The sequence below is a fragment of the Xyrauchen texanus genome, chromosome 48 (assembly GCF_025860055.1).
Source record: "Xyrauchen texanus isolate HMW12.3.18 chromosome 48, RBS_HiC_50CHRs, whole genome shotgun sequence".
NCBI classification, from domain to species: Eukaryota; Metazoa; Chordata; class Actinopteri; order Cypriniformes; family Catostomidae; genus Xyrauchen; species Xyrauchen texanus.
Window position 1 is genome coordinate 15,401,711 of NC_068323.1, and position 57,264 is coordinate 15,458,974.

The 57,264-nt window shown below is 36.9% G+C and overlaps 2 protein-coding genes and 1 non-coding gene across 5 annotated transcripts; 2 read left to right on the forward strand and 1 right to left on the reverse strand.

The window, feature by feature from the left end:
* Positions 1–3,385: 3,385 nt before the first annotated feature.
* On the forward strand, positions 3,386–21,136 carry mier2 (mesoderm induction early response 1, family member 2). Of its 3 annotated transcripts, none has more exons than XM_052121843.1 (13): positions 3,386–3,399; positions 7,489–7,661; positions 7,820–7,945; positions 9,528–9,648; positions 11,658–11,737; positions 11,995–12,064; positions 12,178–12,329; positions 12,738–12,819; positions 12,911–13,005; positions 14,381–14,511; positions 15,814–15,938; positions 16,221–16,341; positions 19,315–21,136. In XM_052121843.1, exons 2-12 carry the CDS (start codon positions 7,497–7,499, stop codon positions 16,298–16,300), a joined length of 1,227 nt encoding a protein of 408 aa, XP_051977803.1. In that variant the 5' UTR covers positions 3,386–3,399; positions 7,489–7,496; the 3' UTR covers positions 16,301–16,341; positions 19,315–21,136. The 3 variants fall into 3 exon arrangements, with proteins under 3 accessions (XP_051977803.1, XP_051977804.1, XP_051977805.1); XM_052121844.1 differs by lacking the exon at positions 3,386–3,399 and adding an exon at positions 6,157–6,600; XM_052121845.1 differs by lacking the exon at positions 3,386–3,399 and having other exon boundaries at positions 6,648–7,661; positions 12,914–13,005.
* Positions 21,137–23,027: 1,891 nt separating this feature from the next.
* LOC127639693 (phospholipid phosphatase 2-like) lies at positions 23,028–52,475 on the forward strand. The gene is made up of 6 exons (XM_052121852.1): positions 23,028–23,484; positions 44,975–45,126; positions 46,128–46,390; positions 46,489–46,546; positions 48,086–48,262; positions 48,746–52,475. Exons 1-6 carry the CDS (start codon positions 23,424–23,426, stop codon positions 48,896–48,898), a joined length of 864 nt encoding a protein of 287 aa, XP_051977812.1. The 5' UTR covers positions 23,028–23,423; the 3' UTR covers positions 48,899–52,475.
* Positions 52,476–54,175: 1,700 nt separating this feature from the next.
* trnaq-uug (transfer RNA glutamine (anticodon UUG)) lies at positions 54,176–54,247 on the reverse strand. The gene has a single exon. It is a non-coding gene; the product is annotated as a tRNA-Gln (tRNA).
* Positions 54,248–57,264: the final 3,017 nt, after the last annotated feature.

Sequence of the window (57,264 nt, forward strand, 5' to 3'; positions counted from 1 at the left end):
CATCCAGTGAGGGGCAGTTGTGTAGACTGAAACACCTTGTTGATGAGAGAGAACAGAGAATGGCCAGACTGGTTCTAGACAGTCTACGGTAACTCAGATAACCACTCTGTACAATTGTGGTGAGAAGAATGATATACTGAGATGTGGGTTGGTGCTGTTTTGGTGGCACGAAGGGGACCTACACAATATTAGGCAGGTGGTTTTAATGTTGTGGCTGATCGATGTATGTATGTATGTATGTATATATTATTATATTATTTTAAAATATAAGAATTTACATTTTCAGATCCTAAGGAAATATAAGCAGCTGCTTCCCTCGCACTGGCAAAGATTTTTCCCTCCACCTCCCCATCTCCACCTTTATATTTCTTAATGTCTTTACCAATTATTTTAAAATGGTTTTCTATTTCTCACTGTAGTCTGATATTAGGGGGTAACTTCTTTTGCATAGAGTTACTTAAACTTAAAATGGAGCCTTTTATATCCGCTTTCATTACCAAAGTTTTGACCAGCATAGACTTTGAGGGGATCACACCCCCCCAATATTCACAATATTAAACATCGCAAAGCTCCATACAGTCCTGTGCAGATGCGTTTTAACTGTTAAAAGAAGGGAAAAAGAAGGACGTTTGCATAAAGTTACTGAAACAGCAGGACCCTTTTCCATCTGTTCTAACCTACATAGAAATTGAGGGGGTCATACCTTTGTAACCGGTCCTGCTCGACCCACTCCAAATGGATTTTGAAGGGCATACAGCCTCTAGCGTCAGTCACTACTAGTGCACCTCTTGATGCCAGGGGAGTGAGGTTTTACATATACCACACAGCTATCACTTACCAGCTGGCTCCGGTTAGTAACAGTTACACCTTGCATGTATAAACTTTATGCATATACATGTAGAAATACTCAACTGCATTTGATGCCACATTCAGGAATGATGGTGAACATGGTGAATTATGCTAAAGAAATATGTAATAAAGACATTTTTCCATGGGGGTCTTTGTTATATGAGTGAAAGAGAAGATGTTAAAATTTTAACATTTAAAAAGTGAAACATATCTGGAGAGAATATTTATAGATATCTTGAAAATGTCTCATTGTATTGCTATACTTTTTGCAGGTATATTACCTCATAGTAACCTAGTTTTAACTGCAAACTTCAGCAAGGCTCTGTAGTCTTGTACAAATGTGTTTTATTTGTTGCAAAGAAGTGAAAAATGTACGTGTTTACATAAAGTTACTAAATAGTATATGGACCTTTTTCCATCCATTTTTATTACCAAGTTGGAAGTCCTACTGAGAGCAATTTGGTCACTATGCTTTGTGCACAGCAGTTGTTCAATATGCACTCTTCAAATTACAACAATAGAAAAGTGTCTAAATCTTAACATAACAACACTAACACATCTCCCCCTTTATATTCTTCTTGCACAAAGTCACATAAAATAACACAAAAATATAATCCACCTGTCCAGTCCCATGCAAAGCAACCTGGGAACTAGAAATCCTCTGTCTGGTTTCAGTTAACCAAACATTCTTGTCATCCAAGCACAAACAGATTAATTAAAACTGACAAGAAAATGTTTTAGTTTAATCAACACAGTTTTTTAAGTTAAATGAACATGGGAGGATTGAGTAAAACTGATGAAAGTGACTATGGTGAACATGGTTAATTATGCTCAAGAATTGTATGTAGTCATTTTTGTTATGTAAAGTCATTTTTGTTTTGTTTGTCAAATGAGTAAAAGAAAGACATTTCTAAAAATAAGTAAGTAAGGAATTTGGCTTTTAATCTGGTCACAAAATGTATCAAGTTTAAAAAAAATCTTATATTTATTGAATATTGATGGAGCAACATCAATTGTGTGAAATGAAATAATAACGGAAGGTTGTTTATATTAAAATTAATTAAAAAAAACAAAAGGTGCTTGGGGTGAAAGTCTCCATCGCTTGGGGTAAAAGGCCTCTAGGGGCAATAGTTATAGGGCACAATTTGTCAACTAATGCAAACAAATTTGAGACAGTAAGATGCATTTTTGAGTAACAAATTAAGATGATGCTTACTCAAAATATCTACATCAGAAAAGTCACCCTTTCCTGTTCATTTCAAACACATTTGGCATTTTATTACATCTCAATTATTCTATAAACAAACTAATCTCTATTATGATTGGATGAGTCAATGTGAGCCACTCTGAACATTTTTCAGAACAAATCTATTATCTCCAATTTCAAAAATCATGTGTTTAATAGAGGCCTTTAACCCCTGCGACAGGGGGGCTTTTTACCCCAAATACTATCCTTTCACTTATTGGACATTTATTGAAAATGTTTTGATTTAATAACATTTAACAAAACTAAAAATGATAAATGAGTATTTTGTCTCAAAATAAATTTTATTTTCATGGATTGTCATTAGGTACATAAATTGCAACATTTTAAAACATATTAAAAAATATTAACAAATTGCCTCAAAATCAACCTTTAGACATTACACACAAAGATGTCACGGATCAGGAAAATGTTCCAGCGTATAGTGACAAACAAGTGTTTAGGACATTTCTGTGGTAATTTTTGTTGCTATTCAGTGTTTTGGGTGACAATAAAATGAATGGAGCCTTTTACACCGAGGGACCTTTATCTGGAGAGAATACTTCTTGATATTTAGAAAATGTCATATAGTATTGCTATAATTAAAAAGTATATTACTCCTTACAAAAATGTGACATGGTAACCAGTTTTCCACAGGCTATAGGTTCTGTATAGTCCTAAACAAATGCATTTTTTACTTTTTAAAAAAGAAACATGTTTACATAAAGTTACTTAAGCAGCAAATGTACCCTTTTACACCCAACCAACATAGATATTGAGAGGGTTATGCTCCCAATATTTACAATCAATATATATATATATATATATATATATATATATATATATATATATATATATATATATATATATATATAAGAGATAGTTCACCCACAAAAAGGAGACGTTCATAATATGAATATATAGTTACATATTTGTGCACTACAGGGCATGCAAATATCCAACTAAATATACATTTTTATAATAATATAAGAAAGTAGAGTTTAGAAAAAGGAAAATTATCAACAATAGGCTTATTAATACACGCTGGTTTGTATTATCAAGAGACTTCGAAACATATATATCAGTTATAAAGAATTTTAAACCCGACCCATAATTAATTTACGATTTCAATTCAGTACAGATATACACATTGCACGTGTAAACTCTACATGATTAACTGACTCTATTGTATTGTTTAGTCACTATTATCAATGTTAGTTTATTAGACTGTAAGTTCAATAGGAGTTCGAATCGTCCTACACAACATCCGGGCATTCCTCCGCTTGCGCAGAATCGGAATGGCGGAGGTAAGTAAGCTGCGGGGCTTGAGGGGAAGAACAACACGATTAAATTATCCGACAGCTCCGTTTAACTTTAACCGCGGGCCGCGCGTTAACGGAGAGTTTAAGACACTGGCCGTATGCTCGACCGGCCCAGAAAACGACAAAGATAAACGTTCATTAATAAGGAGGAAGTTGCGCTTCTCGCGCTAGCTCTCTCTCTCTCGCTCGCTCTCTCTCTCTCTCTCGCTCTCTCTCTCGCGCTGGACGCGTTCACGAGCGTTTAAATTGCCAGCTTGTGCGTCACACGAAACAATAGGAGACCGACGTGAACTGTGGTGCTGAACTGCGTCCCAGGTGTGGCCGGAGCGGGACGGGTGGCAGGTCTAAAGTTTTAAAAGTGACTTGAAAGGCTGCCACTTACTCCTCGACTTCCCTAAAACTGTTTCCATCTCGGACCGGTTCAGTCCCTGTGCAAATGTTCAGCACTGACTCGCAGGAAAGCGCCCCAGTGCGAGGAAACGCGCTATGCAAACTTCAGTAAAGATGCGTTTTAACTGATATAAAGATGTGAAAAGAAACTATGTGCATGTTTAAATACTCTTGATTGCCGTTGAGATCAGATTAAGGGTGTTAAAAGTGGAGCACATGGTGAATTATGCACAACAATATGTTAGAAAGTAGTTTCTCCAAGAGAGATTTTATCATATGAGTGAAAGACACGATTTCTATGTTTATTTAAATATTAATTTGAACAGTTATATAGAACTAAAACATCTAGATAGATACAGTTGAAGTCAAACGTTTACATACACTTAGCTTGAAGTCATTAAAACTAATTTTTTAACCACTCCACAGATTTAATATTAGCAAACTATAGTTTTGGCAAGTCATTTAGGACATCTACTTTGTGCATGACATTTTTCCAACAATTGTTTACAGACAGATTGTTTCACTTTTACTTGACTGTCACAATTCCAGTGGGTCAAAAGTTTACATACACTGAGTTAACTGTGCCTTTAAGCAGCTTGGAAAATTCCAGAAAATGTTATCCAGCCTTTAAGCAATTAGCTTCTGATAGGAGGTGTACTGAATTGGAGGTGTACCTGTGGATGTGTGTTAAGGCCTACTTTCAAACTGTGCCTTTTTGCTTGATATAATGGGAAAATCAAAAGAAATCAACAAAGACCTCAGAAAAACAATTGTGGACCACCACAAGTCTGATTCATCCTTGGGAGTAATTTCCAAATGCCTGAAGGTGTCACATTCATCTGTACAAACAATAGTATGCCAAACACCATGGGACTACACAGCCATCATACCGCTCAGGAAGGAGATGGATTTGGTCTCCTAGAGATGAATGTAGTTTGATCCGAAAAGTGCACATCAATCCTAGAACAACAGCAAAGGACCTTGTGAAGATGCTGGAGGAAACAGGTAGACAAGGATCTATATCCACAGTAAAACGACTCCTATATCAACAGAACCTGAAAGGCTGCTCAGCAATAAAGACACTGCTCCAAAACCACCATAAAAAAGTCAGACTATAGTTTGCAAGTGCACATGGGGACAAAGATCTTACTTTTTGGAGAAATTTCCTCTTATTGAAAAAAAGTTACAACTGTTTGGCCATAATGACCATCGTTATGTTTGGAGGAAAAAAGGTAAGGCTTACAAGCCGAAGAACACCATCCCAACCGTGAAGCATGGGGGTGTTGTGGGGGTGCTTTGCTGCAGGAGGGACTGGTGCACTTAATAAAATTGATGGCATCATGAGGAAGGAAAATTCTGTTCATATATTGAAGCAACATTTCAAGACATCAGTCAGGAAGTTAAAGCTCAGTCACAAATGGGTCTTCCAAATGGACAATTACCCCAAGCATACCTCCAAATTTGTGTCAAAATGGTTTACGGACAACAAAGTCATGGTACTGGAGTGGCCATCACAAAGCCCTGACCTCAATCTGATAGAAAATGTGTGGGCAGAACTGAAAAAGCATGTGTGAGTAAGGAGGCCTACAAATCTGGTTACACCAGTTCTGTCTGAAAGAATGGGACAAAATTCCAGCAACTTATTGTGAGAAGCTTGAGGAAGTCTACAAAAACATTTGACCCAAGTTAAAATTTTTAAAGACAATTCTACCAAATACTAACAACGTGTATGTAAACGTCTGACCCACTGGAAATGAGATGAAAGAAATAAAAGCTGAAATAAATCACTCTACTCTTATTCTGACATTTCACATTCTTAAAATAAAGTAGTGATCCTAACTGACATAAGACAGGGAATGTTTTCTACGATTAAATGTTAGGACAGTTTAAATGTATTTGGCTAAAGTGTATGTAAACTTCTGGCTTCAAGTGTATAAAGAGGTGGTAAAATAAGCTTTATGCATGTTTAAATACTCTTGATTGCCTTTTAGACCACTTTTAGAAATGTTGATTATGGTGAACATGGTGGAATATGCTCAAAAATATGTAATGAAGTCTTTTGTTTCTAAGGGAAAAGTAAAAGAGAATATTCTTAGGTGCTATTTTATAATTTTAATATAAATATGTGAAACATCTTGATATCCAGAACATGTCTCATAGTAACGATATTGCTACTGATCTAGTAATTTTTCAGTATATTAGGCTACCCCTTACAAAAATGTACCATGGGACACTTAGTTTCAGTTGCAGTTAGATGTCCTAGTTAGATGTGTTTAGCAGGTATGATGAGGCAAAAAAACAAAACAAAAAAAACCTTCATTTGAGGTGTTTAAAGGAGTAGTTCACCAAAAAATGAAAATTGTCTCATCATTTACTCACTTTCATGCCATTCCAGATGTGTATGGCTTCCTTTCCTCTGCAGATCACAAACAAAGATTTTTAGAAGAATATTTTAGAAGGTCCTCAGTGCAAGTGAATGGTGGCCAGAACTTTGGTGGCCATTTGGGCAACATACAAGTATCCATAAGACACTTTTTTTTTTTTTAAAAAAAAGGACTTAAATATTGATCTGTTTCTTACAAACACCTATCATATCACTTCTGAAGACATGGATTTAACCATTGGAATCTTATGGGTTACTTTTATGCTGCCTTTGTGTGCTTTTTTGGAGCTTCAAAGTTCTGGTCACCATTCACTTGCACTGTGAGGACCTACAGAGCTGAAACATTCTTCTAAAAACCTTTCTTTGTGTTCTGCAGGAGAAAGAAAGTCATACACATCTGGGATGGCATGAGGGTGAGTAAATCGGCATTTTTGGGTGAACTATCCCTTTAAATAATCTTGACTGCCTTTTAAAACCAGATTTAGAAATGTTTAATATGGTGGACATGGTAAATTATGCTAAAACAATACGGTGTTCTCCAAGGGAGAATTGTTATATGAATGAAATATCTATGAACATTTCTAATTCTAATGGTATAGTTGCAGATCTAGTAATTTTCAGCATATTTCACTTTACAAAAATGTACCATGGTAATAATAGTTTTCACCAAAATTCCATATAGTTATTGTTTCTTCAATTAAACTGTAGTAACTTGACATTATCTGGTGTTATTTGGGTTTCATCACATATACATTTAGGCCATTACCTTTTCATTGTAAGTGCATAATTTTATTGACACTGATTTATTTAGTTTTTCCCTGCCAGAAATGTATTTATCAGGGGGAATTAAGATGTTGTAACTGTTCATCAACCGATAGGGGTTTTTCAGTGACTGAGGATACCAATATCTAGAGAGCATGGTGGCTGATATATTTCCCATATATTTAATATAATTTAATGACAGCAAATGAGATGTCCCCAAAATCGTTGCAATGGAATGAGTGCTTTTTACAAAGTGTTTACTCAAAATATACTGAAAAATAGGTTTACGTTGACATCGACCAAGCGTACATGGTTGTAAGCCAATAGCGAAATAACATCTGCGAAAAAACAGCCTGTCCGATATATCACTATTTGCAACCACTAAATCCATTATTTAATACATTTACATTTTTAAGAAGCATATCAAATGTCACTGTTTGATTTAATTCTTGAATGTAATTAAACATTACTATCTATTTTTAATTTTATTTGAGAATTTCCAGTTCTTATTGCCTACTATCATGTGACATGTGCTTAAGCTGTTCGAATGGGCTCCAAGGACCAACGCCACAGTCGTGTAGATATTTTCCACCAGGGCTATGCAGTGCCACTGGAGGCCTTTCCCCGGCCAACCACGTTCCTAGAGCAGCAGGACAGGTGCCTGGCGGCCCTGCGAAGGCAGACGGCAAAGATGGCAACCCAGTCCCACTCAGTGAGTGTTAACTTTTCTCGGCACTCTGCTTAAGACCTGTTGACTGAAGATGTTTGCATGATGTTACTGTATTTTCATTGTAAAATGTCTGTATAAAGTTTCCATTTTATAAAAAAGATAACATTTTTGTAATTTATGTTATGATGACCTGTTCAAAGGGTGGTGAGATGTCACTTGAGCAGCTGCTGGCACTTTATGGGTACAACATGCCTGATCCTGTCCTGCAGCAACAACGGGAGCCTAATGAGCTGGCAGCCAGTCTGCCTGAAATGACACTGGACAAGGTGACTGTCACCTTCTTTACAGAAATACTCTAAATGTAAACATATGGTGATGATTTCCATGCTTGAAATAATACAAAGATTTAAAAAATGTCGGACTACTGTATGTTTCGCTCTGTAGATTCAAAAGAACCATCTGGTAAGACTCATTCATTCGGGAATCGGACTACACTGGTTGCTCTGTATGTTTTCCACTGTAGATTCAAAAGAACTGTCTGATTAGAGTCATTCATTCGGGAATCGGACTACACTGGTCACTTTGTGTCTTTCCTACTGTAGATTCAAAAGAACCATCTGATTAGAGTCATTCATTCGGGAATCGGACTCCATTGGTCTCTCTGTATGTTTTCCTACTGTAGATTCAAAAGAACCATCTGATTAGAGTCATTCATTTGGGAATCGGACTACACTGGTCACTCTGTATGTTGTGCACTGTAGATTCAAAAGAACCATCTGATTAGAGTCATTCATTTGGGAATCGGACTACACTGGTCACTCTGTATTTTGTGCACTGTAGATTCAAAAGAACCATCTGATTAGAGTCATTCATTCGGGAATAGGACTACACTGGTCACTCTGTATGTTGTGCACTGTAGATTCAAAAGAACCATCTGATTAGAGTCATTCATTCGGGAATAGGACTATACTGGTCACTCTGTATGTTGTGCACTGTAGATTCAAAAGATTTGCCTGATAAGAGCCGTTCATTCGGGTATCGGACTACACTGGTCGAGCTGTATGTTTTCGCTCTGTAGATTCAAAAGGACCATCTGATTAGAGTCATTCATTTGGGAATCGGACTACACTGGTCACTCTGTATGTTGTGCACTGTAGATTCAAAAGAACCATCTGATTAGAGTCATTCATTCGGGAATAGGACTATACTGGTCACTCTGTATGTTGTGCACTGTAGATTCAATAGATTTGCTGATAAGAGCTGTTCATTTGGGAATTGGACTCCACTGGTCGCTCTGTATGTTTCCCACTGTAGATTCAAAAGATTTGCCTGATAAGAGCCGTTCATTAGGGTATCGGACTACACTGGTCAAGCTGTATGTTTTCGCTCTGTAGGTTCAGAATAATGGGACGATAAGAGTCATTTGTTCAGAAATCAGAACGTGCTGAAAGTATTTAAACATCGGAAAAGTCACACACTTCACCTTTAATAATAACTTCTGTCATTTCTTAGAAGTTGACTGAATATTAGTGTATATCTTTTTAATCTCTGATAAGTTGAAAATGTTTCTGAATGTTCCATGCAAGAACATAGATTTTAAGAAGATAGAAAAATCGATTAAACAGCATTTTAGACACAATTTTCCAAATAATCAAAAACTGTTGGAATCACCATGTGCTTGTGGCACTATTCCCAACATTTCCTTTGCCCTTTACAAATCCATTAAACTTCATAATTTGAAAACACAGCACTTCCAGTCTGAGTTTGTGCTAATTTCTCTGGAGAATCTTGTATCGTAGATGTTATTTTTAGTCTTTGTTTTTTAAGAGCTTTCAGTAGAAACAAGTGACTAATCCTTTATGAACTTCAGAGTCTCTATTGGATAATTAAATCAAAGTCTTTCTGTAGGTTCAGATAGGTAAAGATGTATTCTCAGGAGAGAAGGATGAAAACAACCATTCCTCTACTGATGACATCACACTCACTGTCACGTCTCATGCACCTGACCTCTTACAGTGTAACTTACGAGGTATGACATCACACACAATTACAATTATTGTGCTCTCAACTGGATATTCTTGTAAGCATCAGTGCTTGTTGCCTCAATTCTTTGCTTCATGGTTAAGTTATATATTTTAAAGCAATTAAAACTTTTTTCGCACTACACATAATTTCAGATAGTTTTTAATCCGAACTTTAGCATTATAACAGTGACATGTTACCTTTGCCAAGCAAATTTCTTCTACAATAACTGCATAGTGAAAAAACTGCCTTGCTTCGCCTTGCTGGACAGCGGAGGGGGAATTAAGATGTTGTAACTGTTCATCAACCGATAGGGGTTTTTCAGTGACTGAGGATACCAATATCTAGAGAGCATGGTGGCTGATATAATTCCCATATATTTAATATAATTTAATGACAGCAAATGAGATGCCCCAAAATTGTTGAAATGGAATGAGTGCTTATTTTACAAAGTGTTTACTCAAAATGAACTGAAAAATAGGTTTACGTTGACATCGACCAAGCGTACATGGTTGTAAGCCAATAGCGAAATAACATCTACGAAAAAACAGCCTGTCCGATATATCACTATTTGCAACCACTAAAGCCATTATTTAATACATTTACATTTTTAAGAAGCATATCAAATGTCACTGTTTGATTTAATTCTTGAATTCTTAATTATTTAATTAAACATTACTATCTATTTTTAATATAATTTGAGAATTTCCAGTTAATTCCAGCCAATCAGAATCGAGTATTAGAACAGACCATGGACTAAAAAAATCGTAATCCAATTTCAAACCACTTCGTTTTTACAAAAATCGGATTATTTTTGACACATTATTCTGTTCAGACTACAAAAACTAATTTGAGTCGGATACACTTAAAACTGGATTTGGGCTGCCAGTGTGTACTAAGCCCAAGTGCTCTAAATTCAGAGTAAGGTGTTTCATTATTTTGGGAATTTTAATGAAAACTAACAAATTCAACTTTTCTTTTTGTTATATAAAGTCTCATTACAACTGATTTTAGATTTTACTGTTTTATTGTCCCAGTCCCAACTATGAAAATACATACTAAAAATACAAGTTACTGCTTGTTTAAAACTATGATAATCTAAACAAAGAATTAAATAAACAAACAATTTCAATATTGAAAGTGTGGAAATAATTTCTATACATTTTCAGTTTTAAGTTTTAACGGTACTCTACTTTCTAGAAATGTGTGGTTTTATTATTTCTTTTTACAGCTTGATTAAATTTAATATCTGGAGCTGAATCGCAATCAGTACTGATTCGCTTTCTGTCTGCAACATATCTCCATATTCTGCTTGCATTTGGTCAATATTCTGCTTCTCCTTAAACGAACAGTTCACCAAAAAATAAATATTCTCTCATCATTTACTCACCCTCAAGCCATCCCTGTTGTGTGTGTCTTTCGTTCTTCTGCAGAACACAAACAAAGATTTTTAGAAGAATATTTCAGCTCTGTACGTCCAAACAATGCAAGTCAAAGAAGTGAAATGATAAGTATGGTTGAGAAACAGATCAATATTGAAGTTCTTTTTTACCATAAATCTCCACTTTCACTTTCACGTTCTTCTTTTGTGTTTGGCGATTCACATTATTCGTTCATATCGCCACCTATAGGGCAGGGAGGAGAATTTATAGTAAAAAAGACTTAAATATTGGTCTGTTTCTCACCCACACCAATCATATCACTTCTGAAGACATGGATTAAACCACTGGAGTCATATGGATTACTTTTTATGTCTTTTTTGGAGCTTCAAAGTTCTGGTCAACATTTACTTGTATTGTATGGACCTACAGAGCTGAAATATTCTTCTTAAATATCTTAATTTGTTTTCTGCAGAAGAAATAAAGTCACACATCTGGGATGCCAGGAGCGTGCGTAAATTATGAGAGAAATTTCATTTTTGGATAAACTATCCCTTTAAATCCACAATAAAAGATTTTGTTTTTTATTTGTTTAGAAATTGTATTTTAATAAAATAATGCTTGGGCTGGCTCTCAGGTGATGACAAAGACTCTTCAGTCAGCTCCTCAGAAGACGACTCAGAAAGCACCTCTATCCCCTCCAGCGATGGACGCAAGGTAAAACATTTGTCATGTAATGGGTTGACAATCATTAGAAGTAAAAAAAGAGTGTGGTAAACCAAAACCAAAAGAAATGTAAAATAATGTTTCTCTAATTAAGCAATACGGTATGAGAGGACTTGCTACAACATGTAAAAGAAACCAATCAGCATCCAGGACCGGATCTATCAATTTTTTGTATGTGATTTAAACAACATGTTAATGGGGAAAATAACATATTTAAGAATGCTTTTGTGCCATGTTTTGGTTTTAAGGACATCATGGTGGGCCCCCAGTATCAGGCTACAATTCCTTCTCTCTCTTCACACACTTTTAATGAAAGAGGTGAGTGTCTTCTCATATTTTACACTTGCTTCAGTGTTTTGCTGGTTTGTTTTGCATAATCAACTTACATAGTCCCCTGTGGCCCACACCTGTTCTGTAACTGTTATCCGCAGCCTACGAGAATAAGGACCAGTTATTGTGGACCCCCGGTGTGCTGTCCTTTCCGGCTGTAGAGGAGTTTTTGTTTATGGTCCAGAGAAAAGGGAGTGAAAATGGAGCTATAAACACTTTGACCACAGAAGACATAGTCAAAGATAATGAGCAGGTTAGGTTGAATCATATTACTCACTGTGTGAGTTGGAAGTGACTTTATTGCAAGCTTAAACTTGCCTAAGTGTTGGGGGAACCTGTTTTAAAACAGTCATTATTATTGCATTTCTATTGGGTAACACTAGTGGGACAGAAATTACACACTTTACCTTACTAATTTCTTGAAGCATGCATTTTTATCACAGTGTAGGATGTGTTTGAAAAGTTACAACTTTTAATATTCCTATAACAGAGCCTTGTGGGACACCATAGATAACTGGTATCTGAAGGCCATCATGTGCAAAATAAAACATGTCAAAGACTTTATTGTGACTATACACCTGTTTTTATTGTCTTTAGTGGTTCATGTTTTCATCTGTTATTGATCACATTTATTCATTAATTCCCACTTTGTCTTTTGAAGGCTCTTTATGAACTGGTGAAATGCAACTTCAATGCAGAAGAGGCACTTAGAAGATATCGCTTCAATGTGAAGGTTTTCAGTGGTAAGAGTCAGACCTTTGTCATTTTTGTATCAACCTTCCAGTATACAGTAAGTACTGTATATGTATAATAATTTTTTTTTAAATGTTCCAGAAGAGCTTTGTGCCTGGAGCGAGGAGGAGTGTCGAAACTTTGAGCATGGTTACCGTGTCTATGGGAAGGACTTCCACCTCATACAGGCCAACAAGGTGAGTGACCATTCTGATACCGAAATCAGGAAAGATTTTCTCAAAACATTCAGTAGGATGGAGAAAAAAAATCGATAAGCACTGTCAAATGTAGATGAATGAGAAACAAGTGTGTAAAAGGTAGCAATATATCACAATTTTGAACAGGTAAAAAAAATCACAATATTATCGAAACGTGATCATAGGATTGGGAAACGAGAACTGGTTCTTATTCAGAACCGGTTACGTTTTTTAAAACTAAAGTAATTTAATGATGTTTGCTTCTGGTAACGGTTGAATGAGTTGGTGTTTTTTATTTTAAGTCTTAGTGAAGTAACTTACCAAAGTTTTATTCATTTAGGATTTTTATTTAATACATATTTGGGACCACCTCTAATGGCATAAATGACGCCAGCAAGTTTCCAAAGCAGCGCATAGATTTCTTGTTTTTGTACGATTTTTTAATTAAAAGATGGCTATATAAAGTTATCCCATATTATCTGTTATGTAAATTTAGGCCTGTCACATCGCATACGTAGAGTGTTGATTTAAATGCTTTTTTTTTTTTCAGCACTTTTTTTATCCTTGGATATATACATTAACAGAATTTAAGAAATATCCATTTGTCTCTTAAGCTGCACGTAAAGGACTTACGAGTGGTCTGAGGATCTTGTTCATTTACGGACATTTGTACGGACTACTTGGATAACAATGCATCTTGGAAACATGCCGTAGAGATTACGTACTTCTTGATTTCGTTCTAGCTAGTGCTTCGGAAAACCGTACAGGAGAGTAAATGCATCACAAATTGCATTTCTATTTTCCAAATATTTCTTCCTCAGAAGTACTAAAATAATCGTTAATGGAAGTATTGGAATTAGAACCAGAATCATTAAATTCCTTACCATCCCTATCCCTAGTGATCCTTTTTTTTAATCTCCTTTTCTCCCTAATTTGGAATGCCCAGTTCCCACTACTTAGTAGGTTCTCGTGGTGGCGCGGTTACTCGCCTCAATCCGGATGGCGGAGGACAAGTCTCAGTTGCCTCAGCTTCTGAGACTGACAATCTGTGCATCTTATCACGTGACTCGCTGAGCATGACACCGCGGAGACTCACAGCATGTGGAGGCTCATGCTACTCTCTGCTATCCACGCAGAACTTACCATGCACCCCACTGTGAGCAAGAACCACTAATCGTGACCACAAGGAGGTTACCCCATGTGACTTGCTCTACCCTCCCTAGCAACCGGGCCAATTTGGTTGCTTAGGAGACCTGGCTGGAGTCACTCAGCATGCCCTGGATTCGAACTTGCGACTACAGAGGTGATAGTCAGTGTCAATACTCACTGAACTACCCAGGCCCCACAAGTGTGTCTTGTTTTTGTTCTTTCTTAGGTCCGCACACGCTCAGTGGGTGAGTGTGTAGAGTACTATTACATGTGGAAGAAATCTGAACGGCATGAGTATTTCACACAGCAGACCACCAAGATGGGGCGGAAAAGGTGCAATCTGCCATCTGGAAACATGTGAGTAAAACTAGTGTTTTTTGTTTTGTTGTTTACTCTAAGGACTGTAATAATGGCTCTATTTACTCCTGGCATTAAGATGCGTTTTAGGCGATCTGATCACAAGTGGACAAGCGAGACACATCATCGTTTACACCTGGTCATAATATGGATCTTTTTTGGCCACTTGTGTTTGGATCTTGAGGGGAGAGTCTCTGAATTAAAAACGGCATTACCGCATGTGAATAAAGTGCAAAAAATTAATCATTAATAACCATTTCTCCCAATTATACTTCCATTTAATAATTTAAGCCAAACATGACATTTACAGCAGAATTTGGTCACTTGCTACATATCGCCTAAATGCATCTTAATAGCAGGTGAAAACAGAGCAGAAGAAATAGTAAATTAAGAGGGTCAGAGAACTTGGAATCTGTTTCTTGATTAAAAAGAATTGGGTATATTTGCATTTTGAACATACCAAAGAATGGATTTTGGGGATGGGAGAATACCAAATTTTGAGATGGGAGGATGCCAGGCACCATTTTATGGTGACATCACTTAAAAGTCCACTGGGCATGTTTGTGTGGCATTATATAAAGATTCAGTTCTATTCTAAGATTTGTGAAAGGCACTGTAAAATCCTAATGCATCCCAGAAAATGTTGAAGGATCGTGTACTAATGTAAGATATAGTCATTGTGTCAAAACAAGGGTTTTAAACTTTGCTGCCTTAGACAGCTTTAAACAAAACGACTATCGTATCGAATAACTTGGAAAAGCTCCAACATCACATACAGTGACACATTGATGTATGGATGCATGTAATTCAATAAAGTGGGGACTTGATACAAGAAACGGATGAAGCATCTAATTACGTTACATCACTGTTCATATTCATCATGAGAACAAGATGGCATTCTGCTCTATAGAGCCAAAGTCAGCCCATAACATATGTGAAATTAGACCTGTGATTTAACACATTTTTACTTGGGCAAGAACAATTTTACAAGCAAAACATTACTTTCACGGTACCTCCTTACTGTACATGTTTCCAACCTGTCCTGTTAGGCAAAACCCATCAACTGGTCCAAATAAATGGATGATTCCATTTTAAAAAGCAAGGTCAATTGGCCTTTTTCTGTCTAAATGGGTGGTTCTTGGACAGAATAAGCTGCAAGTTGGGACAACTTTGTTCTTTTTTAACCTTAACTAAGAACTTTTTTCAGGTTTTGTTGCACTAAAGGCAGTGTAGAAGCAAGAGTTTTGATATTTATTTGATAAAGCTTTGTTGACACCTCATTGATTTCTATGTGTGTCTCAGAGAGGATGCTGAGCCAGATGGAGATTTCGGTGAAGTGGAAGGTGCCACACAAGGTTTGTCAAGTAGGTCTTCAATTCAACTCCAAACTCCATCACCTTCTCCAGTCATGGAGCTGGATAAACAAGGTATGTTTGGATTTTGAATTTGCTAGTTACAACAACATTTCCATAAGCTTCACGGAACCATCGATAGTGTCAACGTTTCTGAATGTTGTTTGTGTATCTTGCACCAGCTACTTATTTTATGGTCATTTGTTCATGTCCTACGCAAATGCATTTTTAAAATTTATTTTGGTCTGGATGATCTTTTGAGTTGTTATGATTTGTTTCATTCCATACTTTTTTCCCCATTGTGTTTGTCCCATTTCTTTTATGTTCTGTGATCTTTCATTTGGTCGCATGATCCAGAGGATAGCCTGAATTGCGCAGCTCAGTTTCAGGGTCGTCCACGACGGAAACGCACTCCGCGTTTCCTCTTAAAGCCCTGAGCTTGCTGTGCTTTGGCAACGTAAAAGTGACAGGCACACAGGTAAAAATAAAAGATTTAGATAGTAATCCAAGTTATAAATCAAACTAACTAACTCCAAGGTGAATCGCAACATTACAACATTTGACTTGAAGGCAAAAAGAATTTGAAAATCGTACAAAAAGACAAAGGTACAAGACTGTGTACTTAACATCTTTCATGAGGGAATTAACTACAATGAAGGCTGTAAGGCGTCAGCTCCCATGAAGCACTGCAAATGACATAAATTACAAACAATAGTCATATATCAAATTATTGATTTTGAACTTTAAAAGTTGTTGAGTATAAGTATAGAATCAATATATTTAAAGTATATTGCAAAATATACAAATATAAAAGTAATCTGAGAGTGTAGGGAGGCCGACTCAATTGCATCAATCACAGTGCGTCAATAAACTTTTATCGTAGAGTTATCGTAATAAATAAATTCATCTATGGAAAAAATGTATTGGTATTTTTAATTCTGGAACCAGACTGTTGCTCTATATCACTTACTTGAAGAGACTGTGTTCAACAACATAAATTGCACACAGTCATACCTTAAGTGTTGATTTTAAAGCACATGTTGCTACTTAAGGACTATAATGGATGTCTGATTCATCAAGAACATAAACTTACATAGTTGTGGTAGTTGTAGTCCTTATTTAGCAACTTGTTGGCAAAAAACTCAATGACTTAAAAAAATGTGTGTAATTTATGAGGCTGTCAATTTAACATGTTCATTCAGTGCAATTAATTCTATAAAAAAAAAGTGGATAAGTAAAACATTTACATAATTAATTATGCCCCCTGACTGTACATAAATTATGTAAAAAGGAATATACCTACCAATAGAGCAATTTAAGCTTGCAGCACCAGCTTCAGTTATTAGTGTCTGTCAGGGGGCAGTCAGCGCAACTCCAGCTGTACAGGTAACTTGCGGCTGCACAAGCAACAAACGACAGCTGTTCAAACCGACAGCTGAACGGAGCACTCCAGAATGCAGGGATCCTGAGACTCATTTATTTAAGTTTTAAACTACGTTTAACTTCACAGTGTCCTAAAAACATAGCACCTATTGCTAGAGACACTGGAAACGAGTGAAACCTGATGCAGTCAGAGTGAGATGCTCCAGAAAGCTTCTGTCTAATGCACTAAAGTACTTAAACCAACATAAATAGCACAGATACAGTGCAAGCAAAAACAAAAGAACTTGCAAGAACATTTTCTGTGAATACACCCCTCAGGTTTACCTTGGAGAGATTGACAAACTCAATTGCAGAATGGATTCATTTGGACTGTAAGCCAGTGATAGGGCTTATGTTCGATGATATGGGAATAAAGCAAACAGTAAATTGACTTTTAAATCCACTTTTTGTATTGTCTAATCAATGCTTTTCTCATCTGCTTCAATAATGTAATATCTTTGAAAGTTTTAATTGGTAAGACTTTACATAAGATTTAGTCAGGACCACTTCTGTCATATAAATACTTGATTTGAATATTTTTAAAGAATACTTTAATTCACTTATGGACAATTAAAGCAATCCTTTGGTGTTGGTAGTATGGTTCTGTTCTGGCAAACTACCCATCTATGCAGCAATGTATAGACAAAGCAGGGAGTGCTGCAAATAAAACCCCCCAGGAGTAACAGATCTGCTCCAGCAGAATTATTACTACAATACAAAATATTCATAATTTTATTTTTACATTTCTTATAGCACAACGTGGTATAATTGTTCATTTGTAGAATAGATTAAAGGCACACTTAAAGGAATATTCCGGGTTCAATACAAGTTAATGTCAATCGACAGCATTTATGGCATAATGTTGATTTACCACAAAACTGTATTTTGATTCTTCCCTCCATTTCTTTGAAAAAAGGAAGTGAATGGGGCCAATGTTTGAATGTTAACATAGTGACTGTTTTAAAAGTAAAGCCACATGACATGAACAATATGCATGTGAACATGATTTTAGTGCGATAACATCACTTACAAACCAATTTTACAACTTCGTTGCCGTGATGATGTGATGAAACCCTAAAATGACCGTTAAAAACGACTATTAACTTTAGAGCTCAAATAATACACAAGTTTTAACAGAGGAATTCATGCTTTAAAAAATTATAAGCTTCACATTTCTGTGTTTAAACCCTCCAACAATTTGCCACATTCACTTTCAGTGAGTATAAAAGTAAGTCCCTCTCTGTAACCTTGATTTATTTTATTTTTTTTTAACTAGAAAAGGAGGGACGAGTCTAAATACATTTTTGTGGTAATCAACATTATGCCACTAATGCTGTCGATTGAGTTTAACTTGTACTGAACCCGGATCATTCTTTTAATAAAACGTTTTGATAAAAAATTCATTAATATGTGTTATTTACATAAATGGATTAATAAGCGCTGAAAATATATTATTCATCGCTAGTTCATATTAACTTATGAAGTTAACTAATGGTAACGAATATAACCATATTGTAAATTGTTACCTATTTAATTTAGTATGGAGTATATATTATATTTAGAATGATTTAAAATACATATTGAACTCAGGGAGACTTTTTAGCCAATATTGATTCATGTCATCTTATTAATTGCGATGTATTATATTAATTAATCAGCATATCATGTAATTACACATTTTAATCAATGGATATCCCTAGTAATTTATGTTCTAGAACAAAATGTGAATGTCTCTTCAAGTCGTTAACAATAGGAGTTTTTATTCATAAATTGAAAACTACTATTCTAAAAACCCATTGGAAATTCCTGAGCAAATCTAGCGATGCTTGAAAATACTAATTTTCTGGGTTTTGGACTACAATTTGAACAGCTCTATAATAAAAGAATAAATAAAGTAATGAATTGCCAAAGTTGTCCTTTTGTTGCAGAGGGCATAAGTGTTTTACATGGTCCCACAGAAACCATGTGGTTTCATTAAAATGCTTGACCACAATATCTTGATTTCTCCTTTTTCCGATTTTACTTCCAGGTTCTAAGCGAGACATCGCGGAGAGTGAACTACATGCAGATTCTTGCTCTAGCCAGCAGGGGGAGCAGTTGTTCAGCTCGTTTTCGCCACTCCCACCAGCGCTCCAGACTCCGGTCACAGATTGTCCAGACCCGGCCTCCCCGGCCACCCAGCTTTACTTCCCCTCGCTCTCCCGTAACCACACAGTCCCTTCCTCGCAGCCAGACTCAGGGCTCCCAGAAGCAGGTCTTTACCAGCTGCAGCTGGGCTCTTTTCCTGGAGACGCTCTATGTACCGAATATGTTGCCTCGAGAAGGCTTCAGCTTGAATTTTCTTTACCTTCCTCACCTATCCCGTCCCCGCTTGCCCCGTCCATCGCTGCCACAGATTTTGGGGTTATCAACAGCCTCTTGTGCCCGCCCTCCGCCATCTGCTCCATGCCCATCCAACATCCTCGGTCCCTCACACAGTGAGTCACCAATGGACAACTTTCCAGATCTAAATAAATGACTCTACTACAGCAGTGCTACATGCAATGAGAGTTTTTTTAATTTAATCAATTTACTTTGTTAAAAGGGAGTTCATGCAAAAATACAAAATTCGGTCATAAATTGGTCACTCTTATTTCGTTCCAATCTCATATCACTCCAAGCCTGTATGAGTTCCTTTCTTCAATGGATTACAAAAGGAGACAGAACGTTAGCCTCAGTCACCATTCACATTCATTGCATCCTTTTTCCATACAATGAAATGTGACTGACGCAAACATTCTGCCTGACATCTTATGTTTTTGTTACAGAAGAAAGAAAGTCATGCGGGTATGAAACAGCATGAGTCTGACATTATTTTTAGGTTAAGTAACTTTTTAAGTTTCTTTGGAAAGGTGAGAGATTTTGTATCCCGTTAAGTTTGATGGTGGCCTTATCAGTAACCGTTATAACTTACATTGTTCCTTTCATTGAATGTAGTTCTTGACTCAAAAACGACTGACCTTTTTGTCATTCTAAGTTGCTTTTGATAAAGCAAACACAGAAAAACAACTTGTAAAGAGGTATTATCAAATGAACTACTAATGCAGTTGCTTTGCTCTGTTGGTTTTACGAAATCCTTTATGGGATTCTGGCTTTCCTATTGTAGGTTCTTTTTGTGCAATAAAAACTTGAGTTCCTCCAGGGCTTTGATCGTTTCCCTCTCGGTCTTGTCCATCAGTACCTAAGTACTAAGTGTTGAAGAGGGTTTTTGAATGGTTTATGATTATATGCTCCACAAATGCTTTGCCAACAGATGCAATCCTGATTTGCCAGTGTATTAAAACTTAAAGGAATAGTTCACCTAAAAATGAAAATTCTGCCTTCATTTGTTCACCCTCGAGTTGGACTTTAAATATTTAGGTGAACTTTCCCTTAAAGTCTAACACTACTGTGGCTTACTCACTGTATAAAGTTTCTCAGGTTTTGTAGCCCACCCAATTCCCCAGAATCCTTCACTACCCAGAGAGACTTAGTTCATCATATTCTCTGTAGTACCTCATTTGTGACTTGTCATTTGCTCAAAGTGCCACCAACCAGAACTTCTGTTATTCAGGATTGAGAGCTGCCTATGTCCTCATCCGTATCTCTTTGCTTATGTCTAGCTTCAATGTGTATTTGTTTGCTGATGCTTCTAATTGTTTAGACGGTAAATTTTATGCAAGGTTCAGATGATACGAAAGGGAGACAAACACCGTCTAGGCTTGTTTAACTTTATTATGTTTTTTTTTAATCTATTTCTGCTCCTCTCATATTGATTTATTGCCCCTGTTATTATATTTTGTAAATAATAATAATAAAAAACTTCAATTTGTTGCTGAAATTCTGTCTTCATTCTGTCCACTGTTTTAACAGCAGCTTAAAATTGTACAGAAATAGTAGACAGTAGTTTTCAGTGTGTGTGTGTTTGTGTGAATATAATAGAAGTTCTTACCCTGTGGCATAGGTGATGCCATTCGACATATGGCATTTATTCTGTATATAGTATATAATTCAGTGCTCATTCATGCAATGAAACACAAATGTGACTTATCACCTCTAGTTTACCTTTTGTGTGTTTACATCCTCAGTTCAGTAACTTACAGATGTCAGTCAATTAATGTACAACATGTATTCATCATAGATAGATGGCAAAAGATTGAGTTTGAGAGTAGTTCATGAAAACATTTGCCTGGACATTGTAAAAGTGCTCAAACGCGGAGAATTGAGGTTGTGGATGGGAGTTTTTTTTTTAGCTTATATTGTTAATGTTGACTCAAAGAGTGTGAGGACTAATGTGAGCTATTGAGGTCAGATTATGGGTCAAAGCTGCAACTGGTTCCATTATAAAACAGACAAAGAGGTACAGTTAAGCACTGTTAGACATTTTACAAGTGCATTTTTACCTTTTAGGTTCTTGTCTATGTAACTATATTTTATTTAGTAACTTTAAAATATGTAATTTGCCCACAATGGTCACGCAATTGTTTCATTCTTAAAAAAAAAAAAAAAAGGAAATTATTTAACTGCAGAGAGCATTCTTATTCTTATGTCTTATTCTGTCAAATATATGTACTTTTATCCATTCCTAATACTGCAATACACCTTAAACATGTTTATTTATTGATTATTTATTGTATTTAATTGCCTATAACAGACAGACAGACATAGTGTAGTGTAGATTGCTATATGATTGGGGTTTTTAACTTTAATAAGAATAGTTTTTGTGTACACCTTTGAGAGGATTATATATGACAGAAAATAACGTGCTTTGACAGTTTTAAAGTTTAAGGAAACACCTAAACTACTTTGGAGACATTACAATTACAGCCCACTATATGATTAAAGGTTTAAAATCTATTGTGAGAGTGAACAGACTTTCTTTCTTTCTTTCTTTCTCACAATGTTCATTAAATTGTTTCATTCTTAAAAAAAAAGGAAGTGATTAAACTGTAGAGAGCAGTCTTGTTCTGTCAAATGTGTACTTTTATCCATTCCTAGTACTGCAATACACCTTAAACATATTTATTTATTTACATATGTATTATTTATTCTAGGGCTTCATTTAGCAAATATATTCTGTAGCAAAGTAAAAAAAAAATAAAACTGCCAAAAACCTAATAAAAAATGTGTGTTTTTGTAAATACTCTTGTTAATAATTTGTTTGGTGCTGTTACATACTAATGGCAAGAAAGAAAGAAAGTCTGTTCACTCTCACAATAGATTTTAAACCTTTAATCATATAGTGGGCTGTAATTGTAATGTCTCCAAAATAAAATAGTTTAGGTGTTTCCTAAAATTTTAAAACTGTCAAAGCATGTTATTTTTTGTCATATATAATCCTCTCAAAGGTGTGTACAGAAACATTCTTACTAAAGTTAAAAAATAAAAAAAACAATCCATGACCACACCAAACACTGCACTATGTCTGTCACGAGCGAAAAACAGAGCAGTCATGTCAGCGCACACCTGCATCTATATATATATAATAGCCTTTGCATTCAATAGTTCAGTTCACATCGTCACATTTGAGAGATTGAATTCGCCAGATAATGAGAGATGTATGTAGTAGCAATAAATCATCTTATCCTAAAATATTGAATGACAGCCATAAAAGAGCGAGCACCCGTGTCCCGTCCCACTGTAATCTGTAGAAGTCATAAATGTTTCAGTGTCCTGACCTTCAGTTCAAAGTGCATCCTCGCCACTCAACGCGTTTGCGCAGACGCGTCCCGCACTGTCAGCAGCTCAAGGTGTGGACTGTGGAGGTGTTAAGAAAGGCGAGCGGGACATTGTGGCGTGCTTTCAGGAAAGGAGTGGAAGAGTCCTCGAAATATCAAGCCGGAGGTATAAAAACCAGTCCGCCTTCACCCGGGTATACGACAGCAGTATGTGCGCGGATGAGTGATTGCCGTCACTCTTTGAAGTTGTAGATATACGAAGTCTTAAATATTTCGCGTTTATGTGCTGAACTTTACATACATAGGTAGATAAAGCGGAGGCGGAAGAACTCGCAATACTGGTTGCCTTGAGTTTGTTTTGTTCGCTTCCAACTGGATTATCGTTGCCACCGTCAAATAAATGAAGTGACTTTCTAGCTTTGCGTCTAAGTTGAATAAAATTATGACGGATTTGAGGAAAAAGAAGCTCTTCGTCCTGGTGGACGTGCTGTGTGTTGTTGTAGGTAAGCAAGCACTCATTCCTATTATGTGCTATAATACACTTTCATAACCATATAAAAGTGCAGTTCTGAACGTATCTCATCACAGTAGCTACTGATGGGTTGAGTTGCATTGAATTTTTCAGTCCCTGAATGTGATCTTATGTAACTGGGTAGTTGACATTTGAGGTTACAATTTATATGAATATAGGCTATAAGAGAAAGTGTATATGTAGGCCCTAAGTATTTGTAATCTTTATAACCATTTAAAATATAGATATTTTTGCATTTAATATAAACAATATACTATCTATATATATATATATATATATATTACACACACACACACACACACACACACACACACACACACACACACACACACAGTTTTAAAGCACTGTGCAAAATGTTGCTTGGTGAGGATGTCTTCAGACATTTGCATATGTCACTTAATGTAATACAATTTCCAGTAAAAAAAAAAAAAAAAATCTAAATGAATATTTGGTTTGACCACTTTTGCCTTCAAAAACAATTGCTTCTGTCTCTTTATGTAATCTCAGACTGACCCGATGTTCAGTGTGGGGCTTTGTGGGGGCCATGACATCTGTTGCAGGGCTCCCTGTTCCTCTATTCTAATCTATTTGCAAAAGAACCATTTGAGAGTATAACATATATATTTCCTATTGACACACTAAAGCTGAAGATATAAATAACCAAGTTAAGACAAATACTTTTATGAAACATCTCGACATGTCATGTCAGTAACCCAGACTACAAAAAAGAGACCAAGGAGTTGGTGAATTAGTACTTAAAGAAAATTTTAACTCTTAGTCTAGATATTTTAATCCGTTTGGTTTTCTCCACAATCTTGCGAAACTGCATTTGCTCTGCAATAAATATTTTTGGCATGCTGTCTCCAAGTATGTCTTATGATATTTAGATTTTCTAGACTAAATTTGACCATTTCGCATATACATTTCTTGCATATTGTCTTGCATACCAATATATAACAAAAATAAACCTTGAATAAGGGCACAATCTTGCAAAACTGCTTTGACTTTTCACCAAACTGTGATAAATAATGACATGCTTTCTCTACAAGTATGTCTGAAGGTATTTTGATTTTCAAGACTGTATTTTACCATTTTGCGTGTACATTTCTTGGATATTGTTATATATATATATATATAAAAGAAAACATACATATTCTATGGTCGACAGTGGCCAAGATCAACGTGTTTGTTCTCATGTTCAGTGTTTGTGTAATGGTAGTGGTTCTTGGAAGGTTTTCATGTTTAGTTCATTTATTTACATGTGTGTTTGTGTGTTTACTCATGTGAAAAGGAGAAAAGATTGCATTCGTCCTGGCTTCTGTTCCTGTTGCGCGCCTTTATTTTGCTGTATTCATGCACATGTTCAGGAAGCTGAATATTTGTTTATGGAAATGTGATCCAAGCCTGTCAGTATTTCCCACAGTGTTTGGCAGCCTCAGAAATGTTCCTTTTCTTGCATTTCTTTGTGGTTTTTGCTCCTATGCTTACAGACCAACTCAATGACCGTAAACATCTTGTCATTTACTCATTATGGAAAGATTGGACATGCCTCCGTGCTAAAGTGATTGCAAACCATCTTGACCATTACTTCCTTTAGAAACGTTGTATTTGTGCCTGTTGTTTTACGGAATGAGGTAACCCTGCTAGGACATTAGATGAGAGGAGGTAACCTTCCAACTGCACCTATCCTTTAAAGTCTATGTTGTGTCTGTCTGATCTCAAACCTTTGAACATTAGGTTTAATTAGGGCTATTCACTCAAATCAGTTTGGTTAAAAATGACCCAACACATAGCCCAATGGTGGGTTGATATAGCACCGACCCATTGTTGGGTTATTTTAACCTAATGCATTGGGTTGCAAGTTTTACCCAATAGATTGGGTTATAAATTGGGGGCAAAATGTTGCTTTAACCATCCTAATATTATTGGTACTATTATTATTGTTGACATTATTATTATTATTATTGCTGTGTATATAAATTATAATTCACAAGTTACAAATATCTTGAAAATGCTTTATTTCCATTAAATTAGAAGTTGCAAAACATTTTCATTAATTAAGTAAATTGTTGCAATTGTTTTATCAATTTACTTCCTTTTTATCATTAAGTTACTTACAATCATGTTTCAATTTACAAGAACCACCACAAATAAATAAGTAATAAATAAGTAGGCAATGGTGTAACGTTGCTGGCAAGGACGAAGACGATGGAGTGACGAACCCAAGTGCAGTTTATTAAACCCTATCAAAAACCCTAACTAGAAACATGACATATAAACATAAACATGAACATGACTAAACTAGACTTGACACAAACGAAACATGACTTGACTAAATCTTGACTTGGCTTGACGTAAACAAAACTACAACAAAGTTACATTAACAATACTCCACAAAGGACAATGTCAAACATGACAGCTAAAATACACTGACATGGGTAACAAGTTAACAAGACCACCAATGAAAATACAAGACTGAAAACAATATAACAAGACAATGAAACATGAACCAAGACAAGACTAATAAATAAAGGAACCATTGAGAAAAAACACAAGAAACATGGCAGGAACAGGATAATCACATGACTAGTCAAGGAAGTGAACAAATTTCAAAATGAAGGACCTGAAGACATGAACAGGACTAACTTTTCAAAATAAAAGACACGAAAAACAGGAACCAACAGAGTAAGCATGACATATCCCCTCCTCTAAAGGGCAGCTCCCAATGCCCCAACACATGAACCAAAACAGAATAAACTTGACATAAGTAGCTGGAGCTGACTCTGGTGTGGCGCTGACATGGCCTGGAGCTTTTTGTCATTTTTTTTATTAATGTTTCAAGGTTCCACTTCTGAAGTGTTTCCCTCACATATGAATCAATCACATCCTATTTAAAAAATATAGTTCATATAAAGTGAATTAACAACTTGTAATTTCAATTTCAAGCAATGGGCTTCATTAACGAGGCGATCATAAACCGAGCCAGGCAGCTTCCTGAAATGGTAAAAGAACACCATCAAAATGTTGCTGCTTTTTGGCATTAAAAAGTCACAATAAAAGTGATAAATGTCACAACGTGAAAAAGTAATAACCGTCGTGAATTCAGGGGCGCAGAACTATTTGAAAAGTGGCTTCTGTTAAGGCTATCACCCAATGTCATGTAGATGCTGGCTATTGTGTAATACAGGGGTCGGCAAACTATGGCACGCGTGCCAGCATTGGCAAGTGGAGGGGTAATCATTGGCATGCCAGTAACGGCGAGAGAGGAATAGACTATATTTTTATAAATTCCGCACCTGCATTCCAATCTACAATTTGATGTAATCCTTCCTCATGATTACCCAGCGTGTTTTCATCAGCTGAATGGGAAGCTAAACATTAATAAAGTGTGATGAGACTGGCGCTGCGCATGCAAGCCATTCACGCAGCACTTCTCTTTCGATTAATCGCGGGAGTAAATGCGCTGTGTCTGCAACACCGAATAATGAATCTAAAAGACAAGGCGTCTTAAAATGTAATCACGTGTCTGCCAAATATATGAAATATTATTTATGATTTCCAAAACCAATGTGTCGGGACGAACACACAGAAAGTGAGGGGGAGCATCCCAATTAATAGTTTCTACGCAACGATTTAAAATAGGCTGGCTTTATAGCAAGTGTTATGTTGGTAGCCAAGTGAGCAACAATACAGCAGACCCAAAATGAAGGGGAAATTTAGTTATTTAATTAATCAGCTATTATTGTATGTTTTGATAAAGAAAAAGAAAAGCGTTCATATAATGTGATGTTATTAACTTACCTCTGTATCTTCTTTTGGCAGTAGTACTGGTCGACCGTTTTAACCCAACTGGGTGCGTTATTATAGAAACAACCCAATAAACTTTAGGAATAACCCAACAGAACGACCCAAGCTGATTAACCCAGCTATTGGGTAAAATAAATAACACAACGTTTTTTGGAGTGTAGAACATGCTGTAGGCAAAGCCATTCACCTTCTCAGATAACACTTTTATTGTTATGAAAGTGTTTCCATCTGGCTGTTTTGAACTGCCATGTTGTGGATGGGGACAATTTTGTCTTGTCTAGTAAACAAATGTTTGTCCATCAATGGTGACAACTTGTGGGCATAAATTGTTAATGTATAGGACAATTTCAGATGTTTCCTATCAAAGATAGGGAAAATATTGATTTCTAGTTTGACCCCTGGATGCATGCCTGAGCTAAATGGACATTCTCCATAATGAAACTGTGTTATCTAAAATAGGTGTGTGCTTACTGAAATTGGAAACACTGCCCCCAGTGGCCAAAGCTGTAAGTGTTGTTGGGCTGCATGTGAGCTCTGATAAATCAGGCTATATTTGTTATATTTAAATTATTGACATTGGCCGATACGTTTCTAAAGCCATGAGGGTGGCGAGAATTGCCTGCATGCACGTGAAGGAGCCGTCTGAGACATGCAAATGAAGAAAAACTGTTTGTTTTGTTGTTACATCATGCAACCACAATGATAGACCGGTGTGATCATGTTGCATTTTATGATGTACTCCGTATGTAATCTAAAAATAATTAAGGTTTATATCATGTAGAAATAGCCCCATAAGGTAACTGCACATTTCACATTTTTACAACGCTTATAATATCCAAAAGTATTTAAAAAAATAAATATTTGGAAAATAACTGGTGTACCATGGAAGATAGAAAACAGTGGGGTTTGGAACGAGATGAGGGAAGTGTATTACAGGTTATTGCAATACAAATACAAATTTGTAATGTATAAATATATATGGAATATGTAACCAAACTTGTTACTGATGTTGCCTTGCATTAAATTAAGTGTTTGATAGGAGGCTAGGTAAAAATGTATGCTTGTATGATTTAGATTTAGAATTCTGTTTGTTGATTGGTTGGTCTCTATGGGAATAAACGTAGTTTCTTTTTGTACGAGACAAGTCGTACTATATCTTACGATTTTGCCATCTTGTATAAATTATTATGAATTATTTCGAGACAATTGATGGTTTGTGTTGGTGTTTTTGGTACATCTCAAATTGTATTAAAGAACTTCATCATTTAGAGCTGTCTTCTAATAGGTAGAAAGATTTATTTATGGAAATAAGGACACAGCTAAGATATATGGTCAATAACTTTAACAATATTTTATTTTGCCTCACCCATTATCACATACGGTATGTGTGAGTAATAGGCTTTCTGATTGGTCTACAAGGATATTAAAGAAAGTTCAAAGTCTTGGGAGTTTAAGACTTTTCCTTGAGGTAACACCAGAAACGCTCAATCACATTTTGAGCTATTCAGTCATTGTCAAATAAATGTCAGCCTCTCACATTGCTTTATTAACAACAGAAAGTTCAGAAATCCAGTTGTGTTCAGCTACTGGAGAAATTCCGTAAGTGTTTCTGGGCAGTAATATCCTTTCCCCAGCCCTGAATTTGACATTCAATCCAGGCTCCCACCCTCTCCTCTCTTTTCCTCTGTCTAAGTAAAGTTTCCCTCCATGCAAACACAGTCTGGCTGTTAGTTTAGCTCACAAGCTAACAGTTTGTATTTTATGGCTCCATGTATTCTGGTAGAGTATGCATTTTTCAAGATTTTACACCCTTTGCTTAGACAGTAACATATGGACAAACATAAGTAGATTCGGCTACAAAACAAAGCTGCAATATCAGGGAAAGTAAAATTGGTGAGATCTATTTAAGCTTATGTTTTATATAAAGCCAAGTAAGGACTTTCCAAGCCCTTGTACCTCTGGTCTCTCTAACGAATCAGACATTCACATGGGTGCCTCCCGAGCTGTATATCCATCAGTTCAGCTACCCTCAACTTCATGAGATATCAAAAGTTATGAAGTTTTTAATAAAGCAATTTTTTCCCCTAACAAACATAATCATTCACAAACAGTTTTACTGCAATGAAGGTAAATCAATAAGCAACACAAGGCTGTGTGTTATAATAATTTAACCACGGATAAGGGGCTTTAGTTGGCACAATGCGAACGGCCTTAACAATGGTAAAAACACTAATGCATTCAAAAGTGTATACTTTAAAAGGCTAGAGTGCTCTACCAAGTGAAAGATGTAACGGCATTTGGAAAAACAAAAATGTGAATTGGAATCACTGCCCCCAGTGGCCGAAACCGAAATTGTTTTTGAACATATGGGCTTGTGTAAGTAGCAGTTTTCAGGTGAAATGTCGGAGAGTGGCGCCAAAAGCAATTGTATTTTTAGTAGGGCTGTCGATTTAATGCATTAAGTGCGATTAATTATACAAATTCCATAATAAATGTAAATATTTTCCTACCATACGAGCAGTTCAAGCCTGAAATACATCTGTTTTTATGAGCCGCATCAAAAGGTGGCAGCGCACACCTCACAAGCAGCACAGCCACAAAATGAGAACCGCTCACTTAGGAGGAAGCACAACAGAATACAGTAATCTTGAGACACAGTTTTCAAAGTTCCCATTACATTTAACTTGACACAGCATCCTAAAAATGTGCCATTTATGACTCTGAATGCCAGTGAAAAGCTCCAAATGCATCCATCTGAGGCAGGCATATGTACATATAGCTACGATTAAAAATAGGACAGTCGGAACAGAATAACGCGTACTGTGAGAACTGCACATTGACAAACACAATGCAAAACATATTGCTGTCTACTGTAGGCATGTTCAATGATATGTGAATAAAACAAACAATATCTTGTTCTTAAGCCACTTTTTGTATTGTCAAATCAATGCTTTATTCATCTGCCACAATAATGCAATTTATTTCAACCTAAATTTCAATCAATCTATTATAGGTCCTACTATAAATATGAGTAATTAGGCATTATTCATACAAATGATATGTATTTGGGGGCCTATCTCAGCTATTAATGATGAATGCGATTAATTTGATTAATCTGCATGTCATGTAATTAATTCAGTTAAAAATTTTTATTGATTGACAGCCCTAATTCTTTGTTGTAAATGATGTAATACATTTAACAGGAATTTATATTTTATTAGCCCTACAGCTAACCCCAACCCTAATGTAATTTTAGAGCAGAATTCCAACCTTCCAATTAAGCTACACATTAAGTAAGGGATAATGCTCAGGGATAATATTTTGGGTAAAGCAATAACAATCCGACAGAGTCATCAGGATCCTGACGTGAAGCGAAGGGGTCTTGTATCACACTGAAGTGCACCTATTTTGTAATGAAAACCGGCTGACTGTACATTATCCACTTATTATGCAGCTATTTACCAAATATATAAAAACGGATATAAAATATTGACTTGCCTTGAAAATATGTAATTATGTGACCAGAAAAAAAATTGCAGAACAGCTGAAATCCACCGCAACAGAGTTCTGTTGGTCATTATTTTTTAATTAATGAATGTCTGACTGCTCATTGTGAATTTTATTACAAGACTACTTGCCAAATAAATAAATGCACATGAAACATTGATTTGAGTTGAAATTATTTTATTTGCTTTCTTGTAGAAGTGATCGCACATTGATCCGAGAAGCAGGAAAGATGTCTCACAATACCTGGATGAGCAATCTGATATGTGGATGTGCGGTTGTTACAAAGAAATATCAGACCACTAGATGGTGCCATTGACCAATTAGAATATAGTATTCTAGAGAGCAGTGTAATAATGGGAGATAGTGCTTGTCTGTAATTCAGCAGCATGGGGTCAGTGTACCAGAACATTGTGTAGCAACATGTCAATTTCTGGTGTGATCACGTTAGAAGATTTGAAAAGCATAGGTTGTTTAGGAATTTGCTATTACTAATTCTGTTAATTATTTTAACGAGGATATTCAGTCAATCCAGGTCATGACAGAATTGTAGTTTGGAAGCATTTTAGCATCATAGCATTGTGCAATAACCTTAATACTTATTGCCACACATTTTGGTTTCAATCCCTAAAACTAGTGGGAAAATATGAGAGGATGGCAAATTGCAGGCTGTAGAAACCAACATTCATTGTATTTCAAGTCTCGGGTTTAACTTGTTCAGAAACGTGTGTATGCAATGGCAACTGCAACATCAACAAAATTGTTCACAAATCGGTCACATCGTGAGACTATTAAGATAATGATGCTGTTACCATTCATCACCAAAACAAATATTTTTACAAAAGAAAAACATTTGCTCACAATTTACTTGCAGACAGCTAGTAACCATGTTACCCACACAATGTTAAAAATATTCATAGCTTCTAAAAGTGTAAATCATGCACTAGTATTAGCGTGGGGAGGTAGAGGGCTGGGACACGTGTTAAAAGAAAAGAGGAGGACGTGGAGTGCATTCCTGCTTCAAGTAAGCTTCCAGACTCCTGTCGAGGTTGTACGCTCAGCACATAGCTTACAAATGAGTCAGACGGCCTTGCCAAACTCCAACACAGGCAACTGGCAGACAGACCACACTCAAAACTCTCACTTATGAGGAGACAGGGTTGTACTTTTGCAACACTTATGATGGGCCCCCTTCAAAAACCTTAAAGAATAAAAAACCTCCTAATTTTCAGAGTAGGAACACAGAACTGAAGCATTATGGGTGCAGTGCATTTGAACTGTGCTTCAGATGTTTTGAAATGAAGCCAGTGTGGATCGAGTCTGGTGTTAAAAGCTTAACACATTAATACATTTGCTGATTTGCCCACAAACAATTTAGAATATGGTGAGAACAAGCTGTCAATAAAAACAGTGGGCATGCTTGATAATAAAGGTGGTGAATCACTCTCAGGGTGAAGGTCAAAGTTGGCGCTAAGGAATGGGCTACACCCTTTTAGACTGTGGTGTAGTCAAAATCAAAAACAAGATAAAGAAATCCTCAATGTTTGCATTAAGTAGTCTGTTGTTGAAAATGCTTGAAATGGAAATGTTTGAGCCAAATGTTCAGATTCTTGTACCACCATCTTCATGTCAGTGTTGGGGAAGCTTCCTAAGTCTCAAGCTACTCATACTTTATAGTACTTAAATTATTAAAGCTACCCTTTTGAAAGGCTTCACTACAAGCTACTATGGAAAAGTAGCTCACTACCCTATTTAAGGGGGCAATATTTTACAACATTTAAAATAAATAATCATCAAATGATATCATTTATTTGTACAACTATATCAGTATTTATCTGGCACAAAACCTCAAAGATTAGGATGACGGCGTTAAACTTGAATACATAATTTACATTAATGCAACTAATAAAACTAGCAACGCATTTATATAACAGTTAAAAATACTGACAACTAAATAACTAAAATAAATGTTTGGGTTCATCAAGAAACATGAAAGAGGACATTACATAGGAGTTTCAATATAGACTCAATTTGCTTGTCTGTAAAGCTGGATGTGCAATCTAGAGAGACAAAAGACAGCATTGTTGGAGTTTGTCATGCTACACAGCTAATCATTGCTAAATTAGTCTTTTACTTAAAAAGCTACAATATATTTTAAATACTGCAAGCTACTTAAAAATGTTACGTTTGGGGCCTGGGTAGTTCAACGAGTATTGATGCTGACTACCACCCCTGGAGTCACAAGTTTGAATCCAGGGTGTGCTGAGTGACTCCAGCCAGGTCTCCTAAGCAACAAAATCGGCCCGGTTGCTAGAGAGGGTAAAGTCACATGGGGTAACATTCTCATGGTCACGATTAGTGGTTCTCGTTCTCAATGGGGCATGTGGTAAATTGTGCGTAGATTGTGGAGACTAGCATAAGCATCCACATGCTGTGACTCTCCGCGGTGTCATGCACAGCGAGCCACATGATAAGATGGGTGGACTGACTTTCTCAGAAGCAGAGGCAACTGATACTTGTCCTCAACCACCCGGATTGAGGGAAGTAACCATGCCACCACAAGGCCCTAGTAAGCAGTGGGAATTGGGCATTCCAGATTGGGGAGAAAAGAGGATAAAAAAAATTTACGTTTGCCCCCAAAATAAAACATTTATGATTTTTTTATTCTTAATCATTTACTATTTAGCCTCATGTCATTGCAAACTTGTTTGTTGAAAAAGTTGTTCAGTTTGATTTGTGAACCGAATCAACTTTGAAAATTATCAGCTCAAAAGAATAATTCATTTAGTCCAGATTGGAATGATCCAGTTCTCTAGTTCAGCTACTGACTCAATGATCCAGTCACAGTGGTTCTTCATTTAAAACTCTACTAGAAGGGAAGATTATGTACAATGACTTAAATGTCAGTCTGTTCCCCTCACAAAGCTTTAGAAGACTTGGATCACATGGACTGACATTCTGCTACTTTCATGATGCTTTTGTGTCGTATTTGGACCCATTTAGCCACTATGGAAAAGACGAGCGGATTCTTTGAACTCCGTTGATATCATGCACAATGAACCTTGCAGATATTCTCCACATAGGTATATTGAATTAAGCTGCTGGATTTGTCTAGTAATGGTTCTGGTTTCACTCCAGCGGCTTTTCCTCAATAGGGAAAACGTGTCTGTTTCAAACTCTGACTGTTAACTCAGATTGCCATCCAATTATTCTGCATACGTAACTGTAAATCAATTGAAACTATATAAGTTAGTGCTCAACTCTGCCCTCTGTATTTATAGTGTTTGTGATGGAGGGGGAGGATTCGCCAAACACGGAGGAAAACGTGAACGAATGAATGAAGACAGTGGGAGTGGCTAGCTCATTTTTTGTTTGTGGATATAGCAAAATGACAACAAAAGGCTGTCATAAGTCAAGTCTTTACTGAAAAATGTAATCGGCTATTATGCATACTGCTGATTTTAGCTAATGTAGTAGGTTATTAAAGTAACTATTCTATGAATACCAAAAAATTTGCATACTGTGCAAATACGTACTGTATACAGCAGAAATGGTGAGAGCATTGTGATAGTATGCTATTCCGAACATAGCCATAGTTTAGTCACCATGCTACTTTGTAGATGTTTTCTTGTGCTACAGTGACTTTACATTTGGTTTTCTCCTATAGGAGTTAATTGGCGGTAAGTCTCTTGACAGTCACAGTACACATATAGCATGAATATAGACGCATAGTCCATTGACTCGTTTTGAGCCCAATCAAAACACGGTCCCTTAGTCTTTTACAGGAAATTTCTCTTCCTGTACTTTCAAATTGAACTAAATTGTTTCAGGGAATGATGGGTGACTGAGACGAGCGTCAATTCCCTAAAGAGCTGCCACAATATTGTGTTGGGTTTGAATTGTGATTTATTAAATGAAGTAAATTTCCAAATGTAAATATGGGATGAGCTTGTCCATCTAGGCCTGCCAATTATTTCTCAAAGATATTATATATAAGCGGCTTATTCTCTCGCAACTGTGACGACGCTTCCAGTATCCCTCCAACTCCACCTTTATATTTCATAAAGCCTATACCATTTATTATATCAAAATATTATTTTAATTTCTTGCTTTAGTCAGATAGTCAGTTGGGGGGTAGTAGTATCTCAGAGCTTAAGTCCAGTCCTGTGCTCGAACCCCTCCTTTATGGACAGCACGCCAAATCTGTTTACCTTAATGCGCCCCAGGACTAGATTACCCAGTGAACTTGTGAAAGGTGAAGAGAAATGTCTGTGCCACTAGCGTCACCAAACGTCATTGCACAAATAATTACTGTTTTTAATAAAGTTTCCTGAATACTCCCTCTTTCGTCTATTGGTCAAAAAACAGACACTCCCGTCCCAAACTCATGAAGTATAGGTTACTGCGGAACACTGATGGGTGTTTCCCAATCTGTGGGCGTTTTCAAACCGGGATGGCATTTTTCAACTCTCCAATGAAGCAGTTAATCTCAATGTAGTAATCAGTGGGCATTTCCAAACCAGGATTGGCATTTCTGAACTATCCAGTGGAAGTACGGAATCTCAGCATAGTAGGCAAATCATGTAAAGTGCTTGAAAAACGCCTATCCCAGTTTGAAAACGGCCACTGATTGGAAAAAAAAAAACATTTTTGTTCTGCAGAGACACAAGACTCAATCTCATCACATTGGTTGAGCCAATGTTTCTATGTCAGGCTGTTTGGGATTGCAAGACAAAAAGGTCAACCGAGACACAGTGTTCACACTCTTCAGGGGAATCAACCTACCAATGGCTCTACATAATGACCTAGGATAGGAGAACTTGTTTCAACATTGATAAAATTACTCCCTTAACCTTTAAAGTAAGTCTCGCTTCTGATGCTCTGCATCTCTCCCTATAGTCCTGTTTGGTTGTGCAATTAAATGACTGCCATGCTCACACCTACCAATTTAGGCTTTGAACTCAAGCTGTTTGAAGCTCCTCCTCATTGACCACTTTTATGTAGCTTATGGGGCTTTTCCACTGCATGATACAACTCAACTCGACCAGACTCTGCTCGATTTTTGGGGTTTTCCACTGTGGATTGTACCTGGTACTTTTTTTTAGTACCACCTCAGTCGAGGTTCCAAGTGAGCCGAGCCAAGTCGATACTAAATGTGATTTAAAAACCCTGCAGATCACTGATTGGTCAGAGAGAATCGTGACTACCGGTGTCACTGGATTTGCGACACAGGACATCAACCCACTAGATTTAAAGTTTGCAACAATGATAGCAGTATAATTTGTTCACACGACTTGAATTGTGAAAAGAAAAGGCTGTGCGCAAAACCACGCCATGGTCAATAAACGAGGTGCTGATGTTCCTCTTGTTAGCAACTAACTAAATGACGTGAAACGAAAAAGTCTTTCAGGAAGTGTCTCAGCTGTTGGCCACACACGGCTACTGGACCTACCAACAGTGTAGGGAAAAGTAAAAAAAACTTAAAAGTAACTACTGAACCATCAAGGACCACAACAGCCGGAGTGGTTCAAACAGAAAAAAGTGGAAGTGGTTCGACCAAATGGACGCTATCTATGGCAACAGTCCAGCGAGCAATGGGAGTGAGAGTGCCCGGGACTCGACCATGGCGCTATTGGAGTCCACAATGGAGGATGGTACGTTTTGTTATGTTAACTCCATATTCTGCTTGAAAGCTTCACTTTATTTAGTTGACCAGCTACTGGATTGCTTGTCTCATTTGTCTTTAGTTTCATAGTAATGAGCTGAAAAATTGAGGCACAGTTTTATTAGACATTTGTTTTCATTTGTTTGGAGTGTATTCAGCTGGCAAAAATACAGAAAAGTCTGTCAAGACTCCGTTCCAGATCCTCGATGTGTCTGCATCTCAACAGTGTTAAAACTGTAGCCAATATTCTGGGGTCTTTAACAAGATGGTCTGTGTTGCCTGTGGGAGAGTTTTGTTCTTTTTGCACTTTTCTCAAAGAATAAACTCCTTAATGGCAAGAAAACAAGGGCTCTCCATTAAGTGAACATTTTCCAGCAGGTGATTCACATATTTTTAGCCTTGAGGGCTGAGTTGATAGAAGTTGGTTGGTTGGTAAGCTAGACAGACAGTGATCTAGTTTTTGAAAGACTGTGTACCTAGTAAAGGAAACCTGCAGATGGGTCATATCTGTTTAAGCCTTGAGGCCTGAGCCACCAGAGTTATTTTTAGTAAGGAAGTGGGTGAATGAGCTAGTTAATTAGTGAGCTTGAAAAGTATTTCTGCAGATGGGTAATATCTGTAATTTAGTTAGGCTGGGCATAAACGGTGCAAGTTCTGACACTCGGGGGGGTGAGCCCCTGCACACGTTATGAATCATATTATCTGATAATTGTACAGATGCATTGGTACACTACGTGACTTTACGACCAGGCGAATTTGAAAGCAATCACATTAATTTTTACGTTCTATTTATCATTAATGCATAAATCCAGAGGAGATTTTAATTCATTGTGCCAATAATAGTTTGGAATAAAAAAAAGTTTTTTTAAAAAAGATGGTATGGCCAGGAGCTACATTTACTAAAAACTCTCCATAGTTTACTGATTATTTTAAAACATTGTCTGATATTTATTCTAAATGCTGTCGGACATTTGATCGATCAGATTTTGAGGGTAGACTGATCTGATTTCATGACTGCATACACCATTACGCCATTGTGTTACTGTCAGTTACTGCATGATAATATAGTACACAAAAAGTATAAGAATAAAAAGTGCGTAAAAAAATATTTGCACCATTTCTGCCAGTTATACTTGGAATTAATCTAAGCGCAATTAACATAAGCAGAATTCTGAGTTATAGTGGAGTACCTTTATAATTGTGTTTCAGATGTGCTTGCTTCTCATCTGTGTCACCACATGTTGATATCAGACATACTGAAGAAGATCCGTGAAGTCTTGTCCATGTAAATGCACTTTAAAGCCGCACTTATCTGGCAGTTTTAAAATCGGCCTAATCCAAAATTGACGTGCTGTATTACACGTTTGGCTGCCGGTTTTCAGTTAAATGCAGCAGGGGGAGCCAAAATCCAGTGAAATGGTGTTGTGTTCAAACAAGGTTTTAAGGTGAATTTTAGATGGAATTTTTAATGATTAAAACATACCTCCCTAACGTAAAACTTTAGCCTGAACCTAACCAATAGTGTTTTAAAATATAATGAAATGTTAAAAAAGACATCCTTACCTTATCAACTTAACAACGCCTAAACTTAACAAATTGTGTTTTATAATGCAGAAGCACAAAATTTAAATAAACAATTCTGGAGCAACCACTTGAATTTGCTTTGCTTGTATGACTCTGTTATTTCACATATCAGTTTGAGTTCATGACTGGTCTTGACCCACTTTCCTGCAACTCTAAGTCCAGGTTTACTCAAAATATATACACTCACCTAAAGGATTATTAGGAACACCTGTTCAATTTCTCATTAATGCAATTATCTAATCAACCAATCACATGGCAGTTGCTTCAATGCATTTAGGGGTGTGGTCCTGGTCAAGACAATCTCCTGAACTCCAAACTGAATGTCAGAATGGGAAAGAAAGGTGATTTAAGCAATTTTGAGTGTGGCATGGTTGTTGGTGCCAGACGGGCCGGTCTGAGTATTTCACAATCTGCTCAGTTACTGGGATTTTCACGCACAACCATTTCTAGGGTTTATAAAGAATGGTGTGAAAAGGAAAAACATCAAGTATGCGGCAGTCCTGTGGGCGAAAATGCCTTGTTGATGCTAGAGGTCAGAGGAGAATGGGCCGACTGATTCAAGCTGATAGAAGAGCAACTTTGCCTGAAATAACACAGCAAAGCATTTGTGAAGCCACAACACGCACAACCTTGAGGCGGATTGGCTACAACAGCAGAAGACCCCACCGGGTACCACTCATCTCCACTACAAATAGGAAAAAGAGGCTACAATTTGCAAGAGCTCACCAAAATTGGACAGTTGAAGACTGGAAAAATGTTGCCTGGTCTGATGAGTCTCGATTTCTGTTGAGACATTCAGATGGTAGAGTCAGAATTTGGCATAAACAGAATGAGAACATGGATCCATCATGCCTTGTTACCACTGTGCATGCTGGTGGTGGTGGTGTAATGGTGTGGGGGATGTTTTCTTGGCACACTTTAGGCCCCTTAGTGCCAATTGGGCATAGTTTAAATGCCACGGCCTACCTGAGCATTGTTTCTGACCATGTCCATCCCTTTATGGCCACCATGTACCCATCCTATAATGGCTACTTCCAGCAGGATAATGCACCATGTCACAAAGCTCGAATCATTTCAAATTTCTTTCTTGAACATGACAATGAGTTCACTGTACTAAAATGGCCCCCACAGTCATCAGATCTCAACCCAATAGAGTATCTTTGGGATGTGGTGGAACGGGAGCTTCGTGCCCTGGATGTGCATCCCACAAATCTCCATCAACTGCAAGATGCTATCCTATCAATATGGGCCAACATTTCTAAAGAATGCTTTCAGCACCTTGTTGAATCAATGCCATGTAATAATCCTAATAATCCTAATAATCCTTTAGGTGAGTGTATAGGATATAACTTGGACCCTAGAATTCCTTGGCTTCATCAGACTTGTGCTTATGGAATACATTTTTTTTTAAATCTACCATATATCCACCATAGTGTATTTACCATTATGTTATGGATTTTACATGCCCCTTAATGCAGCCCTAGAACTGAAATGAATACAAGTATGATGGTTAAAATTAGACAGTAAAAGATATTTTACAACACAGATTTTTTTAGGCTTCAGGACTGAGTAACCACAAGTTAATAGAAGTTACTGTAGATAGTTAGTTTGTGAGCTAGTTTGCAAAAGGTCATGTACCTAAAACATTTCTGCAGATGGATCATGTCTGCTTGAGTCACCAGAGTTAATGTTAGTGAGTGAGTGAGCTTTGTAGTTTGCGAAAGGCCATGTACAGTACTGCCGCTCCCTGTACATACATTACACAGTCTGCGTAGGGCACCAAAACCCTACAGGGGCACCATCTTACCCTATGGGGCAGCAGAAACTCCACCGGCTCCATCGGCTTCCCTGCACATTATATGTTATTCAAGGGCCCGGTAGCATTCGTAGAACACAGATGATCGCCTCGCAACACGCACTATGTCAGGTGATTGCCTCGGAGGCCATTTCTGCAGATGAGTCATAAAAGTTATAGCCTTAAAAGAGTCACACAGATTTCATAGATGTCAGTCAGTTAGGTTCACTGCCATGTACCCTGATATATACATCCATGCTTCGTTGATTGAGAAATGTTGTTGTTTGGTACAGGGACTAAAAACTAAATGTTTTAATGTGAGTTCTGAGCAAAAATTTTATTTTTCCATTCCGGATCAGAAGTTCCGCAGCCTACTTTCCAAATGGTAACCGGTTAGAACAAAATAAAAGAATGGTTAATAATGTTCTTTTTAAATTGACAGTACTCTGCGCTAATGGTTGGGTGAAATATCAGTTGCAGTGATGCCAAATCTCGCAAGAGAATCATGCAACCTGGTCTGGAAAATCAAGCCTAAAATAAGCCAAATATCATGTCTTATTTTCAGCATAGAAATCAAAACAAGCATACAATTAATTAACAGTGAAGTATAGTTTTATTTACAGATCTGCGTCTCAGCCAAAACCCAGCCACATCAAATCTGTATTAATGCATCATCTCTAACAATAATTCAGTGAAGACTTGGAAACAAATTTTTACCTTTAATAATGTTTTCTTTGTATCTGGATTAGCTGTACATGCATATGTTGTAATTATACATAGTTGTTAAAAAGAGCTTAATTCACAGAATGCAACATCCACAACAGGCAATTAGGCAAAGAAATCTGTGCTGCAGCAATTTCCTTCAGGATCAAAGCACAGGTTTCCTTTTTTTGGGCAATATGAAGTGGTGTAGTTCCAAGAATATACCCTTTGGCTTCATGAAAACATTATCGGAACAAAATTAACTAGTTATAGCCAGTTACCAGCATAGTTGTTGTTGGTCATGTGTGTGGCCAGAGATAATTAGAGATTCCCCCCTCTTGTACAGTGACATCCATAAAGGAATAACAGGAAAAAAACTTGTTCTGGTCCTTGTTTTTGAAAGGTTTTTTGTTTCGTTTTGGAAAATCAAATTTTACATGTTTAACAAAATTCATAACGTTGATCCTGTGTCTCACAGCCAAAGTGGTGAAAATAATTTAAAGCTCAATACTGTTTATACGGCAAGGTTACTTGAGAACTATGGATTTAGACAGTGTACCATTGTGGATGTCTGCTTCAAAGTTATCAATGTATGATTTGTCCAGACCACAATTTATAAAAGTACACTGTCATGTCAAACACTATTGTTCTTTTATTTGAAATATAAAGGGCTTCTTTAGATGTCCTTAAAGTCCTCTATGACTCTATTACTCTTTGTCTCTGTCATGACAACATAAAGGTCAATGTCTCAGAATACATTGAAACTCAACATGACGAGGTTTGGCAGGAGTATGTGTAATATTGTTTTTGTGTGATTGCATTTCAGCTTCTCTCTGCAAAAGTTGATGCAAAGTTGTAAATCTGTGGTGTAAAAAGTGGTTAAAACCTTTAAATTAAATGGAAAAAAAATTCTCCCCAATTTGGTGAATCTCAGTTGCCTCCATGCCTGAGACTGTCAATCCACACATCTTATCACATAGCTTGTTGAGCGTGTTACCGTGGAGCGCATGTTGAGGCTCACGCTATTCTCCGCGGCATCCACGCACAACTCGCCACGTGCCCCACCGAGAGCGAGAACCACATTATAGTGACCACAAGGAGGTTACCCCCTGTGACTCTACCCACCCAGGCAACAAGGCCAGTTGGTTGCTTTGGAAGCCTGACAGGGGTCAGGCTTCTTGCATCTCAGCATCTTGCAACTCCAGGTGTGGTAGTCAGCATCTTTGTTTGCTGGGCTACCCAGGCCCCAATTAAATTACATTTTAATACATTTATAGTTGCATCAGCATCAAGGTTAACTTGTTACAGATGCTGTTCATCTGCATGGAACAATGATTCAATCCAATAAATAAATCTTGCCTCTAAAACAACAAAATTAATAATAATTAAGTTATATAATCTTACTTTACATAACTGTATGTCTTCATTCATCAATTAGCCCGTTGGATTATTCGCTATGTAACTTTGGAACTCATTACCATGGTTTATTAGTTAGTCGAAGTCAGTTCATTTTCGAAAACATTTACACGCCAACATTTTTCTGTCAAAGAAAAATGAACAACTGTCAAAGAACAGTACATTTTTAGCATTTATTTATTTATTGTTATGCAAGTAGCCTAACTTGTTTGCAAATAACTATAATCTACAAACTTTAATCTCTATAAAACCAAATTAGTTGTTGCATTCTATTATTAACTCGCATTAAGCTCCATATATACAGTATACAGCATGATGTATGTATGTGTCTACACTGGTGGCCAAAGGATTGGAAAAATTGACAGATTTTTCTCTTATGGAAAGAAATGTATACTTTTATTCACCAAAGTGGCAATCGACTGATCGCATTGTATAGTCAGGACATTAATAACATGAAAAATTACTATTATAATTCTGAAAAAAATATTCAGAACTTCGTAAACTACTTCAAAGTGTTCTAATCAAAAACTCCTCCAGATGCAGCAATGACAGCTTTGCAGATCCTTGACATTCTAGCTGTCAGTTTGACCAGATACTCAGGTGACATTTCAGCCCACACTTCCTGTAGCACTTGCCATAGATGTGTCTGTCTTGTCAGGCACTTTCACGCACCTTACAGTCTAGCTGATCCCACAAAAGCTCAATGGGGTTAAGATCCATAACACTCTTACAATTATCTGTTATCTGATATGTTATGTGTCTGTGTTTCTTTGCCCAAACTAACATTTTCTTTTTGTTTTTCTGTTTCAAAAGTGGCTTTTTCTTTGCAGTTCTTCCCATAAGTCCTGCACCCTGAGTCTTCTCTTTACTGTTATACATGAAACTGGTGTTGAGCGGGTAGAATTAAATGAAGCTGTCAGCGGAGGACATGTGAGGCGTCTATTTCACAAACTAGAGACTCTGATGTACTTATCCTCTTGTTTAGTTGTACATCTGGTCTTCCACATCTCTTTCTGTTCTTGTTAGAGCCAGTTGTCCTTTGTCTTTGAAGACTGCAGTGTACACCTTTGTATGAAATACAATTCCGTTTTTTGGCAATTTCAAGCATTGTATAACCTTCATTCCTCAAAACAATTATTGACTGATGAGTTTCTAGAGAAAACTGTTTCTTTTTCAATTTCAATTATCAATTTAGCATGATTACTCAAGGATAAGGTGTTAGAGTTATGGCTGCTGGAAATGGGGCCCGTCTAGATTTGATCACAAAATACTTGTTTCAAATAGTGATGATGCTGTTTTTTACATCAGTAATGTCCTGACTATACTTTGTGATCAGCTGAATGCCACTTTGGTGGATTAAATTATCAATCCTTCCGAAACCACAAAATCTGTAAATTTTCCCAAACATTTCACCGCCAATGTATGCAGATATATATAAATATATGGATGAGCTTGTTGTTTGTACATTTCATTGGGCCTTGTAAAATAATATTGAAGAATAATCTGCATGCAAACATGAAAACTGTCCTGATGAGCCCAAAGCGGTGTCCTCATGTACGTTGTAATATCACATTGGTATAACTAAATGGGAATTGAGCAATTCTGGACTTTAGTGGGATGCTGGGCATCCATATTTATCATTTAGCTTCTCTAGTTTCCCAGAAGAGCCCAATGCATGTTTAACATTTTGGCTTGTACCAACACACTGCATGTGTTTCTTGGGTTTGCCGGTGTAGCATCTTGGCCTCTTGTTGCACCCAAAAGGCCGTAAGTTGTCACAGAGATACATTTGGAAAAGAGGAGGTCCCTTACTATAACAATGTACATAAAATATCCACAAGAAGGCTACAGATTCCTTCCAAGAACTGTGCTGAAGAACTGTGTTTAACAGGAAAGAAATGCAAATTTATTAGAACACTTGCTATTATTCGGCCACCTTATCAGCAAAAAGTGGAATTGCAGGAAGTAGAATTGCTCTTAACCTTTTCCTCACTTGCTGAAACAAGATCACATGGTTGCAGAGTGATTTAGTGATGTTTCCGTATGTCCCATGGACATTTTCCATTTATTAAAGGATCAAACTGTGGCTACATTCAGATGTGCATTTTTAGCCTCATCAGTCCATCTACCAATGTGTTGTGGTGAGGATGTCTGGGCTGTGGGTGTGTATGGCGATGTTTTCTGTATGTTATGGCTCGCAACGTGTTTCGGGTTAAGACTGTGTGGTCTGGTTACTTCCTCATAGCTGTTGGATAAAAGAGGTTCTATAAATACTTACTGCTTCCATGGCAGGATTCAGATTAAAGTTGCTGTTGGTCGGCCAATTCAAAAGGAAAAAATAAAAAGGTTTTACTAACAAATCGTGCCTGGATTTCATGGAAACTTCTGTGATGCCTAAGGGAGCTTTCACTAGCACTTTTGGTGTGCACCCGGGTTCGAATGATGTAAATGTTTGGTTCTTTTGGATGATGTGAACACTGTTTTCTGAACTCAGGTGTGCACTCAATACGTCGGGTTTGGTTCAGCTGCCGACATGAAAGCAACCGTACTAAATCGCAGAAGTGAACTGCTACTGATGATGTCTTTGCAAGCTCCAGATCGTAATGATTATGGTTTAATGCTTGTCATACCTGCTTGTTTCCAAATTAATCACCTTCAGAGATCAGCTCACATTCTTCACATCTCTTGCAACTTAAGACCGAATTGCCTCTAAAGTATCGAGTGTCAAAAAATATCTTGTCATTCGGTACCAAATTTCGATACCTAAGGGGTTAATCTCGTCAACATCTACTGATGTGGCATCTGTGGCAGACAAACACATGTCATTCTTTCTTTCTATTTTTGGTTGAAATGTATAGTATTTTAATATATTCTTGACAGGTTTCATGAGATTAACCCTTGTATTACCCACATGCACCATTTCCTCATCATTTAGGAGTCCGATATAACTTTTATTTACTTTTTGTCTTCACTTCCTCTTTCCTGTAGCTTCTCTGCCCTTTGTGATCATGAATATTGCATCCCAGCCGTATGAGCGAAGCATCTACTGCCAGGATGAGAGCATTGGTTACCCAATAAAACCAGACACCATCACACATGTAACATTGGCTGTAGTCACCATCACCTTCACGGTCATCATTGTGAGTCTTTATTTAAATAATCTCTCTATCCATTCCCCCATTATCCATCATGATCTCATCTCCAGAGTCACGCACCAAAACAATGTGTCTGTTCATGACTCTGGACAGCAGATAGTTTCATTATGCTTAAAACAACAAAGCTGGATACAGAGGGTTATGTGCCCATGGGCTTATTTGGCATCATGTTGCATTTTTTAGGATAACCTAATCTTTCCATGAAACTGTTGTGGCTCTAAAATTTTCGATGAGTCATGCTCTAAGCCATTGTAAAGCAACTGTTATTAAAAGTTGCATGCCTGTGAGTGCACATCTATTAAACAATTACTTTTTTGTTTATTAGTAAATGTAATCATTCATCAAACATCTGTGTCTTTTATTATATTCATACATTTACACCAATCAGTCACAACATTAAAACCACCTGCCTTATATTGTGCAGGCCCCCCTTGTGCCACCAAAACGGCATCAACCCGCATCTCAGAATAGTTTTCCACAATTGTACAAAGCGGTTATCTGAGTTACCGTAGACTTTGTCAGTTCGAACCAGTCTGGCTATTCTCTGTTGACCTCTCTCATCAACAAGGGATTTCTATATGCAGAACTGCTGCTCACTGGATGTTTTCTGTTTTTGGCACCATTCAGAGTAAATTCTGGAAACTGTTGTGTGTGAATATCCCAGGAGATCAGCAGTTACAGAAATACTCAAACCAGCTCCGTTATATCAAAACTGTCAAGCATACATTTAAGCACAATGGAAAAAAAATGTATGCAATGTTTTAAGCATAGACCTCACTAAATTTGGTTAAATATGTTTAACACAACTTTTGCCAATACATGCTTGAATAACAATTTCGGTAATGTTTATGAAGGTCTATATTGTTCAAGGTTATAGTGTTGCATATCAATCAATAGTTCCTTAAACGTAGTTTTTATTTTTGTTTATATCTATAGAAAACGCATAACAACACTAAACAATGTACCTTTTTTCCATTTGTCTTTAGATATCGTTGGGTGAGGCGTACCTGGTGTACAGTAAAATAATTTACTCCAACTCTACCTTTAATCAGTATGTGTCTGCCATATATAAGGTGCTGGGCACCTTCCTATTTGGGGGAGCTGTCAGCCAATCACTGACAGACTTGGCAAAGTACACCATTGGGCGACCACGCCCACATTTCTTAGCAGTGTGTGCTCCCAAAGTCTGCAAAGAATACATATCCTCAGTCAATTGCACTGGCGAGGCACGTGATGTCACTGAAGCCAGGTATGTATCATGAGAACGGTTTATGCAAGTCAGTCTTTCTTTGTTTTCTGAGAAGTTCTTTTGAATCTTTGAAATTACATCTGATTTGTATGTTCTAGGTTGTCCTTCTACTCAGGACACTCTTCCTTTGGGATGTACTGCATGTTGTTCTTAGCGGTGAGTGCTACAGTAATCACAAGCCCTCTTATTTTTTTTTTAAAGAGGCCTTATCACGAGTTATCCAATTTTCCTAACATTTTGAAATAAAGGAGTTCATTGCAGTTTATGTAGAACTACTAACTTCCTCCCAGTCCATAAAGAGCATTTACTTTAACCAAGTTGCAAAGACAACACTTTCTAAAATCTTTACATTTCTGATGCCAGAAACCCAAATTCCATTCATACAAGGCCACCCACATTTAGGCTATATGTCAATGATGCCTATTAGGTGTAGGGACGTGCAAAACTACCAATTTATAATCGACAAGGCTGTCGGTTGTTTGAACGACTAGTCGGTGGTAAGGATAATGATGTATAATTAGTCTCCTTTATGTCATGTGATCCCGATCAGACACATTTCAGAGTTAGCAAACGGACGCCAAGCACAGCACTTCAACATGGTTACTAATGGATATTCAACAAAAATGTAGGCTGAATAACTGAAACATCTTACTGCCAAAATTATCAGAGAAGAAAAAAATAAGAAAGGCTCCAATACTGACACGATTCAATTTAACAAGCGCACTTGGGAGTCTCGAGGCATTAGCTGTTAACTGCAAGATAACTATGCGGATACACATCTAATTCACCATATCAAGCAGTTTAAACCTTTTTTACAGCAACAATTTATTCAAGCAGTGTCAGAATTAGCAAAAGACTTTTAACTCTCCAAAGTACATTACAAATATGGGAGCACTACTGACAGCAGAGAATTTAATGTCTGACAGTGATCGTCTTGAAATGTATTGTTGATGTGGCGCTTTGATGGCTGAAACTGCTGCGATGCATAAATGGACAAACATTAAAGCATAAATAGAGTAAACTTCTTGCAATATTGCAATTATTCACTTTTAAGCACAGAAGCTATAATCACACACAAAAAAAACTCCAAGAAGTTGTACCTCTTCAATTAATTTTGAGAATCGTATCTCCCATTAACACCACCATTAAAAATATTGTTAATTAGTCGACCCGACTAATCAAGTAGTCAGTTGTTGGATGAGTAGTCAATTAGCCGTCCACTGTGGCACATCCCTATTTGGGTGTTCATAAACTTGAATCACCTAGTCACAGTGAAGAAAAGAGGAAGTAGGTTAGGATAGGATATATGCAATTTCTTCTGAACCAGAAACTGGGGGAAATACACCTAACCTTGTGCTGTTCCTGGCTGTATGTAGCACCTGCACTCTGCATATCCCTCTGAAGGACCCCAGTATAGGGAAATAGTGGGTTTTTTACATTTTATTTTTTTATTAGATTCACTTGTAGTATGCCTTTTCAAAAAGGGGATGATGTCAATAAAAGGTCAACCTTCTTATTCCAGCAGTAATATTGTTAGTGACTTAGAATTGAAAATGCTGCTTGCTAGCAACTTTTTATCCAAATAAGTTTTTTTTCTTCATTAAATTACATACACCTGGTGCTATTCTCTTACCATGTTGCATAATATTCCTGTATTAACAGCCTAATATCTCCCTCCTTTCTTTCTCCCCTCAGTTCTATGTCCAGGCAAGACTGAATGCAAAATGGGCTCGTCTTCTGAGGCCCACAATCCAGTTCTTCCTGGTGGCCTTCGCTGTGTATGTAGGTTACACCCGCGTATCCGATTATAAACACCACTGGAGCGATGTTCTGGTAGGACTACTCCAGGGGGCGCTCATCGCAATTCTCACTGTAAGTTACAAATAATCATGTTGAGAGAGGGTTCATGGAAAGGTGTGTGTGACGAGGAGGGGGTGGGGCCAGGCCATGACTATGCACGCCTGGCCCCCAATTGGGCTAATCGGGCTGATAAATGTGACGGAACGCGGCAGTTCGGGAGAAAGAGCCACATGCAGATGCCATATGTGTGTTCATGTTGTGTGTCTTTTTGTTTAAGTTCTTATTAAATATTATTTTGACCATTCAGCCGGTTCCCGTTTAACCATGTTACAGTGTGGTTTCTGTTTGGTTTGGTATATAGTAACTGTAGAAGCCTCAAAGTTAAATTTTTGCTGCTTCGTGGCTCTCTTGCTTCTTGTCCTAAACATTACAGTAACGTTTAAATCTCAGCATTTTATATATGTATTATGGAAGGCTGGAAAATATCTGCCACATATGCCTCTCTGGCACCAAATATATGAGTCCTTGGAAAGTAATTTGTACTGTTTCATGCAGGTGCGATATGTGTCAGATTTCTTCAAGGTCCAACCTTTTCCTCAGTGCTCGAGTCCAGAGACGATGGAAAGTGATCTTGCAGAGCGGAAACCCAGCCTACACTTGGGAGAATCTGAGCACAATAACCATTACAGCTATTCTGGACCTGTGTGAGAGGAGTGGGCAAGATACTCACACTACATCTCCCACAAACCACTGGACTGATGGCAGGGGGTGGGACACGACAGCACATGCTCAAAATGTTTATGCATCACCAGCCTTATTGAGATAAAAGCTTCGGTGTCTCTTTCTGTCGTTTGCATGACAGAGAACTCTACATATTTAATCAATTTTTTAATCACAATGATTTTCTGAGGACCTCAATATTTTAAGGAACTGAATCTATTTTATAAGTTTAAGTTGGTATATTGAACCAGATTTTATATGAAGTGATGGATGGCATGTATATTCTTTATCGGAACTGTAAATCTTATCAAACTATAGCTTAAAATGGCACTTTGCTCTGTAGCTTAGCTTGCACTTCCCATATCATTTGACAAACCCAATAGAAATGGGTCATGAAAAGTCTGTCATAAATCACTGCTGCATGAGCAAGTTCTATCCTTTTAATAGTGGAGTCATTTGAATTTTTCATTATTATGCACCTAAATTGTGAGTAATCTGGCTTTTCTTCCAAACAGGGTGTGGACTGCAAACAATAGATAAAGAAATGTTTATATGATTTTGTTTCCCAATGTTTAAAAGTGAGATACCACTACAGCAGCTGTAAGCCTGTCATGCTCTCATTTTTTATTTTTGCATTTTTTTAAAAAAAACTAGCTTTATTGAACTTTTTACTTTGTGAATTTTTGTTTCCCAAATTCTTATTAAATGTTTGTAATAATAGTTTGATTGTTGGTTACAGACTTTGTTATAATTAAATGGGAGCAATTTAAAAAGCCAGTGACATAAAATTTGACCATTTCAGGTGTTCTATAATGACATTTATTAACGCTATTACACAAGAAATCGACATTGCTTCTGAATGTTCAGGTACCCTGAAATCGACCCCATTTTGGCATTTGTATGTCAATTCAGATGTGATCTCCTTTCAAACTACAAATGCAACTCACTTTTGGCTCCACCCTGTGGAATTTTCTCCCTGAAAATTGAACTCTCCTGTGCCCATGCGAGCCAACACTTCCAGCTTCGGCCATTGGGGGTAGTGGTTTGAATTTGAGCTGAAGGATGTACGACCTACGGTTGCTTAAGTTTCAGCCATGTTTGCTACAAGAAATTCTAGAGTCTCTTTTGATGCAATTTGCGCACTGGTGAAAAACATCAGCACAGCCATTTCATTTTTGCATATCCAGTTAGCATAATTTGATCAAGAAGTACTTTATCAATAATGAATGTACTTATGCAGGCATGAACAAACATTAACACATTCCACATTATAACTGTACTCAAATTGTTTCACATTCTGAAAAGATCATATCACCAGAAGTGGTTTTCAAACACGTATGATCGTATTAGGTTTGCATACTTTGTTTACTTTTGCAATGTTCTATTGGGTGCTTCAAGCACCGCAGTAGCCAAGCCTCTAAGGCTGATCATTTATTCATTGAAAGCTAAACAATATAACTACAAAATAAGTTAGTCATATAAAGTTTTTGCACTCCAAAATAATTCAGACCCTTTTAAAACGAGATGTACGGAATGTGGTTAGCTTATATCTTACAAGTTATTTTAAACTATAGTCAGTAATTCATCCTTCAGTTTTCTGTAAAATTGAAGGCTGAAAATGCTTATTTTTCTCCTTACAATGCCATGTCAAAGTTGAGGAATTGCAACAGGAATACAGTAAAACTGGTTGACTATATGTTATCATGCTTCTTACACAGCTACTTAAATAAATGTACATGAAATATAGATTTGAGTTTAAATTATTTCATTATGTGAGAAGAAAGACACCCAGAAAGACACTATATTAAACTTACACAGCTGTGTGTGGTAAATTGAATTATATATTTTATCTCCCATTATACAAAAGCATTTGACCACAGAATGCAACAATTGACTAATCAGAATCAAGTATTCCACAGAGCTGTATAATAACTGAAAATTAAATTAGTAGTGGTAATAAGATAATAATAAAATAAAAAAACAATTATAAGCATAATTTAGTGGGAAAGGGTGAATTTACGACTTAGAACCTTTGATAGCTCAATTAAACCCAAAATGAGATATGAGCCCACTTTTAACTGCAGGGGTTCTTTTTCACTTGGTTCACATTTTAGTCCTCTAAGAGGTTTGTAAAGTTCTAAAGGATTTCTTTAAAAAGAATCTAACTGTAAAAACAGTAGAAAAACCCAGTAGCTGCCACATATTTTGAGTCATCTTTAAAGTTCTTAGTGACACTTTAAAGAAGCAATCTTGTCACTACATGCAAAAAGAGTCTAATCTGCATATTGATGTCAGAGGTGGGACATTTTCAAAACACTTGATCTTCTTTGTGTTCCGACAGGTAGGTGTCTAGGCAAACCTTGGCCCACCCGCATTTAATTGAATGTACCCAATTTTTTAATTCTTTAGTAGTCTGAGAGCATGTGCTACTAGGCACTACAACCACTGGCCTTGGTGGTAACAACAGACTGATCACATTGCGAATTCGACAAAAGTTGGTCAAAATCTTGCTGCTAAAATTAGCCTATGCTTAACGAAATTCAAATTGCTGCCCCAATGGCCGAAGCTGGAAGTGTTGTTGAACGGATGGGCACGTGTGATCTCCAGTTTCCAGGTGAAATGTCCACAGAGTGGCATTAAAAGCAAGTTGTACATTTAGTTGTATATAAAGAAATATAGTCAACAGGAATGCATAATTAACTCTACCCCCTAACCCAAACCCCTATCCTACACTTAACCGTCAATGGCATAAAAATGCAATTTTAGAGCAAAATTACAAGCTAATAATCATGCTCACCAGTGTTTATATGAACACTATTACTTCCTGGTTCCCATGGGACCAGAACCCATATTTTATCTAAGGCCATTTCCTCTATCTAAATCTAGCAAAGTATTGTTGGCCAATTTTCTCTATTTAGCTTGTCACGTTGCACAACATCCCTGCTTCAGTTGTTTTCTACTCTCAATGACCCACACCCTTAAAATAGTGTTCAGTGCTGCAAAGCCATGTACACCTACAGGACCAGAATGGCACAATTACTGCTTCCATTTTAGTCCTGTTGGCCATTTAATTTCAGTATATGCTGGTCACATCCATTTTCTTTGATTGAATGCAACATATTTCTTCTTCAGACCTGCTTGATGTTCTCTAAAAGAGGCAGTTGTTTTACAATTTTTGTCTTTGTGTTTGACATGGATTAGTAATTAATCTATAATTAAAATAAAATGTAAAAGCTTCAATACTCATGTGCTCTCTAACAGTATTGAACTAGATTTTTTAATTTTCTAAACAAAATGAGTAGCTTTTAGCATGTTGCATTAAGGTTGATAGGGAGTTCTGGGTGGTTGCTAGGTAGTTGTTTACTGGGCCATGTCAAAAGAGCCAATCCCCAAGTCCCTGTTATTCTGGTCTCTAGAAATGGCTCAGGTCCTTCCATTAATGCATTTTTTTATCACCTGGTAAAAATGTTAAGATTTGAGGTAGCATTTATGTCTAAAACACAAACGTTGCAAGATTAATTATGTGTGGAATAACATTTAGGGTTCAAGGTTTGTTTTAAACTAAAAAGTGTGTATGTCATTTTCAGCCTTTTACTCTGAAAGAGGCTAATTAATGTAACACATTTCAGATTTTCCTCAAATAAACACAAACCATTGCTTAAAATAATAATTTAAATAAACTGAACTCACTGTTTGCCAGAAAAGGCTTCCTAATTTTGGGCCATGGCAATAGAAGTAATTTGGACTCAAATGTGGCATAGACTGGAAAATACTCCAGGAGTATCCAGCCCTCTGACTTGCATTCATTATGAAAAGCATAGACCTCTGGAGGCCCGAAGAGACAACGCTACACTTCTTTAAGTCAAGGGGTCACTGTTGCCTGGCTCCCGGCCATACCCACCACCGGGTGCATGGCTTTATATATTTATACTCGCTCACTGTTGCTGCTGTTCTCTGTGGCCCTGTGCGTACTTAATACACAACAGGCAAAACACATTGGTTGGTTGTAAATTTCGCGAGTGACTTTACAAGTCAAGGAGAATGTCCGTTTCCAATGCAGAGGTACAGTCAATTTTAACACCTTGGTTCTGGAATGAGAGGCATTCCTAAAGTGATGATGGACAGTTTCAGATGAGTGGTGATCAAGAATACACTAGAAGCAACAACGTCTACACGTTGCTTGGTGCAATAATAATATGCCAACATACATGAACACTGCAGCCAATTAAAGCTAATTTAAGAATGTTTTACTCATACAAAAATAACAACAACCCATTGACTATTAATTGAGTTAATCATATACAGTATACAAAATATGAAGTGCTTGGTGATGAGGTAGACCAGTATCCTTAATAAATTCAGAATTGTACACCTCCAAACAACAGTTTCTTAAGTTTTGAAGTGTGAAATTGCAAAAAGGAAATAATTTGCCTCGCAGAGGCTGTGTGATTGAATGAATATGAGAAATACCTCTTAGTCATATTTAGCTTAAATAGTGCTGCTTTGACAAGTCTTGCATTTCTTAATATGTGTCACTCCTATTAACATCTTATATCCATAATTTAAAAGCAGTAAAATTATACAACTTTGTAAAAACGTTCCTTATTTTTTTCCTCCAGTGGAGATTCATGTAATATGATATACTGACTCCTACTGGACATTTGAAGTAAAACACCTTAATTGTCACGTGACTTATTTCTGATAACCCCAGGTTGGTGAGAGTTTCTGTATCACGTTATGAATTATGCACACCTTACCTATGCCCAACAAAAGGAAACTGTAACGCTTTTTAAAAGTAGAATTATGTTTGCTGACATTACATTAATGTACAGCCATTCAAAAAGACATCGCCTAAATTAAGAATAGCATTATACCATACTGCTCGCACTATTTCTGTAGTACAATGTGAGTATACAAGAGAACACACTGTATGGCATACTATAGCATCCCATGCAATAACCATTTTTATTTCTGATATGATAACAATTAGAACAAAAATTAAGCATGCAATATAATGAGGCCATGAGACAATATTAGCATTATTATAGCATTCTGCATACTGATAAACATACTATTTATACTGTGTAGTATGTAGTAAGCATATTATGCTAGTTCCATTCTGAACATCAAATTGTCTACTCTACATTCTCTGTTGTCTTGGATCAAGTTCGCATAACAATTGTAGGCCTACATTACTCTGACTGTTTTCTTTCCAGTATATAATTTACAATAAGACACTATTTTACTAGAGAAAACGAAAACCCTAGGTTCTACCGAGATTTGAACTCGGATCGCTGGATTCAAAGTCCAGAGTGCTAACCATTACACCATAGAACCACATGCACACTTAATGCAATCATGTAGTATTAGTATATGCGATTACATTTAGTATATATTTAAATGTACACTACACATGTTTTATGAGTACATTGCTCACTGTTTCCTTTCTCCATTAGTGTGAGGGACGATAGAGCAGTTCCTATAATAAAGACATTCAACATGTCTGCATGTTCTTGTCGCTATGAAGGTTAAACGTCATTGATTATGTCGCGACTCGCTAGTAAAGACGAAAAGCACGCGACACCAGTAGGCTAAGATAACAGTGTTAAATTGTATAGCTCGCTTTTATCGTAATCAGAGCTCAAAATAAGGATGAACCAACCTTGCAAATCTACTCGGCAAACACAAACCAAACTGTGATGGTTGCAAGTACTCCCGCAGTCAACACGTTCACACTAAACGCCTCCGTGAATTGTGAATATTAATTTGACGCCCTCGGTGAGTAAATGGCAATACTGAGGTTGAACTGTAGGGGGCAGTCGGTGCTTGGGACACATTTCGAGTGTCGTCATTAGAGAGGCTGCGGTCTGTATTACTGTATGAACAAATTAAGACCTTTGCATTAATTAATACTTCTTTTTTTTTATCACAATCCCATACATATATATATAAAAAAATAAGATAATATATTTAAGATAATATTATCTAATATATGTTCATTTGTTTAACAGAATACAGTGAAAAATAAATACATGAAAAATAGCTACTTACTATTACTATTTTGTAAATATACCACTGATATGCAATGCAAATTATACAGGGGGCAAATCATTATACAGAAATATAATGGTCCGATATAGAAATATAATAAGGAATCTGTCTTTTCAGCATCCATTTTGTGACTGCTTGTTATAAAGGACTGACAGACAGCCAATAGCAGGAAAGATCCAGATCTAAGATTATATATAAGTACATACATATAGTCTTTGTATATATAGGCTAATATGGCTCCGGCTCATTTGAATGGTGTTTTTTCAGATATTTTTCCATGTGTGGGGTTGAAGCATTATTTTTGTTTTTATGACTCACAAGCTTTGGGTTTCTCTTAATTACGCTCAGAATAATTGGTCCGGAGGAATTTCTAAAGCCTGTGTATGGAGGTTTGATATCCTGTGTGGGTGCAAATGTGCTTGAATGTGTGTTAGAGTGTGTGTGTGTGTAGCTGCTGATGTGGGTCATTACCTCTTCTCTGGGGGAAGCAGGAATGAGGAGGGGGGATGGATGGATGGGGGAGAGATGGAGGATGGGTTCCCAAGGGAGGAGAATCCAATATATCAGCCTACCGTCTCCATGCTGACATGGGCTTATCTGTGAGGGGTGTGTGTGTGTGTGTGTGTGTGTGTGTGTGTGTGTGTGTAAAGGGGTATCACCACAACAGCATAGCCTTGTCTTGCTGTCAGTCACCACCGTACTGGCCAAGCAACATACTCACATGCCTCCATTGGGAGGCCACAGACCCTCATTACCATTCATCTATTATTTCTTCTATGCAAAATTCTGGCATGCTGATACAGCAGGCTGGCCTGTAAACAGTAATGGAGGTGCTCTGGTTTGTTTCTTTGTTGCATCATATTTTTTTTGCCCAAGCAAAGATATTCAGACACTTTCTTCTAGTCTTTTGCCTGCCGACTATGTAGTCGGCCATACGTTTATTTCACTTATATTCATTCTATTAACAAGTGCTTTCTTAGCAAGGTTGTGTTGCAAGTGCATATTTGGTGTTAATTACTTAAGCACGTAGTCAAGTTTCAAGACTAATCTCAAGTGCCACACCAAGAGCAACAAACATACAAATGTAAACAATCTCTCTCTTTCTCTGTCACTGAATTAATTTTGGTTTCTTTTCTAAATGTAGGTCTGTAATTGAAAAATACACATTTTGTGTTGGTGTTAAAGGAAAAGTGAATGGTTGCACACATTAAAACATATGCACGATATTCAGTGAATTACAATGTACATTTCGGTCTGTTGCTCAATCAAATCCATTACATGGCTTCAGAAGGCTTGAGCTGAGTCTCAAATTAAGCACTATACAGTATGCACTTACAATATACACTATGCACCCAGCAGTGTATGAATTTTAAAAATGTAGTATCATCCCAAAAGAAACACTTTACTTCTGTCAGCTGTTAAACAGCAAATGCGTTAAGTTTCAAACGATTGTGATGTGTTGCTGCTAGTTTTAGTGTGTTTTCCAACCTCAGTTAAACACTTGTATCTTAATTAGCATACATATTCACACAGCGTGGGGTGATGCTAAAGCATTCAACTTGGGACACACCTTTGGAATACAGCGCACTTCAAGTTAATAGACAGCTTTTACAGTCTTTTGGAACTTGACAGCCCCCACTTGATCTGCTATAGAGCACAACATAAATCCAATTCCTTTTTTCCATAGAGGAATTGATTTTTAAAGATTACTTATAAACATTTAAAGACAGCCTACAGTGATCTCTGAGGTTGTTAATCAATGGTGTATGCTTCTGTTAAAGCCATCAGTCCAATTATTTGAACTTAATTTTTTATAGCAGAATTCTTGGTAAAAAACGACCAATCCATGATCTTAATGAGAAACGATCCACCAATCAGAGAATTGTGGCCAACAAAGCACACAAAAAGAGCTCTGCAGCAATTGAGTTTGGTCTCCCTACACTCCTAAACTACTGATATAGTTTTATATATCAGAATATTTTGCACTAAAATGTAAATATATTGTTGCTACACTTATAATCGATAACTTCAAATAAATAGTTTTACATATATCTTAAATTTTTTTATTCAATTACATCATTCACAATGCTTGTGATTGTATGTTCAACAGATTGTAGTTCTTTCCCTCCAAGATGATAAGTACACAGTCTTGTACCTTTTGATTTTCAAATATTTTTTTGCATCAAATCAAAAGGTGATAATTTTTTGATCCTCCTCAGAACTGGTTGGTTTGGTTTATCCCTTAGAACGCTTTTATGAAGGACTTTATGAAATCCTTATGGAAGAAATTAATTAGAAAAATA

Bases quoted from the DNA above. Each gene is read 5' to 3' on its own strand.
- mier2 (XM_052121843.1), top strand. From the start codon at position 7,497: ATGGGCTCCAAGGACCAACGCCACAGTCGTGTAGATATTTTCCACCAG. The intron at 12,820-12,910 runs GTAAGAGTCAGA...TAAATGTTCCAG, and splicing joins CAATGTGAAGGTTTTCAGTG to AAGAGCTTTGTGCCTGGAGC. The intron at 13,006-14,380 runs GTGAGTGACCAT...GTTCTTTCTTAG, and splicing joins ACCTCATACAGGCCAACAAG to GTCCGCACACGCTCAGTGGG.
- LOC127639693 (XM_052121852.1), top strand. From the start codon at position 23,424: ATGACGGATTTGAGGAAAAAGAAGCTCTTCGTCCTGGTGGACGTGCTG. The intron at 45,127-46,127 runs GTGAGTCTTTAT...ATTTGTCTTTAG, and splicing joins TCACCTTCACGGTCATCATT to ATATCGTTGGGTGAGGCGTA. The intron at 46,547-48,085 runs GTGAGTGCTACA...TTCTCCCCTCAG, and splicing joins ACTGCATGTTGTTCTTAGCG to TTCTATGTCCAGGCAAGACT.